Source organism: Vulpes vulpes, chromosome 4 (genome assembly GCF_048418805.1).
Source record: "Vulpes vulpes isolate BD-2025 chromosome 4, VulVul3, whole genome shotgun sequence".
NCBI lineage: Eukaryota > Metazoa > Chordata > Mammalia > Carnivora > Canidae > Vulpes > Vulpes vulpes.
Genome location: NC_132783.1, coordinates 20,746,037 through 20,811,878, shown reverse-complemented (window position 1 = coordinate 20,811,878; position 65,842 = coordinate 20,746,037). Strand labels below are relative to the sequence as shown.

General features: G+C 40.0%; 2 long non-coding RNA genes across 2 annotated transcripts; both read right to left on the bottom strand.

The window, feature by feature from the left end:
- Nucleotides 1-11,636: 11,636 nt before the first annotated feature.
- Nucleotides 11,637-45,002, bottom strand: LOC140598513 (uncharacterized). Its single transcript, XR_012000951.1, has 2 exons — nucleotides 44,907-45,002; nucleotides 11,637-12,324 (listed from the first exon to the last, which is right to left on the bottom strand). It is a non-coding gene; the product is annotated as an uncharacterized lncRNA (long non-coding RNA).
- LOC140598512 (uncharacterized) lies at nucleotides 18,858-19,442 on the bottom strand. Its single transcript, XR_012000950.1, has 2 exons — nucleotides 19,292-19,442; nucleotides 18,858-19,047 (listed from the first exon to the last, which is right to left on the bottom strand). It is a non-coding gene; the product is annotated as an uncharacterized lncRNA (long non-coding RNA).
- Nucleotides 45,003-65,842: the final 20,840 nt, after the last annotated feature.

Below are 65,842 nucleotides of genomic sequence, written 5' to 3'. Positions count from 1 at the left end.
CAGGGATCCCAATGTGGGACTCGATCTTGGGTCTCCACGATCAGGCCCTGGCCAAAGGCAGATGCTAAACTGCTGAGCCACACAGGGTGCCCTATTCATTTGTTTCTAATAGTGATTAAGAAAAAATCATTTTAAGATACATTGAGTACCACGTGCCAATTCAAAGTTACTATTGATGTTTTTTTGTTTTATTTTTTTTACATTTCCAACTGATCTAGATACTGAAAAAGGAATCTGACAATATTCAGTTACCTGGCAAATAAAATACATATACATAAAATTTACATAAAATATATATTACAAATAGAGACAGTCATATATATCAAAGGAAAGGCTAATTATCTAACTTTCTAAAAGTGAATTCCACATCATCAATTTGCCCAATGCAGTAACATCTTGTGGAGGCCTGTAAATGCAGCAAAAAGAAGTTTATTAAGTAATGGTGTCATTTCTGCATCTAGAGAACAATATGCTATCGGTGATCTAATTATGATTAATATTAAATTTAAACTAGAATATTAAAATTAAGCTAGAACTTTCGTGTTATAAGACAGGGAACTACAAACAAACCTTAAAAGAATTTCCAAAACCCTGGTCCAGAATGAGAAAAAAGAACAGGCACCTGAGAGGTTCAAAGAATTTACTGAATCATCATGTGTACCTAAATTCCACTTAAATGACAGGAGAGCAGAAAATAAGTTCCATTAGCAACATATGAAAAATTTTTAGAAATGTCTCGAAGATTAGAAATCAGGGTTGAAATGATAGATAACCACTGCAGAAGAAATCTCAACTCATAACAGACACAAGAAAAATGTTACAAAGAAGAACCTGCTTCCCAAGGAAACCCCAGAGAAACTTCACACTTGGAATGAACTGGCACACAAAACCCCTCTGGGCCTTTGGCCAATCACCAGGGAGGGCAGAACTGGGGCTGCATAGCTTGCTGTCCCCAGGAGAAACACCCAGAACTGCTGTCTTTTACGTAGTTGAGGATTTGTTCTGGGAGTTGACTGCTGAGGATAAAGAGAAGCAAAGCATGGCCTGAATTTTTTAATCTTGGTGGTGCCCCTTGGTAGCAAGGGGAGGAAAGGACCAGGACAGTAAGCTCCACTAAGGAGTGAGATTCAATAAGGGAGAGAACACAGAACAAAGCCTTCTCTCCCTTGGCATTATCACCACACTCCACACTCCTGTGAAGGAGGAGACAGAGGAGGGGGAAGAGGTTACGTGAGTGGGAGAAGGGAGAGGGGAGGAAGAGGAACTTATAGTGTGTGTGTGTGTGTGTGTGTGTGTGTGTGTGTGTACACAAGCAGAATCCTTGTGAAAAGTTGTAAAAATATGAATCAGACTGTTAACAGTTATCATTTGGAGGTGGGGAGAAAAAGTAGCCTATATTCAATACAGTTTTAGGGTTTTTTGTTTTGGTTTTTACAATGAACAGAATCGTTGTAATTTTTAAAACAATATATATTAGAAAATTCCAGGAAGAGACAGACATGATGATCATAGTCATCATTTCTGGGCAAGAAAGGGTTGATGCAAAAGTTCAAAGCACTGAAGCAAATCTAACCATCAGCTACAGTTAATTAAAGGATGTTCCTGTAACAGTTAAAGCATCCTTGGAAGTGTTTTAATTCCAAACCTCCAGAAACTATAAAGTTATTTGTAATTAAGAACATAATTAACTTCTATACAAATGTTACTTTTTTATGCAACAAAAATAAACAAAAAACAACACACTCGGCAAAAGAGAAGACTCTTTCTAAATTAACTCAAAGTGGTAATTTCCAGGGTTTGGAAACCACTTACTAAGAGTTACCCAAAGCAACAAAGGATTCACCTAATGAAAATTTCAGAAGACAATCATAAATCTTAATACTTACCTGATCAATACCCAAGAAATTTAATTGAAATGTCTTTCCAGAATATTAATCATTAGTTTCATGATGGCCTTCATAGCAGCAAGAAAAGATAATAAGTTTTAATTTTAAAACATGGTAACATTAACTTAAACTGCAATCATAAGACAGACACAGCATGCCTATTTAGGGGCTCCATAACAAAAGAAAATTTTAACGTACCCGTTAAAATCTCAACTTAGAGTAATAAGAGCATTATAGCCACCAAGGACCAACCACATGTTTTGTCTGTTTGCCAAGATATGGTAAGAAGAGAAATGTCATTACAGGTATTTCTCCAATCTATTTATTTAATAGAAATCTCTAGGTACCTTTCTAAATATAATTCCTACAACTGCCCCAAATCCCCCCCTTCATTCACTACCACAATAGTTTTCAGAAATATCCCTAAACTTCTCTAATTTAATCACATAACTCTTCATTATATTGTTCTCCTTCAAAATTTCCCATTGTCAGAACCTGCCAGATTCCTAATCCCTGGAGCTCTTTTGAGCCCTTGAGGCAATATTCCTCACCTGTAGACTCACCTCCAGGCCTAATTCTGTGCCCTTTGGCAAGGATTTAAAGGGTGTTGACCCAGGGATCCCTGGGTGGCTCCGTGGTCTGGCACCTGCCTTTGGCCCAGGGCAGGATCCTAGAGTCCCAGGATCGAGTTCCGCTTCAGGCTCCTGGCATGGAGCCTGCTTCTCCCTCTGCCTGTGTCTCTGCCTCTCTCTCTTTCTCTCTCTGTCTTGCTCTCTTTCTCTCTCTGTGTCTAAAATAAATAAATAAATAAATAAATAAATAAATAAATCTTAAAAAAAATAAAGGGTATTGACCCAACATCCTGGGAACTCAGCAACTCCCCATTGCCATTAGCCTGGCTCTGCCCTGGTATTCCAGCTTTGGGGACTACTTTCGTATTCTCATCCTGACCCCCTCCTAAACTCTGCCTGGAGTCTGGGGTCCTGCTTATGGTTCCTGTTATGGGCTCCAGGTGATTTTGTTGAAAATGCTTGAGCTGGGGGCACCCAAGGTGGCTCAGTCAGTTGAACATCAGACTCTTGGTTTGCACTCAGGTTACAATCGCAGGGTCGTGAGATTAGGTTCTCCTGTCAAGCTCTGTGCTCAGCAGAGTCAGCCTGACCCCCTCCCCCGTTCTGCTCCTCCCCCTGCTTAATCTCTCTCTCTCAAATAAATAACACCTTCTTAAAAAAGGCCTTAGCTGGGACGCCTGGGTGGTCAGTGGTTGAGCATTTGCCTTTGGCTCAGGGCGTGATCCCGGAGTTCCAGGATCGAGTTCCACATCCGGCTCCCTGCAAGGAGCCTGCTTCTCCCTCTGCCTGTGTCTCTGCCTCTCTCTCTGTGTCTCTCACGAATAAATATATAAAATCTTTCAGAAAAAAAATAAAAATGCCTTAGCTGAAAGAAGGCTGTTCAACATGATCTTTCAAAAAGCAAATATTCTTTTATTAAAAAGTTATTTATTTTAGAGGGAGAGAGAGACAGGGAGCATGAGTGGGAGTCAGAAGTAGAGGGCAGAAGGAGAGAGCATCTTCAAGCAGCCTCCCCACTGAGCTAGCAGCACCACAGGAGGGGGTGCCAATCTCAAGACCCTGAGATCATGACTTGAGCCAATACCAAGAGTCCCATGCTTTATGGAATGAGCCGCCCAGGCACCCGAAAAGCAAATATTCTTCAACCAGTGGTTTTCATTGTGTTGGTAATCAGAATACAACATAGAACAAATGGTTTTATGTTATCCATCTCTTGCATTATATCATCCATCATTCTGAATTTTTTGTTTTTTAGTCTATTTTAAAAGATTTGATTTATTTATTCACGATAGACATTGAGAGGCAGAGACACAGGCAGAGGGAGAAGCAGGTTCCATGCAGGGAGCCTGACGTGGGACTCGATCCCAGGATTTCAGGATTGCACCCTGGGCCAAAGGCAGGTGCGCTAAACTGCTGAGCCACCCAGGGATCCCCTGTTTTTTAGTCTTAATTCATTTTGCTTTATTTATATATCATTTTCAGCTAATTACTTTTTACTGTAAGCAGTTTGGAATATCAAAAAGCTGCAGTGGGGCAGCCCCAGTGGCGCAGTGGTTTGGCGCCTCCTGCAGCCTGGGGTGTGATCCTGGAGACCCGGGATCCAGTCCCACATCAGGCTTCCTGCATGGAGCCTGCTTCTCCCTCTGCCTGTGTCTCTGCCTTTCTCTCTCTCTCTCTCTCTCTCTCTGAGTAAATAAATAAATCTTAAAAAAAAAACAAAAAGCTGCAGTAGTCTAAATGTCCAACAAGAGAAGTTGCAATAAATTAAATGCCTAAAAAATGGTTTTAAAAAGTATCAAATATAATTTTTTGGGGGGGGGGCATACACTTGCATTATTTTATTTTGCTTTTCCAGTCTGAAGCTACTATCAGGGGCATTTAGTTATACAAATCACACAAAAAATAAAAGACCAAGACACCCAGAGTGAGATGCATGGCAGAGATGAACTGGTAGCGGGGGCTGGCAGGGGCCGGGCTGGGAGCCAGGGGCCTGCGGTTTCCCGATGGGGCTCTAGGTGGAGGGCGACGCCCAGCTTCATCCCACCCCGAGAACCGAGGAGTCCGGTCGGACAGGGAGCACCCATCACACTGGGGGTTCTGGCTGAGGCGGCGAGGGAGCTCAGCACCACCAGATGGGGAGAGAGGCCTAGGCACACAGGAAGGAGGGGGCCAGCGAGAGCCTCCTGGGGAGGTAGGGGCAGGTTCTGGATTCAGGGGAGCATCCTGCCCCCTCCCCCCAACTAGCAGACAAGGAGAGCACCGACTCCTAGAGATGCTGCTTCAAGATTCCCCCACAGGACCCCTTGAAAATCATTCACGGCTACCACGAGGCTTGCCTGGGTGCTTCCAGCAATAATGCTTCATATAAAAAAAAAAAGATACTGATTTGGTCATTTTCTGATTCCAGTCAGGCCAGGATGAAGGGAGAGAGAACAGGGCCCCAGGCCAGAGCGGGATGTGCGGAGGGTGAGCCTGCTTGGTGCACAGGAGCAAGCAGCAGGCGCACACTGGTTGCACCGCCTCCTTCCCGCGGCCTTCCCCAGACACAGGGAAAGTGCATGGGGCGGGGGGCGGGGGGCGATGGCCCAGTTCATGGGAAGTCGGGGGTAGAGGCTCTCACACGGGGACGTACTGGACGCTGACAGCCACGGTGGGCGTGCAACCCACCGCCTCCACCAAGAACACCAGCTGCTATTTTGACATCGAGTGGTGTGATGGGCGGATCACACTGCGCGTGTCCGTGCAAGTGTGTGACAGCCAGGAAGAACGGCAGCTGGCTGCCTTGGTGGAGACAGCAGGGGACTCGGAGCTTTTCTTCATGAAGCTCATCAACCGTCCCATCTTCGTGTTCCGTGGAGAGCATGGCTTGCACCCTGGGCCAAAGGCAGGTGCGCCATCACGGGCACCCCAGATGCCAACCGATCCAGCTACGATGTCTTCCAGCTGGAGTTCAATGATGGTGCCTACAACATCAAAGACTCCACAGGCAAGTGACTCGTCGGTCACCACCGGCAGCGACACCCCCGTGGACTTCTTCTTCAAATTCTGTGACTACAACAACGTAGCCATCAAGGTTAGCGGCGCTACCTGAAGGGGGACCATGCAGGGGTCCTGAAGGCCTGCGCTGAGGCCATCGAGCCAGCCAGCTCTGAGAGTACTAGCCCGCTGCCCAGCGACCCATCCCCTAATAACTCTCTTCTCCAGGCGGGCTGTGGCCTGGTGGTGAGCCCCTTGCCCTTCAAACTGGAAACCCAGCAAAACTGGTGCCCCTACCCATTGGCCCAGGCCTGGCCCTCAGAGGGATCTCAGATCCTTCTGTCCTCTCTTCTCTGCTGTGGGCGAGGCTGGCACCCCTTTCTTCTGACCTCAGACGACTCTGAGCCTTATTTTCCCAAAATGGCCAAGAAGAGTGGGGGGCTGGTGGCCTGGCGGGTGTGTAACTGGAATCTCCTGCCCCCTCCGACAGCCTTAAATGTAATTTTAGAGGAAAAAATATGTATGTATGTCATGTATATCATTGTGCTACATATGTATCATTGTGCTATATACATACATATATATCTCAATAAATATAGACACATATATCAGTGTGCTCCCAAAAGAAAAAGATATCAAACAGGTTAGCAGACCTTGTTTATTTGTTTTTATTGAAGTTCGATTTGCCGACATACAGTATAACACCCAGTGCTCATCCCATCACGTGCCCTCCTCAGTGCCCGTCACCCAGTTACCCCAGCCTCCTCCCCGCCTCCCCTTCCACAACCCTTTGTTCATTTCCCAGAGTTAGGAGTCTCTCATGGTTTGTCTCCCTCTCTAAATTTTCCCAGTCAGGTCCCATCCTTTCCCTTATAATCCCTTTCATCATTTCTGATATTCCTCCTATGAGTGAAACCATATAATGGTTTTCCTCCTCCGATTGACTTACTTCACTCAGCATAATACCCTCCAGTGTTATCCACATCGAAGCAAATGGTGGGTATTTGTCCTTTCTGATGGCGGAGCAATATTCCCTATATATATATACATCTTCTTTATCCATTCATCTGTCGAAGGACACCATGGCTCCTTCCACAGTTTGGCTACTGTGGATATTCCTGCTATCAACATTGGGGCGCAGGTGTCCCAGCATTTCACTGCATCTGTATTTTTGGGATAAATACCCAGTAGTGCAGTTGCTGGGTCATAGGGTAGCTCTATTTTTAACTTTTTGAGGAACCTCCACACTGTTTTCCAGAGTGGCTGTACCAGCTTGCATTCCCACCAACAGTGTAAGAGGATTCCCCTTTCGGGGATGTCTGGGTGGGTCAGTGGTTGAGCGTCTGCTTTTGGCTCAGGGCATGATCCTGACGTCCTGGGATGAGTCCCATATCAGGCTCCCTGCATGGAGCCTATTTCTCCCTCTGCTTACATCTCTGCCTCTTTCTGTGTCTCCCATGAACAAAGAAATAAAATTTTTAAAAAAGAGAGGATTCCCCTTTTTCCACATCCGCTCCAACATTTGTTTTTTCCTGCCTTGTTAATTTTCACCATTCTCACTGGTGTGAGGTGGTATCTCATTGTGCTTTTGATTTGTATTTCCCTGATGGCAAATGATGGGTAGCATTTTCTCATGTGCTTTTTGGCCATGTGTATGTCTTCTTTGGTGAAATTTCTGTTCATGTCTTCTACCCATTTCATGATTGGATTTTTTGTTTCTTGGGTGTTGAGTTTAATAAGTTATTCATAGATCTTAGATACTAGTCCTTTATCTGATATGTCATTTGCAAATAGCAGAGCCTATTTCTAAGTAGAAGGAGTTGTACATATTTTACCATGTTCTTCTGCTAGTCCATATGTTATAATTTTTCTAGAATTAACATGTTATTTTCGCAGTAAAAAAATAATAAGTAATAAACAGACCTTGATAAATAAATAAACTTGATGCCAAGCAGTGGTACCACTTAGTGACTAAACAGCACAGGCGTTGGGCGGGCTAGGGTTCAATGTCTCTTTCTATGATTAATTGGCTGTGTAACTGCAAACAGCTTCATCGCTCAAACCACCAGTTTCTTCATTTGCAAGATGGAGAAAATAACAGTGCTTATCTCATAGACTGATTTTAAGGAATAAGGTGCTTGGCACATGATGAGCATTTGTGAATGGTAGTCGCTATTATTATTATTTTTATTATTATTATTATTATTTTTATTAATTATTATCATGATGTAAAGCTTGAAAGCCTGTGGTTAAAATATTCATTTTATTTTCAAATTTATTTCAACCCAACTGTCAAATAAAGTTGCTCTGACAATGCTGCTTTTTACTAAATTTCATTTGGCCAAGTTGATCTCAGCCAAAATATAATTCAATTCCACTGACTGCCTCCCAGAGCTCTGAATTGCTTTGGATTTCTGCTGCCACGCACTGTTCGCTTGTTAACATACTAATGCATCACTCTGGGATCACTCTGATCCCAACCACTTGTCTGAACTATATCTCAAGTGACCAGCCATCTGCTTTGTCTGCAACTGAAGAGTTTCCCAGATCATGGGGCTTTCAGAGCTAAAACTAAGAAGAGTTCTGAGCAAAACATAGCTTTTGGTCACCCTAATTATACCCATCATGTTCTCCAAAACCACATTCTTTACTTACAATTTCCTACCAATAATATTTATTGGGTCCATCCCCCAATCTCTAGTCTCACCTCAAGACTCTCAATAGACAGAACCAGCCATAACCCAAATATGGCTTCAACAGCATATCCAATAGACTCCCATAATCTGAACTCAGTTTGTCCTCTCATCTTCAAATATCCTTCAAACGAACCTGCCTCCTATTTTTCAGTCCAATTGGTATACTTCCTCTCAAAAACACTGGACTCATTCCTGCCTTAGTACAACTGCAAAGATGCCACCTGGCCTCTCTTACAACGCTTCATCATCATCATCTGAGGCACAGGTCATTTTTATCCTTCTCCATCTCTAATCTACTAAATGCATGTAGGTTCCAGGAGTTTTTCTATATAAAGTGTCTTAATTTTATGGGTCACTTATAATCCATTTCAGTATTTTTTGTCACTTAATTCATATGATCAGTGAAATTCTAATATGTGTTGATATCATCTTCCCAAATATAATTTCCTCAAGGCAACAAACAAGAATTACCATGTGTTGCCCACAGCATTAGCTGTACTCATTACAGTTGCTCAACATTTGACAAATAATGAATAGTAAAAAAAAAAAGCATATTAAGATGCTTGTGTCTATAGAAGAAAAACACTTATTAATAAAAGTTTACTAAAATAGATAAGTAAATAATAAATAAATAAATAAAAGTTTACTGATATTTTCCTTTATTTGACTTTGGTAATAGGCTATTACAATAAGCCAGGTCACAGATAGTGATGACTTGGGAATATTATGACAGGGGAATAGTGGAGATGGGGAGAAGTAATCAGTATGATCTGAAGAGAAAGCAGATGCTATTTCCTGACAGAATGTACATGCAGTATGAGAGTAAAAGGTTTAAGGATGAGTCCAGGGTACTACGGTTTTCCCTCAAGCATTCACAGATGTTACTCTATTTAATGATAATTCTTGGGATGCCTGGGTGGCTCAGCAGTGGTTGAGTGTCTGTCTTTAGCTTAGGGCATGATCCTGGAGTCCTGGGATTGACTCCTGCATTGGGCTCCCTGCATGGAGCCGGTTTCTCCCTCTGCCTATGTCTCTGTGTGTCTCTCATGAATAAGTAAGTAAAATCTTTAAAAAAATTGAAAGGAAAATTTCCTGTTGAAAAATAATAATAATTCTTCTTAATGTTCAAAATAAAACACTAACTACAGATTTTTGCTTTGAATCAATATCTTCTCTGTATATTTCAACATATTTTCACGTGTTCCTTCACTCATGTGCCAAAGAATATTAATCAACTCATTTTTAAAAAAACATTTTATTTATTTATTTGAGATAGAAAGAACAAGATAGAACAAGCATGAGCTGGGGTCAGCAGAGGGAGAAGGAGAAGCAGATTCCCTGTTGAGCAGAGAACTCATGTGTTGTTTGATGCCAGGACCTTGGGATCTTGACCTGAGTCGAAGGCAGAAGCTTAACCAAATGAGCCACCCGGATAACCCAAATTCAGCCATTTTTAAAGTTAACTACTATTCTTCAACAAATCTACACAGAGTCATTTATAATTCCCAACCAAAAAATAAATCATTTTAGTAACAAACTACTTGCAAAGCTCTTCCTTTGGACTGATAATCTATTCAAGTAAGTAAAGTACAGGAGAATGTTGATCTGTTTCTCTGAATGACACACAAAAATCATGGTGGCTTACAGTTTTATTAGATTCATCATTTTGGTAGTAACATCTCATAGAGAATTCAGATTTACAGGCAAATTTGCACATACAAGAGCTTCTCTGAATGTCCTAGTTGTTAGGGTTTTTTAAACAAACTTAGGAAATGAAGATTAAACAAGCCCAGAAAAATGTAGTAAGTAACCTGGCTGGAATGATTCAACAGGAAAACTGGAGATAGTGCCTTATGGTAGAGATGCTACAGAGTATTCTCTTGAGGCGGGTGCTCTGCCAAAATCCTAATGCACCACAATGACCGTTTCTGAATTCATAAAGTATGGAAGGGTCGCCATATAGTGTTATATCCAACTATCATGAAGTTTGAAAGATTACCTGTATGCATATAGTCTTTAAAAAATACTATCATCGATGTCATTACCTCTTTCCATACTAGTAACCTACTCTTACCTCGCTAGAGTGTCTTAGCTGATTGGGAAGTTCCAACACAGTACATAGTGATGGAATCAGCCCCTATGCCAGAATAAAAACTCAGGTCTAGAGAGGAATAAGGAGAAAGACTGGACGATTGGCTTTAGAACTAGACTAGGAACTGACACTACTCTCCTACTTTCTGCCTATGTAGATATCCTTCCTTATCCCATGGGCCTCAATTTCCTCATCCATAAAGCAGAAAATAGAAAACTTATTTATGCCTTGGATCGTACTGCTATTTTCCAATAAGTGGCTAAGAACACATAAAAGAAACAACAATACCTCACATCGATAAAGTACTTGGCAATTGTCTAAAAATATCACGTACTTTATCAGGTTTTCACCTTCTGAGAGATGGATGAAAAAGTCAAGTGCATTTCCAAGTACACTGGGTGGAGAGACTCTGCCTTGGAATCAGATAGACCTGACTTGGGATTCTGGTATACAACTTATTAGCAATGTATCCTCAGGAAAGTTTATCTTAACTTCATTTATTACCTTATCTACAAAATAGGATCAATAGCACCTACCTAAAAGAGTAATTCTGGATTAAAAAATTCAAAAAATATCAGGAAGGGAGACAGAACATAAAGACTCCTAACTCTGGGAAACGAACTAGGGGTGGTGGAAGGGGAGGAGGGCGGGGGTGGGGGGAAATGGGTGACGGGCACTGAGGGGGACACTTGACGGGATGAGCACTGGGTGTTTTTCTGTATGTTGGTAAATTGAACACCAATAAAAATTAATTTATTAAAAAAATTTCAAAAAAATCTGGGTCCATCTCCCAGAAGAACACCTCCAAGCTGTGCACATTTTACCAATGGGAGAGTTGAGACAAAGTGATGATAAACAATTGTAAAGCTCACACTTAGCAAATCCTAGAGCCAGCCTATAACTAGAACCATGAGAAGAACAGGCGTAGTGAACTCAGGAGTGAAATAGAATGAGTTAATCTATATATAGCTTTCAATTTTCCTGGATAAAACATTTCTTAAAGGAGGCTAAAACAACCCAATGCGTTTGACAGCTAAATGGAATTTGTCCTCATATATTTCTTTTATTTCTTATGCTTACTTTTCAATGACTCACAAAACAATTTCCTTTCTTTGGCCAGACACCTATTATTAACTATGCTACCTCAATGTTATGTGCAGGAAGAAAACTTATATTCTGTTATGTACATCTGATATTAATGTACTCATGAAATAGCCACTTATATGTCATATACAAAGTAAGAACACTTAATTAGGAGACAAGATTGTTCTTCTGGCTTTGGCTTTCCCATTTGGGCCCTTTCACCTTGGGCGAGTCTCATCATCTTTGAAACTCTTTCACTTAATCTGTAAAATGGTGTAGGTAGACTTTGTAATCTCATCCCTTTCAGAACTAGATTCAATCACAGGTGAAATAACATCTTTCCCAAGAGCTTTAATGACGTTAAAGAGAAATGCATATACAGGATGATGTGATCATTGCTGCCCCTCTCAGACCTCACCCTTTGAAAAGGACAGTTGGTATGGAATTAAGAAACACACTTAAGTGGGATATGACAGTGAAAAACTGGAATACACAATCTTGGAAGATTGGGGGAGGGGACTTCTCTGAAATTACACAGGATAATGTAAGCCACCATTTGATAAGCTTTTACCAATGGAACTGCTTCTGTATTGTGGCAATAGCTAGGACCAAATAAACTCACAATGCCTTCCAGTCTAATTCTTTCTGATTCCATCACTATCACAAAACATTTACTCCTGGATATGTAGATGTATCTACTTTTCAAGCTTCCTATCTCCTTCCAACATCCAGCATCACTCACAAATCTCCAATTTCTCTGACAACTTGCCCACTGTCCCTTTTCAAGTACCATACCCCACTAAGATTTCATGTTCTCATGCATTTGAGGTTCAGTTCTGCTCTTTCAAAACAGCAAATGTAACTATCTCTTGTTTTGTTAGGAAATATAGTCCCCACTGTGCACAAGTAAATATAACTCTAGAAAAGGCCATGCGTGATTTGGTATTTCAGCTGCACCTGTCTGTGACTTAACTTGGTTTCTCTTTACTTGCTGGGAGACTGTTGTCCACATGTGGATGCTGTTAAAAAAAAAAAAAAACATGACTATGAAATTGGCAAAGGCAATATTTAGTGTATTGAAATGGTAGTAGATAGCGTCAGATTATCCAGCCAAATTGACTAATGACTAATCAATACAATAGGAAATAATCTTCAAAATCCCTAAAGTTACAAACTGAAACTATACCAGTATGGACGAAAAAAGTTTGAACTCCCGCTCAATTATCAATAGAAGTAGGAGACAAGTGATAAAGGTGGAGAAAATAAAATATAATGAAGTAGGAAGTAAGAATTCCATATGTAATATCCTTTCACTTAATTCTTCCTTACAAAGATCCTAATTCAATCTCAACCTGTATATTAACATCAGTTCTACAGAGTTCAAAATATAAAGCTGAAAAATATCAGGAAAAAATTATTTCCACAGTAAAATTCACAAAATATATCCTTAATACTCCTCTAACAAAACAAAAAATCTTTAAAATGAACACTGGGTGTTTTCTGTATGTTGGCAAATTGAACACCAATAAAAAATAAATTTATTATTAAAACCTAAAAAAAGACCTGACTGTAACAGAGCATTGCATTCCTATTTATTTACTCCCATCCCAGGAGGGGGCACTGTACCAAGTTGTGATCTAGCCCAGAGTGGTGTGTGTGTATGAGGTGTGTACTGTATCAGGCTTGACCAAATGACTTGTACTGACACATGAAATGTGACTGGAAGCAAAGTGAATCATGTCCAAGAGAATGCTTTAAGAGTCGTCATGTTTGGGGGACTGTTCTTTCCCTTCTGCCAGAAAAATGCATGTCTCTTGTAAGTGTTGTTCCCGTACACATCAAGTGGAACCAAATGCTGGAAAGAGTCACAGCCTCCTGTACCCCACACTTGCATGGACAAGAGCTAAATCTTTGTTGCTAGAAACCGCTAAGACTTTAAGGTTATTTGTTTGAGCAGTCTTCTTGGCAAAAGTTGACTGATACAATGACTTAAGCAAAATAATACTTTTTAAATTATTCCCTTGGTAAAAATGAAGCATCTTTTAATCAAGGAAATTTATGTGAAGCAGAAAAATGACAGGTGTATTCAAAAGAGTGAACTGTGCAAAATAAGTTAATTTCATATTTACGGCACACTCATCGGGTCCTATTAAAAAGTGAAGTTTCAAACAAATGTAAATGTTTCTTTTCTTTTCTTTTAAAAAAGATTTATTTATTTATTTGTGAGAGAGAAAACAATGGAGGGGAAGAGGGAGAGCAAGAAGGAGAGAAGCAGATTCCCTGCTGAGTGTGGAATCCTACTCAGGGCTGGATCCCACAATCCATGAGATCATGACCCGAGGTGAAATCAGGAGTCAAATGCTTCACCAACTGAGCCATCCAGGTGACACTAAAATGGTCTCTGATGGTTTCTAATCACAGCTAATAATCAGCCACACAGCAAGGAAACAATTTAATAGGATTCCTAGGAATGGGATCCTATATTAGACAAAAAAACTAAGTCCATAAATAAAAAACAACAACCACAAATCACTAACATATATGCTATGTTTCTCTGAGGGGCTCAGGCAAAGACAGTAATCTTTAAAGTATCTTACAAAAAAAAATCTGACATGGAAAAAAAGTCAACAGAAAAGACAAGAAGAATAAAAAGAAAAATCTGTTACACAGAAAACATGTGATCTGATCCTAGGAAACAGGTACTTTTCACAGGAAAAAAAAGGTATACCTCAACTATTTTACTTAGATAAATTACCAATCTCGACAGGCCAAGAAACTTTAGAATAAGATTATGTCACAGAGAACAGAGTGGCTATTTTATAGACAAGCAATTAGAGAGCATATTGTGTTCCCAGAGCATTTTTGCTCTATTTTACATCAGAAGTTTTTTAACTGACCTCCACTTAACTCATTCCCAGATTTACCTGACATGGCATCAAGTCAGCTGAATGACTTCCAAAGCAAAGTCTTCTCAGTTGGCAGCCTGCTCTCTGCTTTACGGGCACACCTCTGTCCTCAGCCCTTGACTAGCATGCTTGTGTCACGAGAGTCCCTTGTGTGTGTTCCCACATATGTTTATGACACTTGTACAAGATATTTTAATCGATAACTTAACCAAATATTACATAAACCAAAGATATACGAGTTAGAAAAAAATTCATTTGTTTCTAAGAAAATCAGCTGTATATTTTTAAAAAACACTCAAAGGTAAATCTGTAAAAAGAATTGTCAAGTTACAGAAGGAAAAAAAAAGAGGAAAAAAACAAAAAAAGTTACAGAACGAAAGCAATTATAAAAGATGGGGGAAAATCATAAGTCTGGAAGGAGTTTATACTCCACTTGCTTTACAAGAAGGAGGCTTTACTCATATTACTTTAAAAATATCAAAACTAAAAAAAATAAAAAATAAAAAAAATAAAAATAGCAAAACTGAATACTATAAGGAGTGGTTATAAAAAATATATATGGTTGCAAACTGTAGTGAGAAAACCTATGCTCAGAATCATGAAGGCTTTGGTCATAAATTTTATTTTTTTTAAAAGATTTTGTTTATTTATTCATGAGATAGAGACAGAGACAGAGACACAGGCAGAGGGAGAAGTAGGCTCCATGCAGGGAGCCCGACGTGGGACTGGATCCCGGGTCTCCACTATCACGCCCTGGGCTGAAGGTGGCACTAAACTGCTGAGCCACCCAGGCTGCCCATAGTTTTAAAAATTAAAGAATCAATGTGTTCTCATTCATTTAGGGAATATAAATAATAGTGAAAGGGAATATAAGGGAAGGGAGAAGTAATGTGTGGGAAATATCAGAAAGGGAGACAGAACATAAAGACTCCTAACTCTGGGAAATGAACTAGGGGTGATGGAAGGGAAGGAGGGTGGGGGGTGGGGGTGAATGGGTGACGGGCACTGAGGGGGGCACTTGACGGCATGAGCACTGGGTGTTATTCTGTATGTTGGTAAATTGAACACCAATAAAAAATAAATTTATTATTTTAAAAAAGAATCAATGTATACTTACAAAACTTAAACTAAAATTAAATGGTTGAAATATCAGTTCTATTTTCCCTGCTAGCACAAACTTTTTCTATTACCTGACCACGTACCGGTCCATATCACATCAGAAAAGAGAATTTCAACCAAATTATTATATAACCAAGTTTGAGCAACAGATTCCCCACACATGCCTCCCTAACCAACTTTGCTATCCCTATCAAAGTATTTCCCACCCTGATCTGTATTTATTTAGATGCATCCGCCAACTGGGCTGCAAACTCCATGGGGGAAGGGATTATATCCTCAAATTACATATAAATTATCATTCCCCAAATATATATTATTCTAAATGGCAGGAGACTTCACTAAACACAGATTTCTCCTTCCCCTTGCCTCCTCCCTTCCCCAAAGATTCCTTGCTCCCAGAGGGCACGCACTACATCATATTCATCTATGTAGAAATCTCAGTACCTGACTCAACACCTTGCTCATGAGGGCCAGACACAAAGAACCCAATGGACTAAAAACTAAGAAAAATAACTGGCATTTTCCTGTAAATTAATAAGATGATAAAGGCAAGAATGTCATTCAGGAAAGTGGAACTTGCTAGAAAAAGGACTGAGGAATCAAGTTCGCATTCCCAACAAATTCTTAAGAAATCAAAAGTTAACCAATAATTGAGAGTATTTTAACCGACTGGAAATAAGAGGACAGAGTAGATAAGCAGATGTGCTTCCTGGAAAGAGAACCAGAATCAGGCCAAGCACACTCCACTCACATACCAAAAGTCAATTCAAAAACCTATGAGAGAAACCGAGTGTTCATTCAATGCATTTATTGTAGCACATCATGTGCACCATCCTGCAGGACCCCCCCACCCCCCACCACTCACAAGAAAGTCAATACCAGTTTCTGCTCTGTAGGACTTGACATGCTTTTGGTGGAAACAGAATAGGAACTGGTTAAATTACCATAAAAAGTAAAAGGGGCCAAGACAATTGCATGGAGAGCAGCAGCTATGGAAGTTTCAGAGGCAGTTTCACAACAGTGTTTGAGATTCACTCTGAACCTTGAAAACTAGGAAAGTTTGGGACAAGACCAGATTGAGAGGGAGTGGGTTTATTAAAATAGGGCAAACAATGTCAGCAAAGTCACAGTATTACCAAGCATAGCTTAGATTATGGTAAGCAACAAACCTAGCTAGAACACTGGGTATTGCAGACAAGTTGTAGAAAAGGAGACTGAAAGAGCAGCTTCGATGTGTGGAGTGACTGAAAAGTCAGGCACAGATTCAACATGCCCTGCCTTTGGCTCAGCTCGTGATCCTGGAGTCCGGGGATCCAGCCCTGCATCAGGTTCTTTGCTCAGTAGTGTGCTTGCTTCTCCCTCGGCCTTTACCTGCCTTCATGTTCTCTCTCTCTTGCTGTTTCTAATAAATAAAAAAAATCTTTTAAAAAAATCTAAATATGCCTTGTCAATTGCAGCATTTGAAGAAAATTATAAGGCAACCTCCTCACCCTAATGAAATAGAAAAAAAAAAGATTAAAAAGTAGAAATCTATAATAAATTTTGTTCATTTGATCAATATGATGGTATATTTTATGTATCAACCTGACTGAATCATAGGGTGTCAGATATCTGGTCAAACATTATTCTGAGTGTATCCATGAGAATATATTCAAATGAGATTAAGATGTGAATTCATTGACTGACTATAGGAACTTGCTAGCCACAACATGGGTGGGCCTCATCCAATCAGCTCAAGGCCCAAACAGAACAAAAGACTAACCCTCCCCTGAGAATTCCTCCTGCCTGACTGCCTCCAAACTGGGACATTAGCTTTCTTCTGCCTTTGGACCTAAGTTGAAACACTGGTTGTGTCTCGAGCTTGAGAGTCTTTGACCTGAGCTATACCCTCAGTTCTCCTGGTTCTTAGGCCTTCAGACTCAAACTAGTACAGCACCAGCTCCCTTTGGTCTCCAGCTTGCCTGCTTACCCTGCGGATCTCAGAACTTGTCAGCCTCCATAACCACCTTAGCCAATTCTTACACTGAGATATATATATATATATATATATATATATATATATATATATATACACACGCACACACACACACACACACACACACACACACACACACATCCTATTGATTCTGCTTTTCCGGAGAGCCCAGACAAATACAATCAAACTTGAAATTTCAGATGTCTGTTATATTGCTACAATAGAATCTATCTGATAAAAAACTAAAGGACTCTTGATACACCTTCTAGTCAATGAAAACATGTTAACCTTGACCAAAATGTAACATTAAATAGCCTTCAGATAAGTTCAGAGCAATAGTCATTCAATATCAACCATTTTTAATTTTACTTCTTTTTATTTTAATGAAGAAAGAAATACTTCTTATATAGATAAACAATTCTTTTGAGAAAAAAAAAATGAGCCCGTATGTGCAAGAGTAATGCTAGGAGTAAGTATATCACAGTGAAATAAATAAAGCAGGCACAGTACCCAACCTCAAAGAGCTTACAGACTAGGTAGGGATAAGCCATTAATCAACCACCAAAGAAATGGAAAATAACCTGATGAATGCAAGGACAATGATGAACATGGTGCTACTGGAGTATATAATGGAGAGAGCTAATCTCATCTGGAGTTCAAGGATGGTTTCTTGGCCCTGTGATGACTGAACAGAGGAATCTAGCAAAGGAAAAAGAGAAAATGCAAATGTAGAGCAAGTGGAAGGCACTCAGACATTTAATAGCTGGGTAAAAAGCGTATAAGCTGCAAAAAAATAGAACAAAAAAATGAGTGGCTAGGAGATGGTTTCAGTGAAGTCAAGGAAGAGAGTGCTTTAAGAGGGAGGTATCTGTCATCTGTCAACAACCCCTAATGCCACTGGGCAGATCAGCAGAAGGAGCTCCAAAAAGCCTGCAGTGCTTTAGTGACACAAAGTGCATGGTGGCCTGAGAGAGTCACTAGAAAGCTCAGGGCAGAAGCCATCTCAGTGTGGGCAGAGGAGCACATTGGAGGTGAGAAAACTGGAGACCTAGAATATCCAAGCAAAGAGGGGATCCCTGACGAAAGGGGATGTAGAATCAAGAGGGAACAATTTTGAAAAGAAAAAGTCTGAATATTTAATATCAATGACAATGATCATCAGTGTCAGAGGGTGAATATCAAATGAAGAGAGGGGATGCTCTACGTCCTAAGTGTTCATCAGAGGGGGTACACAGGCTTGTTCTTCAGAAAGAGGAGGGGACAGACACTTCTCTATGCCGGGAGGACGAAAACAGAACGAGTGCACCGATGAGTGAGTGTGAGTGTGTGCTGTCAGGAGCTGATGTGTCAGTGTTATTTACATTATCTTTCCAGTTGTTTACTGACATTCTAGGGTTAAAATTACCATAGGGTTTCCTATGGGATTCAGATGGTGTCAACAGAATTAAAAATCTTACGTGTGGCAAGGTACAAAGTATTTCAAGGGATTATTAAATGTCACTTTTGTGTACAATATGGCATTGGTCCTACCATGAATTAAAACAAAGCAAAATATATTTATAAAAGTTTAATATAGCATATAAATACCCAATAATGTGCATTTAAATTTAATAGAGAAAAAAATGAAGAAAGATCAGGAAAGCTGTTTACAAGCACACTACATTCCAAAGTCTACAAATGGGCCCATGGAACTAAGTCGCGGAGGGAAAGCTCTCCAAAGCCTGCTTGGTTCCATGCTGTTGCTAGCGGAAGAGTCAGGGAAACTGTCAGCAAGAATGACCATGCTCCTTTTTCTTTGCTTTTCCTTTCTGAAAAACAAAAAGAATGGGAGGGAGGGAGGGAGGGAGGGAGGGAGTGAGGGAGGAAGGAAGGAAGGAAGGAAGGAAGCAAGGAAGGAAGGAAGGAAGGAAAGAAGGAAGGAAGGAAGGAAGGAAGGAGAAAGAAAGAAGGAAAGCAAACCGATAGACAGACAGACATGTAACCCACCCCTAACTGTGCACAGCCATACATCACAGGACTTAGTTCACCAAAGGGAAAGACACAAGGAAATGTCACTGTCATCTCTGCCCACTGAGATGAATTAAATCAATCGCCCATTCAATCCCGCCTGAAGGAGGCGGCCGAGCTGGGGCGGGACCCTGAGGCTGCACGTCCTGCCCTGGAACAAGGGGCCTGGGACCCGGCCTGGGCGCTGCTGCTCCTGCTGGCGCTGCTCCAGGCGCCTGTGGACAGCGCGCGCCTGCACGGATCTCTGCATGCAGAGAATTCGATGCCTCAGGAAACCACCAACAGGGAATGTCACCTCTGTGACCTCCAGCTCTAGGAGCCAGGCCACCAGCAGCTCCGGGAACCCGCCGACCAACCGCCATCTCCATCTCCAAGACGCGTGGCTACAGCCAGAATCCCAGCAGCTGGGGGCTGGGCCAACAGGATCTCCAGCAGCTCAGGGTCCCAGAACACAACCCAGGCGACACTGGCCTCGGAGACCATCCCCACGACAGTTCAGCCGTGGCCCTTTCTTATAAGTCACAATCACATCCCATCAAGTGCCCCCCTCAGTGCCCACCACCCAGTCACACCCCCCGCCCACCTCCCCTTCCACCACCCCTAGTTCATTTCCCAGAGTTAAGAGTCTTCATGTTCTGTCTCCCTTCCTGAGCAGTCTTTTTTGGATCATGTGAGATTTCCAAAGAGGGCTAAGGCACAATGAAGGATGACTAAAATTCTAGGAAACATTTTTCCTAAGGTTCTAAGAAACATTTTTCTTAAGGTTCTGTGAGCTTGTTTCTCAAATTCTCATAATTTAATATACTTAGCTGAATACATCTTTATTGTGCAGGTTACATTCACTGAATTATATAAAGTATAAATATAAATCATAAAAATTTATATTACGAGACAAATTTTAAACCGTCTTTTGAATATTTTATTAATTCAATGATACAATGTAGAACTTCACATTTTATTTTGAATGGCTAAGTAGTGGCTGAATCTTTTATGAGTATCCACTCATGTTACTAGATGGAATACATTTTTCTTGAATAAAAATCTCCCTAGAAACACAACTTTCCTTCATAAAGAACTAAATCTAGCTAATTCAAGTGTTTTATGTTATGTGCATTAAATTAACTTCACTTTGCAGCTTATTGACTATTTTTATACCAATCATTAAGAAATAATCTAATACTCATCATAAAATATATCCCCAATTAAAAAAAAAAAAGGCATTTTCTTCTTTATCTTCCTACACAAAGAAATCCTGTCTGGAAACAAGCAATATGTATGTTTAATTTTAGTTGTCTAGATATTAGATTTAACACTTAAAAGTGTTATATTCTTTTAATTTCCTCTTGTGATAAGTGATGTATTCATGTTATTTGCCTTACTGAATCTAACTCGAATGCCTCTTCTTTTCATCATAGTTTTTAGCAACAAAAGATTGTAAACTTTCTCCTTTTTAGTTTTTACCATATCTCTTCTTAAACCTGTGTATTTAATGCAATGTGGATTAATTTTAGAATACTAATCTTTCATTATTACATTTGTTAAGCATAATTTGAAAGAACCCTGCAGCAAATACCATCTTCGCATGAACCTTAGTCATTTCACTGCTCTATATCCAGGTTTCTGAGTAGTCCAGACAGGACTGCCAGGTTCTTAGTCAATGGGGTATCTTAATCGAAGGCTCTGATTATCTGTGGTAATAACCATAAAAAGATCTATGACCTAACAACAAGATGCTGTTGGCCACACAGTTATGTGGCTCAGAGATAAGCTACTTACACAGTAGACCAAAATGTGTACACACATACCAGTACATACTCAGCAATCCCAGGGTAAAAATGTAACACTTTGCCAGACCAAATACTTCCATGCACATGAACAGCAGACCAGAGTTCAAGTGGAAGAATTTGCTTTCTGTGACTTCCAAGGAAAGAGACATAAGCTTTCTTCCGAATTGAAAAGGCACACTGGACGAGGTGTACTGCATCAGGAGAGAAACGAAAGGGAACAGAGGAGGCCAGATCACCCAGCATTCACTGAGCCCCGACTGCCAGGGTGGGCAGTGAGAAAATAAACAAAGCTGTTCTATGTTCCTCAGTTCAGTTCTTGAGGAACTCAGTTCAGTGACAAAAACACATATATAAGTAAATCATTTCTCTAAGTGGGCCCATGGATATATTACTCTAGATTTCTATTCTAGAGGTATTGGGAAAATCTTAAACAATTCTGCTTCAAATTCACTTAAAATGTTAAATTAGAAATTAAATAGAATTTAATTTTAAATTAGTAATAATAATAACTTTAAATATAAAATCCAAGACTCAGCACTTTTCCTCCCAAAGAAGAATTTCACAGAATTCCTTTTTTAAATTCTATTTCATACTTTCAGTATCACCAATCCTGTTAACAAAGGCCGCAGCGCAGTTAGGAAACAAACACTCTAGCTTCTCCTTGGTTGATGCCTCAGCGGTAGGCTTTACTGTCCTACAAATTATGAAGGTGTAGGCTCACTGAAATGATTTCTAAAGACCCTACCTACTAACATCCAGCATTCCCCATTCGGAAAGTTAGCTGACTGCAGGCACAAGGTTGACTAAGAAACAATCAGCTGGCACAAAACCTGCTTCTCTTAAAAAGCTGAAAGCGGTTTAGCATAATAATAATGATCTTAAACCTATCTCTAAAGCTGCCAAACCACCATATCTAATAAAGGTCTCTGCACAGCACAACAAGATATCTTCCCTACAGGACATTTCTTACATTTATAAAGTCCTAGTAACCTTTCCAAAGAGAAGACAGGCCACCCAGCCATAGCCAGTACGATGGCCCCGGTAAACAATATTCAAGTGGCCTAAGCGAACACATGCTTCCCTGTGCATCCAACTGAGGAGCCCAGGAACAGGGCACTAGGCTGCTGCTGTCTTCATTGGGAGTAGGCCCGTTAGGACTGTCATCCACATAGCACGTTGTTCCTTGAGTGGTGATTATTTACTTAAACGTCTTTGGCATGCTTGGGATTTATACCAGCTACCTTGAGATGTTAGAGAAATAAAACAGACTTTGCTCTGTTTTATATAGAAACAAAACTACAGAGACAAAAACTATACAAATGGCAGAGTGGTGATAAAAATACTTGCTAACTTATATGGCACACAGAGGGGCCAGGTGTTTTGCTTATGTTATCTTATTTAACTTAATCTTCACAAAATCCAATGAGGTAGGTATTATCATCATTAATTCACAACAGAAACAAGAGTTCCAAGATTATTTTTACCACTATGGAAACAGTGACTAGATTATCTTTTGAACTATAACATGTCCAGTGCTCTGTACAGGCCCTGGCCCACAGCAGATGCTCGAGGGCTATCAGTTGAATGAATGCATCAAGTGAAGTGTTCAGCCAACAAGGGTCAGAAATTAGGCATTTATTGCCTTTCTTAACAGAATCCAAACTGGGCTCAGTTTTGTACAGGCCCTGGCCCACAGCAGATGCTCGAGGGCTATCAGTTGAATGAATGCATCAAGTGAAGTGTTCAGCCAACAAGGGTCAGGGCCAGAAATTAGGCCTTTAAATTGCCTTTCTTAACAGAATCCAAACTGGGCTCAGTTCTGCATTCTTTCTACTTCTATATCAAGTGTTTGTTTTGTCCACTGACTCTAACTTTTCCTCATCCTCCAACAAAGCTAATTTCCCTCACCAAAGGGAAAAAGAGGCTAAAACACATATTGCGTACGCATGACTTTTGTATAAAAGAAAGGAAGGTGCAGTGCCTTTGAATGAATTCAGGATGTTTTGAGAACTTAAAAATATCAAGGAACATGAGTTCTAAATAACTCTAAACTATGTATATTCTTAAATGAAACTGTTTGCAAATGTTCAGTAGTTTCAAAACTATCTAAATAGTAAATTCAGAAGCATGGAAGGCTTTTAAAATCTGTGTTTACTCTTTTGCAAATTAACTCTAAGGTATTAGAGCACAGAGGTTTACACGGTGGACAGGGAAGACAAAGTACCTGGCCTCAGTTCCTATCCACTACTCAATGGCCGTGTGGCTCAGGCAAGTTACTTAGATTCTGCATCAGCAACCTCACCTGACAGAGGGGGGGAAAATTCTGGTGCCTTCCTCAATATTCATGGTACATATTAAGGTTCTAATACACATGACCACTTATAGGCACATAGTACCTATTCTGTGCTAGCTGCCGTCACCATCATCATTATTAAGGATTAAATGATGTATTTCAAAGTTATCAATCTATACAGCTTAAGGATATTTCTAAAAATAGTCGTTTGACTTGCTATAAACTCCAATTGAATTAAAATAATATATTTATAAGTAATATAATAATTTAACTTCCTATACATATTACTAATATGTAGCCACAGTAGGGCTAGTACTTAATATTTCATAGGACCTACTGCTTCTAATTGTACTTATTTTAAACTTTTAACTAAGGAAAGACAAATATGTACTTTACTATAAAATAATCCATTAAAAGATCTCCAAGATATTTAACTGATATTATTACGGTATTACTAAAGAAATCATTAGATAGCTGCTCCCTAATATTCTGTAACAGAGTCTAGAAAAATTATAAAAAAACATTTATATAAATCTGATTAAAAAAACAGAAAAGAAACTGAATTAGAGAAAACTCTATAATTTTTGGTATAAATGAAAAATCCAGTTGATTTTTTTTTTTTGGTTGCTAGGTTGCTGCCCCTGCGATCTGAATGCTGCATCAACAACATTTAATAAGCCCATGGATCTCAATGTCTTCATGACAATGGAGAAAGTCTTGTCTGTGCTTTAGAAACAATCAAGTTGCTTCTCTCACAGGAATCCACATTTGATCTCTCGGCTCCGCCATTTTGAAATATCATGTGTCACCAGAAGACTCCAAGATAAACTGCCTAAGACTATCCATCCTTGCACAAGGCAGAGAAAGGAGAGAAAATAATATGTAATAAAATAGCTCTCCTGCTAATGGGAAAACGAAACTGACATCAGAATTGGGACAAAGCTTTGTTGGCATCACAAGTTTGGCTCAATACCTAGTGCTCTCTCAACATATTCAGTCCATCCCCACAACCTGACATCCCTCATGAGGTGTTCCAAAAACCCAGGTTTTCCATATGCTCCTTTTTCTTATAACACCAAGCCACCTTTTCATTTATGTTGATATTTTGCTGCAAAAAAGTCCCAGGAAGGGATGCCTGGAACTATGTCCTTAAGAACATGAGATGTAGCACTATATCTAAAATATTCCAAGAATTCAAAGTCTTGACTTTAAATGATGTAATTCTGTACATAAATAATTTTCTATGAAAAGATCAGAAATTTTTAAAAGCCTGTAAAATCTGAGTAGGTCAAATATTTCTTCCAATATTACATTTTTCCTTTGGTGTAAAGAAATTAATACTTAGTAATAAGAATCACCCATTTTTTATGGAGCCTAAGAATTCTTTTGGTTCATTTTAAGCCACATCTTTCACACTTAGAATTTTCTGGTTCAGTTGGAAATACTTTTCAGAAGTCTGAACATACAGTTCAATGAATTGTTCTGAAATGTGTGCATGTGGGAAGAATTTTTTGCTTATGAGATCCTTCAATAATTCATATATTTAAATCATCATTTCCAAAGCAAATCTTCCAAAATCAAATAAATTGCAAAACTACCAGAGAACTAAGTCTCCAAAAAGGAGTTCCAATTCTCTGCCAAAACAGACTTCAAATTCTTAATCCCTTGTCCAAAAAAATTGGACCAACTATTGATGTTTTCCACCAAGCAAGCCACATAGCCACAAATGTTTCTCATTTACTCCAATCCTGGGACATACAGCTCAAACAAGAAATTTCCTGAATACCCCAAATTTCAGATACAATTTGGAATGTAAGTGATTCATAATGTTAAGCAGGAAACATTATGGTCTTCTCCTACCAGCTCGATGTTTCTGGAATGCAACCCTCAGGAGATTATTCCACCAAATCAGAAGGCTGACATCACTGTCAGCCTTGTGACCCATTATAGCTGGGTCCTCTGCTCCCAGCTCAGATGTGATTCTGAACCCTGAACAGTCTGCTACTCCAGCTAGCATTCAAGGAAAACAGACGTTCCGCCAAGGGAGCGACAAAGATCCATACTGTGCTCTGTGGCAAGGAACACAGAGTGCACTCGATCCCACTCTAAGGAAAAGCCAAGATAATGTTAAAAGGAATTAAAGACACTGTCATCACTTGTGCACCAAAAGGCTCTCACACTGGCCTCTGAACAGATTCTAATTAATTTGAATATGAAACTTCACAGATCTTCTAGTTTATGAATCCTCTTCCAGTCCCACCCCCACTTCACCTCCTCTTAAATCGAACAATAATTTCTGAGAGTATCAAAGTTGCCAACAGTCATCTTCTGTAGATTCCTACTCTATTTCAAGGAAGGAAGCGCACCTGACATAGCAGAAGACAGGTACGACACTGAATGACCGAATGACCGGGAGAACTGTGTGAGTCTTTGCAACACCGACTACTAAACAAGAGAGACATGCAGGTGGTTCCCTTATAAAGAAATACATAAGTAGGGCCTAGAGGAGTGATGTGGGTAAAAGGTAGAGATAAAAACTTACCGACATAGTATTCCATTACCTAAAGGGATCATTGCAAGCAAAATATACAGTTAAAGGGAACTCAAAGCTGAGCAGCCAATCCTTTGGGAGTCTGGGCAAACCTAGAGTGTTATCGATGATACAGACATAACCACCAATAGGAAGAAAGGTCACAAACAAAAGGCAGCTGAGCAAAGGTAAGAGTTACTATTTAAGCATAAGGAAAAAATGTAGTTTAAACAGAATAACATTCTCTAAAACACAGAATAAAGAAAGAACACAAAACAGTGGGTTTGCCTAAAGTAAATTCCATGAGTCTACATGTAGGCTTTTTGATATCAGTAACATTCACAAGGAGACACTTGAACTGAGTTTGTAAATTAAAATTGTGAGGTCATGCTGGAGGTGCTGGAAGAGGACTGCATCAGGAAGCCATAAAAAATACAAAATGCTTGGAAAAAATTAATGTATGCACATTTAAAAATATCAGTTGAAATTTGTGGTTGGATCAACGTATATCATGAATAACCTAAAAAGTGGCTTGAATATCTCCAGCTGCCAAAAAGATTCTATTTTCCAGCACAATCTAGCCTTTTGTAAGAGGCATCTCTCATTTATCCAGACAAAAAAAAGACAGTAATTACATTGGTTATCCAATGCTTATCTGTATGGAGAAAATATGGTTAGCTAATAACATCAGGAAATGGAATATTCTAGATGACTATCCTTTCTGGTTACTTTAAAACCTAATTCTGTGCATTTTCCCTCTTCTGACTGTGGACTTTACACTCAGAATGGAGTGAAATCAGCATAACTCTCAGCAAATTATTAAATTTACAGTCTTTCGGATCAGAGTAAATGACATGATGTACAATGAAGCTTCTAGAACAATAAACATGGTAAATTCTTTGTTTTTAAAGATTATTAATTTATTTATTAGAGAGAGAGAGAGAGAGAGAGAGAGAGAGAGACAGAGTGAGAGAGGCAGACGGAGAAGCAGGCTCCATGCAGGGAGTTTGACATGGGACTTGATCCCGGGTCCCCAGGATCACGCCCTGGGCAGAAAGCAGTGCTAAACCGCTAAGCCACTGGGCCTGCCCGCACACGGTAAATTCTTAAAAAAATATTAGTTTCCTTATTCTTTCCCTTCTCTCTTACTTCTGCCAACCATAGCTTTGCTTTTTTTTTGCAGCTTAGGTACCAGGAGCTGTGCTTTCACATGCAATCAACCAATTTCCCAGTGAATTGCAATGTTTCTTCATTCTGTTAACCATCTGATAAAGGAGTTTTAATTAGAGGACTCCTCTAAAAACTTATTGCTTAACTTTTTCTCATCTTGGCAGAATTTCTGCTGAGGAATCAGCTATGTTCAACTCACAGTTTCTGTCAGAGCCCAATGTAATGTGCAGCACTAGGCAAGGATACAGGGATATGGAATTCAATAAAATACGGTTCCTACTGAGGATGGTTAATTTTATGTATTAACTTGACTGGGCCACAGGATCACCAGATAGTTGTTCAAACATCATTCTGGGTGTTTCTGTGAGGGTGTTCTGGCATGCGATTAACATTTAAATAGATGGACTTGACTAATGCAAATTGTCCTCCAGTGTGGGTGAGCCTCATCCTATCAGTTGAAGACCTGAACAGAACAACAGGGTGATCCTCCTCCACATAAGAGGATTCTCCTGCTTGATGATCTTCAAACTAGAATATCTGCTCTTCCAGCCTAACGGTGTGTAAAGTGGGACACTGGTTCTTCTACGTCAGCCTGTGGCCTCTAGATTCAAAGTGGGACACTTGTTCTGCATATTCTGGACTTGGCCAGCCTCCATAACCACGTGAGCCAATTCCCTGGAATGAATCTTTCGATAGATAGAGATATATATAAATAGATAGACAGAAAGACAGATATCTAGATCCTATCAGTTCTATTTCTCTGGGAAACACTGGCTAATACACTATCCTCGAGAAGCTCAAAATCTAGTCATGAGGATATACCCAAATAAAATTTCTCCATGAAGCCTTTCCCAAGTAATAACACAGAATATTGCACTATGAGCCAAATAAACCATCAAGTAAAGAAACTATCAATAAATGTTCACTGAATGAATCAAAAGTACTTGAAAACAAGATCTGCCAAGGACATTATCAGAGCATGTAATTCATTCCCTCAAGAATTCTCATAAAGAGAATGATCTGGTGTCAATTTACAACTAGATTTAACCCTTTTCTGCATATGCTGAATACATGAGATTTCTCTGCTTTAAGAGATAGTTACTGTTATTTGAAGCAGGTCATTGGGAATAAATTTAAAACAGGGAGTGCAGTTATAAATTGGTTCATTCCTCTCACAGTACATAGTACAAATAAGAAGCAAATAAGCTTCCTTGAATGGCAGCCAAGTTTTTCTGCTCCTGAGATGGTGCCTCATGAACAAAGCAAAGCCAGTTGGAGTGTCGAGGGTTGGTAGCATCCAAAATGTATAGTACTTCTCCCTTACTCCCACGAACCTGAAACATAAAAAGCTGCTGAGTTTGGACATGAAGTTAGTATTAGTCATACTAAACATATCAAGAGTAGGATATGATATTTTCTCATAAGGATACACATTTCTTATTGACAGATGTTGAATAGATGCTGGATTAACATCCATTCTCCCCCTTAAACATACGTACAAATAGAACCTACTATTTTATTTGGCAAATGTCTAGACGACTCACAATTGCAGCAACTCTCAGAGTTGATAGCTCTTTTCTGGTTCAAATTATTTGTTAGTTGGTATATTTTAATAGACGTGTTGCAACTGCAACCACCCAGGGGACAACCATAATTGCAACCTGTCCCCCTTTTCCCACTGAAAAGGGGATACTGCTTGGTTCCCACTTGAGGGGGGCAGAGCTGGAGCAATCCTTTCAATTTCACTCTCCACCTGTTTCCTGAATCTTTTCCATATGAGGAGAACTTGCCAATGAAACCAGTAGAATCTGACATCCACTGAGCCACATTTTCACATTTCTAAATAGTAGATAAATAAAATAGGTTCCATTTTGTCTTTTCATGGCCTGCTCATGGCTTGTTGAGGTCAGTGCGCCCTCTGTCTTTTGTTTCATGCCATAAGGCTTCCTGGTCAGACCCACTCAACATTCAGTTGGAGGGAGAGAGGTAACTGCCAAAGGAGTGGGTAGCTCATTTTACATTCTGGAAACCAAGTTGCTTCAAATCAAGCTTCTCCAAGGCCCCCACGCTGTAGGTTATCAGGCGGTGCTCAGTTTAATAATGGAAAAATCAACCTCCATCCAACTCACTGTGTGTTTAAATTCCATTGGAATCCAGGGGAGGAGGAAAGGAGTGAGTGATCAGCACTTCAGATCTCTAATACCAAGTAACACAAATATAAGAATATAAATTTACCTTTGCAGACTTGGGGTGGGGATAAACAAATTCTACATCTCCAAAACTTCATTTAATAAAATAAAGCACCACGAGCCTAATAATGTCTGAATTTCCCAATGATCCATTTGGACAATCATGCATTCACTGGACATAATTCACTGAGTCCCTACCATGTGCCAGGTACAACTTAAGGCACTATGAATCTTTCAGTGAACAAGACAGCTGGAACTGGACATCGTTGCAGCACTTAAGAACAAACAAGCATAGGATATCACTTCAGGGAAAGGTAAGAGCTGTGAAGACAACTCAAGCAGAGCAGAAGGAGGCAGAGTGAGGGGAGCTGAGCAATCTCAGAAGAGATGATACAGCCTCTCTGACCTGAGAGGAGCTCTAAAGAAGGTAGGGACTGGCCAGTGGCCAGTGGAGGGCTGGAGACAGAGTGCTGCTACCCAGAGAGAACAGCACATAGAAGGCAATTAGAAAGGCCCCGGGAGTGGCACAGAAGCAACCAAGAAAATGAGGGGCAGGGACATCAAACAAACTGCACAGGTCCAGCCACATACTGATGTACAGACTAGGAAGCCATCTGCAGAGGTCAAGTTACCTCCAAAAGACTGTTACATCAAAACATCTGCTACATGAGCTCCAAACACTGATATGTCAAGATTTTAGCATATATTGTCCAGAAAAAATGCAGTTTTCCTGTTCTGTCTTTATACCATTCACTGCCATGTGTCTCAAACAATTCCTGTTTTCTTAAATGCCAAAGGATCCTCAATAATCATTTAAAAATCTTGCTGACAAAATGCGAGACCTCCATGAGAAGCAGAAATTTAATTTTTGATATTGTAACTGCTAAAAGAAGAACTCAGGACTATAAACACCTACTATTTATATCTCATATGTTTAGGTGAGAAGCCATGGGAATTTGTAACTTCTCACTAGGAAAGCTCATACTGAGATCTCCTTTGGGAGGCACTTGAAAACTGTGCTATGTTGCTGCTTACCCCTCACTGCCCATTGGGTAACGTCAGAAGTGTCCAGAAAGACTGCTGGGATACATAGAAAGAACTCTCCATGCCCCTCCTCAAAGAGGACATCAACTCACTGTTCTTTAAGGACAGTGAATAAATCATTAAATAAGTCACGTTAGATAATTGGGTATGAAGTCTCCTTTCCCGGTTCCTCTGTACCTACAGTAACAAAACTGTTTACCTTGACAAAGAGCTAAATGAAGCAGAATGAGCAGCAATGCCATTAGATTCTTGAAACAAAAATTTTCTTAGAATCAGATTTTAAAATCTGCGACTGTTTCGCAGAAGGGAGACTGAAGCAGTGGAAGGAACACCCTAAGGCACGGTCCCCAGTCTTTAAAGGGAAATGATGGGGAGAGGAGCAGAGGCAAGGATGGTGATAAATAAGCTACACATTAAAATCCTGGGAAGAGGCATGCCTGGGTGGCGCAGCGGTTTGGCGCCTGCCTTTGGCCCAGGGCGCGATCCTGGAGACCCGGGATCGAATCCCACATCAGGCTCCCGGTGCATGGAGCCTGCTTCTCCCTCTGCCTATGTCTCTGCCTCTCTCTCTATCTCTGTGACTATCATAAATAAATAAAAATTAAAAAAAAATCCTGGGAAGACAATGGCCTCCTTTGTAGTTTCTAAGACCTTGGGGTGGGCAGATCAAATGCCTCAGGTGTAGAACATGCTCTCTCCCCTTCCACCCCTACCCCAAGGTAACCCCTAGACTCATTATAATGTATTTGCATAATGGCTACAACTCTCTATCCCCCCCCCCCCCCCCACGGAGAAGGCTGCCAAACCTCAGAGGGTCAAACTCTTACTCCCAACTTGTGGGAGGAGTTTCCCAAATGACTGGAGGCAGCCTCCATTAAGAGACCACCTCACTGCAGATCACAGCTCCTCCCAGCCCAGAGAGGCCCAGTAATACCCAATTCCAGAACAACCTAGGGGCCGGTTCCACCTCTCAGAACCTGCCTATTCTCCCACCTTGAAAGTGCACTTTTTTTGCTTTAACGAACCGCTTTGCATTTACTACATTCTTTCTGGCTATCTTTATTGGAGTGCAGATCCCCACATAAATCTTCTGGGGAATCCAAGGACTGAGACCTCCATTTACACAAACAGACACTCTCTTCCAGAACACCATTACTGTTGGAATCCACACAATCCAACTTTTTTTTTTTTTATGTAGGGAAACCCCAATGGCTCTGTCAGGGACATATCTCCATTGGAGAGGACAGCACTACTCACAGAAACTACCTCTGAGTCATACATTGGCTGCCCAGTAGGAAGTACAATATACATCAGATGTGTCTGACATTTGGAATTCTTTCTTCAAAGATGTGAAATGTAACAAAGATTTCTCTGTGACTTATTAGAGTAAGGACACTCGGCCAGGGGCATCGTTGGCTCTTTGTATATTTCAGCTTTTTCCCAGGCCCTTTGCCTCCAACCAGGTCCAGGTATTCAGTATTAGTGACTTATTTCCGGTCCATTAGATGTATTCACTCTGGTTGTCTGTAACCATCTCACACCACATCACAGCTTAGGAGACAAGCACCATTTAATTTTATATTAAACTTCTGATGAAACCTGTCCCTTTCAATACATCCATTTTACATATCGATTCAGGATTACTTATATTCTCATAGCAACAAGATCATAGACAGCAGTGTACTGTAGAGTTGCTTACATATTCATAGCTGAGATACTTCTTTTTGTTCATTAACAGAACCACTATTTATTTTATTCAAAACACCCTGAACCAAATGACTTCTGAGTTCCTCTCTGCAGGCTACCTGTTCCCTCCAACTCTGAAGTGCCTTGTTCCCCTTCCCAGTCTTAACACTTCCCTGAAGCTGTAAGATCATCTGCTCATGTGATTTGTATCTTCCCACCCTACCCACAGCATTCCCCTCTTGAAATATCTAAGAGACATTCAAAGATAATCTAAGCCATCCTTCCTCTCTCCAGACAAACCAAATAAAAACTCTCCAGACAGATGGCTACTATTAAAGTCTCCATTTATCTGTTTTTAATTTGATACCAAACCCTGAGGTAATAAATTGAACATTTTTAAAGTCTAAGGAATAAGGAAGATATTCCTCTTAGTATCATTTTCCTGCATCTAACTAACCTTTGCAGCCAAAATATAATTTTTTCCTGTCAAAACTTGTCTTCCAAATAGCATCATATTTTATTTGAATTTTCATGAAGATGAAGTGTATTGGTTACTGTCCTACTGAAGATCATCTCCCACATGTCTGGGGGCCTGTAATGAGTGAATATTCTCATCTTGCAGTCAAAACCATCTCGATCCCAAACCCTGTTTGATTTGCACAGACCTCCTAAGCCAGTTACATAAAAAAAAAGGTAGCTAAGGTGGGGAAGGAAAAGAAAAGAAAAAGAAGCTAGTTTTAAGCACTAATATTTAAGGTAGGGATATCTTTGGAGAATCAGATGGCACCATATGTTTATATTAAATTACAGGCATTTTTTCCTTTGTTTTTAACTGAAGTTAGGCCAGATGCTCTGCCTTCAGTGTCCAATTAAACAGATCTCAGGATATCCTTAGAAGCACAAAGAAAAAAAAAGTCTGCTCATGTAATCAATTCTGACAGCACACCGTTCTCAGATTTAAACCCAAGAGAGACACATTTTTAGAAATCAACAAAGATCGTCACTAGGACAGTAGAGATTTACAGTTTTTCAGCAAAGGGCACAGGGCTTTTTCTATTGATTTCTCACAGGATTCTTTTTTTTTTTAATAATAAATTTATTTTTTATTGGTGTTGAATTTGCCAACATACAGAATAACACCCAGTGCTCATCCCGTCAAGTGCCCCCCTCAGTGCCCGTCACCCAATCACCCCCACCCCCTCGCTCCTCCCCTTTCACCACCCCTAGTGATTTTTCACAGGATTCTGTTAAAAATTCTTGCTGTTTTGGGCTTATACACACGTATACACATATCACCGAGGCCTACCTGTTTGTATCTTCTCCAGGGGTATTATCCAATAACCCCGACCCATGGAATCCCCTATCTCCAGATTGAAAAGCAGATAGAAAACACATATTTTTACAGATCGCAGTCTCTTTAACTGAACAGCATTCAGAATACAGTACACAGGAAGTTAAATAACTTAAAAGGGTTGATGTGAAAAATTAAGTCAGTTTTTCATTACAAGTAATTAGTGCCCTAAATATGTGTAGCTGAAGAATGTCAGAAAAGTATTCTGGGCAAGATGGTGGAAGAGTAGGGTTCCCAAGTCACCTCTCCCCACCAAATTACCAAGATAACCTTCAAATAATCCTCAAAATCTACCAATTTGGCCTGAGATTTAAAGAGAGAACAGCTGGAACGCTACAGTGAGAAGACTTCATGCATCTATCAAGGTAGGAGGACGGGGAAAAAGAAATAAAGAAACAAAAAGCATCCAAGGGGAAGGGGCCCCATGTGGAGCCGGCTAAGGCTGGGGACGGTGTCCCCAGGACAGAAAAGCCCCGTCCCGGAGAAGCAGGAGCTTCACCAATCTTCCCAGATGGAAAGGGGCTCACAGGAAGTTGGAGCAGGACCCAGGAGGGTGGGGATGCCCTCAGGCTCCCAGAGGCACTAACAGACACCTGCGCCCCGGGGACAGCACGCCACACCCCAGAGCCGAGCTGCCTAAAGGGCTGCAGTGCACTTGGCTAGACCGGGGAGTAGCTCGGAGGGGCTCCGGCTGCGGCTCCGCGTGAAGGGGGTTGCGTGGCAGGAGCAGGATTCCAACAGCACAGGCCTGGGAGCCCAGGGCGCCGGGGACACAGCCCAGTATCTGGCCTCCTTCGCTGACAGGTAGAAGCCGCGAGGGCCAAGGACAACAAGGAGGCTCCTGCCACAAGCTGAGCAGATGAGTGCCCCCGCCCCGGAGTCTCCAGGCCCCTGCAGACTGAGAGCTCCCGAGTTACTGCGGGAGCTGACTGTAGGGCTGGAGAGCTGGCTGCCACTACTCTGGTTGCTCCTCCTGGGGCCTCAAGGGGTAAACAACCCCCACTGAGCTTCAGAGTGGCCTCACCTGATAAACAGTTTAAACATCTTTCACTGAGCCTTGCAGCAGGCAGGGGACTGAGCAGTTCCCCCAAGTGCTAACACCTGAAAATCAGCACAGCAGGCCCTTCCCCCAGGAGACCAGCTAGGGGGACAGGGGAAAAACAAATTATTCATCAAGCAGCACTGGAAAGTTCCAGGGGGGGTCGAGGGATTTACAGTACACAGAATCAGAGGGTACTCCCCCTTGTTTTTTTTGTTTTTTGATTTGTTTCTGACCCCCCACCCGTTTTTTTCTTTTCTTTTTTTCTCTTTCTTTTATTTTATTCTCTTTCTCTTTCTTCTCTTCTCTTCTCTTCTCTTCTCTTCTCTTTTCTTTTCTTTTGCAAGAGAAACACAAGCAAAAATGAACTATTGGGACTTGATCAAGATAAGAAGCTTTTGCACAGCAAAGGATACAGTCAACAAAAGTAAAAGACAACCTACAGAATGGGAGAAGGTATTTGCAAATGACGTCTCAGATAAAGGGCTAGTTTCCAAGATCTATAAAGAACTATTAAACCCAACAGCAAAGAAACAAACAATCCAATCAGGAAATGGGCAAAAGACATGAACAGAAATCTCACAGAAGAAGACATAGACATGGCCAACACGCACATGAGAAAATGCTCTGCATCACTTGCCATCATGGCAATACAAATCAAAACCACAATGAGATACCACCTCACACCAGTGAGAATGGGGAAATTAACGCAGCAGGAAGCCACAAATGTTGGAGAGGATGCGGAGAAAGGGGAACCCACCTGCACTGTTAGTGGGAATATGAACTGCAGTTAGGGGATTCCAGGGTGCAGCCACTCTGGAAAACTGTGTGGAGGTTCCTCAGAGTTTAAAATATATCTGCCCTAGACCCAGCAATTGCACTGCTGGGGATTTACCCCAAAGATACAGATGCAATGAAACGCCGGGACACCTGCACCCTGATGTTTCTAGCAGCAATGTCCACAATAGCCAAACTGTGGATGGAGCCTCAGTGTCCATTGAAAGATGAATGGATAAAGAAGATGTGGTCTATGTATACAATGGAATGTTACTCAGCCATTAGAAACGACAAATACCCACCATTTGCTTCGACGTGGATGGAACTGGAGGGTATTATGCTGAGTGAGATTAGTCAATCAGAGAAGGACAAACATTATATGGTCTCATTCATTTGGGGAATATAAAAAATAGTGAAAGGGAATAAAGGGAAAAGGAGAAAAATAATTGGGAAATATCTGAAAGGGAGACAGAACATGAGAGACTCCTAACTCTGGGAAACGAACTAGGGGTGGTGGAAGGGGTAGTGGGCGGGGGGTAGGGGTGACTGAGTGACAGGCACTGAGGTGGGCTCTTGACGGGGTGAGCAGTGGGTGTTATTCTATATGTTGGCAAATTAAACACCAATAAAAAATAGATACATGAAAATAAAAAAGCCACAAAATGTAAAGTAGAATAAATAAATAAATAAATATTTTTTAAAAATTTAAGGAAATGAGACATATAACGTGACAGCATAGAGTCTCAGACAAACCTTATGCCTAATACAGTCTTTAATACATGATAGATATTACTTTTCAGTTAATCAAACATTATTAAATGGAGTATACCTTCAAAAGTGATTTCTTGTAAAAATAAAAATTATTCAAGAGGCTTGTACAGAACAACTAGATGTTAGCCACTGCTGCTTCTTAGGCTCCTGTTTTAAAAGCACTAATATCTGTACAGAAACACTTAAAGGAATAAAATGGTCTTTTCAATGCTTGTTTTCTCTCAATTTAGTACTGAAAAACCATTAAGACTCCCTAGACTAATAATAACTACACTATATATGATGTAATTTTCTGAATAATTTATAAAAATAAAGAGCTGAATATTTAGTTGAGAAAAATAAATATAAGAACATATCTTGTTTTCCCATTACTATCAAAAACTTAATTTTTTTTGCAGAAATAAGTTATAGATTTGGGGGACCTTTTTTCAAAATATCAAAGATAAAACTCACAACAAATGTGAGAAAATAAATAACTATAATGAAAACAATTGCAATATTTCACAATAATCATAATTCTAAATCGCAGAATGGTTTTTAATACTAGATAACATAATACTTTAACACTCTGATACAGATTTGGAAACTAAAGTTGGTCTGTTATAGCTCCTACCGAAGGGGCTCAATTGAGGAAATTCTCTAAGTATGCTGAAGCTTGGGCCTCCAGGAGGGCTATGCACCAGGTTTTTGAGCAGTAATATTTGGGGAGATTTGCAGGATGCTTCAGACAAGTAGATTAAAAAGTTGCAGGACCTGAGTAATCCACAAAACACAACATATTCCCAAGTTTTGAAGATTACTATTAAAGTGTCATCCCTTTTTCTTTCTGTCCAGTGCTTTTTTCCATAAGTCATGTGAATTAATCACTTTAAAACCAGAATTACAAAAAGTATACTAATTATTTGTCTGGAAAGGGATGGTTAAACACCTATACGGAAATCTGCTAAAATGATCTGTAGGAAAACCACAAAAATAACTCACAAAAATAAATATAACATTAGATATTTTTCCTGCCCTTCAATCCTAATTTTACAGTTTGAGTTACACTGTTTGAATGATTTGACCTGCATCCACTACTCATATATTTGGAAAGTAGTTAAAGAAGAAAACTATTGAATCTGAGAATCTGACACTCTGCTCTCCTTGTGAGAATCAAGAATGCTTAGTGCTGGGGCACCTGGTGGCTTAGTCGGGTAAGCATCTGCCTCTGGCTCAAGTCATGATCTCAGGGTCCTGGGATAGAGCAAGGAACCATGGGCATCAGGCTCCCTGCTCAGGGGAGAGTCAGCTTCTCCCTCCTCCTTCTGCAGCTCCCCCTGCTTGTATTCTTTTGTTTGTGTGCATGCTCTCTCTCTTGCTCTCTCAAATAAGCCTAAAAAAAGAATGCTTAGAGCAGAGATTTTTTTATTCATAATTTTTTTTTTATTGGTGTTCAATTTGCCAACATATAGAATAACACCCAGGGCTCATCCTTTCAAGTGTCCTCCTGAGTGTCTGTCACCCAGTCACCTTCACCCCCCGCCCACCTTCCCTTCCACCACCCCTAGTTCTTTTCCCTGAGTTAGGAGACCTGAAAGAGATTTTTAAGCTCACTAATGAATGTCTCTGCTTTGATTCCCTACCCTCTCTCACTTTAAAGCTGAGGGTTATTAATTTGGGCCAATTCCAATGCTGGGGACAGCACTGGGAGGTCTGAGCTCCCCTTCCACTTCCTTTTCCAGTACCTCACAGAATTCACAAATGGTTCTGTTCAAATCATTAATTAACATTCATGTAAAAAATAAGGACTCTTAAAATCTATAAAATCACCATTCATTTGTTCTAATTCCCACTTGCCAGAATAAAGCAATGACTGTCTGTGATTATATTTAAGGTGCTGATGATTCTCAAGATAAAGATAAAAGAGTAAACTACTGAAATTCATTCTAGGAGAGAGAAGAAAATATACATTATTTCCTTTAAATTTCTTAAGAACCCTACAAAGTAAATGCTATCCCCATTTTACAGAGGAGGCAAATGAAGCACCTAAGGTCATACTCTTTGAAAGAGATAGCTCCAGGGTTTGAAGCTAAGATTTGTCCTATCTGGGGCCCTTACACAGTATTCATCAGTAGAAATCAATATGAAAGAGTTTGGAACAATGGCTTCTAACCAAGTAGTATGTACGTAATAGTATGTCCTTGGGGGCATTTGGAAATGTGGGTCAGTATGATGGGGGCACTCTGGCAATTAGTGTCTGGGGCCTTGGGATGTTAAATATCCTGCAATGTGTTGTACAGTGTCTCAAAACAACATAAAAAAGCCACCATCGAACTCCAATAGCATCCCTCACCTTTTCTTTTTGAGAGGGGGAGAGAGAGAAGCTGGGGAGGGAAAAAAGTGAGAGGGAGAGAGAGAGAATCTTAAGCAGGGTCCATGCCCAGGATGGAGTCCAAGGTGGGGCTTGATCTCACAACCCTCAGGTCATGACCAGAGCCAAAATCAAGAGCTGGACACTTAACCAACTAGACCACCTAGGTACCCCCACAGCATCCCCTTTGAGGAGTACTGCTTTAGATAAAGAAAAGATGACTACACTATAATAGGCTATTAAATGAAGCTGGGGAGATTCGGAGCACCTCCAAGTGATATCCTCAAATAACCTCTACTCCGATATTACAGTGATTAGTTCTCTTGGATCTGGCATGGAAAGGACATGAACGCTCTGCCTGAAGTTATCTAGTATTTCCAAGTTTTCTCCAGCTATGAAAACATCTGAGAAGCTAACTGGGACCCAATACAAATTAATGCATAACTGCTTCATGTGGTTTTACATTCACACTTGACTGAGAGTTGAAAGAGATGTGTTCTGTAAATTTCCGTGCACTCACAAACACATGTGTGAAAAATATTCCTTAAAGGAAATCCTATTTATCTCTGAAAGAAAACATAGTCACTGACGTCTATGCTGTAAATATGTAAACTGATTTGTTTTGCAGCTGAGATATGGGAAAGACTGTGCTGGTTTGGCACTTGGGGGCACCTCCAATTGGAGGGACCCCAAACAAGTGTGTTGTGGAGATCTGTAATTTTTCTATGAAAGTGTCTTAAATTTTGTGTTTCCACACTGATGATAATAATAATAATAATAATAATAAGAAGAAGAAGAAGAAGAAGAAGAAGAAGAAGAAGGAGGAGGAGGAGGAGGAGGAGGAGGAGGAGGAGGAGAGAAAGAAGGTGAAAGAAGTATACTTTAAAATACTGGGATGACCACCTTGGAATCAAGCACTGTCCTGCAATTTTGGCAGTCAGGTATATATTTGTGTTCACAATCACACTGCAGTTTAGTGGTCGCAGAACAAAGGGAAATCTTGAAAAGAGACCACCTTGATATGCAAATATGCTTTCAGACCAAGGAAAACCCAAAGTTGGTATGCTGTGCTATTGGAATAAAAGCTTCCTGACTGAGCAGACCCAGGGGAAGAAGTCAATCATCATTAAGGCAACTGTAGCAAAGGTGAGCTGACCTCAGCAGACCCTTTACTGGGCAGGCAGGGCCAGATTCACTCTAAAAGGGTGATTTAATAAATGCTGTCAACTTGTATCTGGCTGGGGTTGTACCATTTTAGTTCGTAATTAACTCACAAATTTATTTCGGTATTACAATTGGAAAAATGCTGTAATTATGGCAGCATTATACCAGCTCTTAAGAATTCCACGTTTAACTAACATTAAATAAAAGGAAGCCCGGCACTAGATGGTAGGTATCTGGAACTTCTTGCTGTGTCTACATCGCTTTCTTTTAGGAAATTCCCTCTCCCCCAAAGGCATTTCAGATTGTGGCTTATCCACCCCTTGGATAAACCTATTCTTCTGGACACAGTGATTGGTCCAGAGCTGGCACATGACCCAAGCAGGGCCAGAGTAATTTTGAGAGGACTGACACAAATAACAAGGTATTTCTCTAGTTTCAGAATATTAAGAGCCACCGAAAGTTGCACCAAAAAGGCTTCCAGCCTATAAAGAAAACGTACAGAATAAAGCCAACACAGCATAAGACCAAAAACTGGAAGGGTAGATGGACAGAAGGAAAGAAAGAAGGAAGAAGAGGTGAATGGATGGACTGAAGGAAGGACAAACAGATTAAACAGACATACAGACAAACAGAATCTTGACGGGTATTTGATCAGCTCAATTTCATAACCAAACCAATCTCCAGGCACTTAATCATGTAAGTCAATTTTATATGCATCCAAGTAGGGTTTATGTTACTTATGACCAAATGCTTTCTAATATGCTAGAGATGAATAAGACTGTCTTTAGCAGGGGAACACTACTTAAGTCTGAGAAACACCGGATTTCATGATCCTCTCTAACTCTAAAGTGCAAAAATTCTGTGTGTGTGTGTGTGTGTGTGTGTGTGTGTGTGTGTGTTTTAATTATTTCATCAGCTTAAGAGATCCGGATCTTTTCTTATACCTCGGTATATGTACAGAGAGCAGAAATAAGGATGGCTATTTTTTATAGTTATCACTAGAGATATGATACTAGAAGAGGATCTTTTCAGTCCCAAGTTTAGTTTTAATAAAATTATTCAGAAAAGGTAATTTCCAAAAGGTTGACTTTACAATTCAGAATCAGAGGAAAAGTCTCGAGGAAAACAGAAGCTACCAATGGCACATAACACTTTAAATAGCATGTTCAGTACAAACTACAAACCAGAGAAATAAATAGATATCCTTAAGAGCTTCTTAAAAGGTTTTTAGAATACTTAGCAAAATGACTCTTAAGAACTCAAGTTCTTAACTAATTCAGCACAGTTTTGCAGTGTCAAAACTTAAGCCAAGTGAGTACTTGGCTTTACCTGCCTTAAACATTTGCTTGGCAGTAAGCGTAAATTTCTACCAGTTAGAGAAAATGAATGAAGCACTTACATCGTAAAAAAATATATATAGTTCAAGTTAAGTGGGAATACCAAGTCGGTAAATAAGATTACAGAGCTAAATATCAAATGAATGACTCCTATATTGGAAAGCCTTCCTTCATTTTTTATTCCTAGGTATGTAGCTCACAGGCGCTTTTTACTCAGAGCCTGATATAACAGATATCACCACGACCACATCAATCAGGTGTAAACACTGGTCAACTGAATCCGCATCTATCCAGCTAAACTAATTTCATAGGAAGTCCTGCAAAGTCAGTAACTAGACTGCATCCTAAATTCAGAAATTAGTCGTTTTGAACCCTCCACGATCAATCAACTCAGTGATTTGTTTAATTGCCCAGTGGTCCTTATGGAAGACTTTCCTCCTAGGAAGAGGCTGTCATCCTACAATCAGCTCTGAGAACAAAGAACACATCTAATTCGACATAACAGTTACAGGTTTAATAAAATATTAGGTTGAAAAATGTTTGGGGGATAAAGTAATAAACACCAAACAGTTCTGTGTAGCCTTTTCAACTACAGAAGAAATCTTTCTTGAGCATTCTTAAAATGCAGTAGGAAGTTCAAGCAAAGTCCTAAGTTATTTTGTGTTTCAAACCTTAGGAAACCTTCTCTGTATTCAGATAAGGATGAAGGTACAAATTCTACCTTTGAAACTTAAAAGCCAGTTTCGGATATTTTAAATATTTAGGTGGAATTACTAAAAAGAAAATTTTGTTGCACAACATATTCAAAATACTAAAAACTGCACATCTTGAGGTGAGTACTAAAGAGCAGCTTAAAGCTGGCTATATGAACGCTGTTTATAAACCATACAAAAAGAAAAGGTCATCACCGCATCAGAATTACCACCATAAAATTATTATAAATAAGACCGAAGTCAGACTGAGTCAATAACCATAGAGTTTTATTATCTTCAACACTAGTGACAACTTAATAACATATGCCTCACAAATCATTTATCTGATAATTGGAATTATATTCCTATATATTCACAGAAACAGTATCTTTTGAAAAAGTGGATGGCAATATTTATTTGATATCTATCATCTGATTTTATTTCATTTGAATTTTTTATAATACATTTATCTTTTATTGGTGTTAAATTTATTTCATCTGATTTTAATAGAACTATTTTGCAAATAAGAATATTACAGCTTTTAGAGATGAGAAAAATTATGACAGAAACAAAGAAAGAGAGAAGAAAAGAAAAGAAGTGAAAAAAATCCTAGACACAGGACCAGGAATGTGAACTAATTCAGCACAGTTTTGCAGTGTCAAATAAAAAGTCTATCGCTGAAAGCTACACGGAAGTGTAAGACTTCTGTTTCTGGACTTTGATCCAAGCGGTCATAAAAACTTGTCCTCACTTAGTAATTCCTATTTCCATTAAATGCCAAATATTCTGAATATTCTCTTTGCCTAGTACAAAACAAAGCAATAAAAAGTCAACCATGCTACTCCTACAATACTAAATGATGTAAAACATCACCCTCCTTGGCAGAGAAGTTTAGTAAATAATGAAAGGTAACATTATTTTAGTATGATGGCAAGAAGAAGAGCTGTTAAAGTGGCACTGGCACCAGAAGCCTTCATTTGCAAATGCATGAAGATTAGAGCCCTTAGTTCACAGGGTATGTACACAGGCAGGTAGAACAGTGAGGGTGGGATTTTCCATACGTTGTAGTTTGCAAGTCTCAAAATAATTTTTCTGCCTATAGACTATGTTATGAATTCTTCAATTGACACTCAAATTCACATAAAGAGGCTGCGATTCCTTTTTTTTTCTTTGAGGCTGCGATTCCTAAAAAGCATCTATGCCCCAAGCTTGTAGCTTTAAAGTAGGTGCTTAGCTCTGTGTTTGAAGATTAGTTATAACAAACAATGTAATATAGCAGCAGAACTCCTTTCAAGGTCAACCAATTTTCACAGGTTTTTTTTTTTTTAATTTTTTTTTTTTTTATGATAGTCATACAGAGAGAGAGAGAGAGAGGCAGAGACACAGGCAGAGGGAGAAGCAGGCTCCATGCACCGGGAGCCCGACGTGGGATTCGATCCCGGGTCTCCAGGATCGCGCCCTGGGCCAAAGGCAGGCGCCAAACCGCTGCGCCACCCAGGGATCCCTTCACAGGTATTTTTTAAATTTTATTTATTTACTCATGACCGGGGGGGGGGGGTGTGTGTGCAGAGACACAGGCAGAGGGAGAAGCAGGCTCCATGCAGGGAGCCTGACGTGGGACTCCATTCTAGGTCTCCAGGATCATGCCCTGGGCAGAAGGCAGGCACTGAACTCTGAGCCACCCAGGGATCCCCTTCACAGGTATATAAATAAGAATTTAGGAATGCCAGAAACCTTCATCCTGTTCAGGGACTACTTGTGAGGACAGATCATTCAGTCTGGGGATAGGATAAAAAAGCACGCATGAATGTCAAATGACAACAATTAAATCAAATAAGGTAGAAATATTCCATCAACATGCCTGTTTACAGGCACGGATGCCCAATCTAAGTGAATCCAAATTTATTTTAAATTTAAAAAATGTTAAATGTTTCTACAGAACGATCTGTTTCATGGGGTTCTGAATCACAGACTCATTTTACACTTACAGCGTGTAACAAAAGGGAAAAAAGCAAAGTAATGTGAGCTTCTAGTTAAAAAAACAATCCTAGCTCTAAAGTGAAAATGTCTGCAATAAGTTTTTACCACAACCATATGAATCACGCTGGGTTTAGAAATTTGGAATTTTTATAATCAACAACTGAGTAATCTCTTAAATACCCAGTTAATGCCACCAAATATCAGCCCAAACCAGAACCCCTGACTACACACAAGCTCTTAGATTATATTCTTTAAACTGACAGCTTTTGGTGCTTTTTAACTCTTACAATTAATGGTCTGTGCTACTCTTTAAATATTTTACACTTTCCTTTTCTGACTTTTACTCAACATGAACTCTTACAGATAGTATATAAGAATATATACACACATACGTTTTAATAACCATAGCTTTAAAAAAAGTCTTTTTTTAAAGACTTTACAAGGACGGGGAGTAACGAAACCCTGGAGATCAGAGTTGCCCGAAGAGGTCGGCTCTGTCCCCAAACCCCAACAGGGATGACAGGGACACCAAAGCTTTAGGAGAAACAGCCTTTTGTGAAAAAACAAACAAACAGAAAAACAAGAGCCGCTTCTGAGGTCCCTAAGTAGGACTACACGAAGAGAATGAAGGCAGAGAACCCTATCAGTCCGCTTCCAGGGGAGCACCCCCGCCCCCGGCTGACCCCGACGCCCCCACCCCGCACCCAGCCCCGCGCCCCCAAGGGAAGTGGGAGGGGGGATGCTCGGGAAGTACCTTGTTTGGTCCCCAAAGGGCACCTGCCCTCCGCCGCCGCCGCCCTCCCCAGCGCCGCCCTGGGCGCAGCCAGAGAGTGGAAGGAAGCGCGGAGCCCGGGAGGGACTGCGGGGGCAGAGGCGACCCCACTCACTCCGGGAGGACTCAGGCATGGTGCTGCCTTAGGGCTCCCCGCGCTCTCCCCCGCCGGCTTCCCCGCCCCCCCTGAGGGCCGGCGAGGGGCCTGGGGTGGAGCGGAGCCGCTGCGACCAGGCTGGAAATGGTGCTCCCGGAGGAGCTGCAGGGAAGGGCTCCAACATGGTTTGAGGGGCGCTAAGATTTAGGGGGCCCCGGAGGCTAGAGGGGGGGGAGGCCTCTGAGCGGGGTGTCTGAACAATCTTGCCCTGGGGATGCCAGGGCAGGGGGTGGGGGGCGGGTCGAGGGAGGGGGTCCAGCCTGTGCACTGTTGCATCTAACTTTGTGAGAAAGTTGCATCGAACCCCACGCCTGGCGTCTGGGCTGTACCTGCCGCGGAGTAGAGATCTCTATGGCCCAGCGGGACCAAAGCCCTCCTTGGAAAGCAAAGGGCCTGGGAACAGAGCTCCTTTAAGGGTGAAGGAAGGGGGGAGGTTCAGGAAGGGGGCGAGCTGAGCCCCAGGCCACTCAGCGCCAGGCGCGTCCTCCGGGGGTCCCCTCCTTACCTGGTGGCTTTCCTAACAAAGTAAGAGAAGGTGAAGTCCCGGTGATCACCAGCCACGCTTCCACGGAGGCCTGTTCCCGCTGCAGCTGCCCCCCCCACCCCCGCTCCAGGACCCCGCGGCCTCCGGGCAGCTGCCTGGTGCTGCTGTGCCCCCCGCTGGGGGCCCTCCCCCGTCGAGGAGAGCTCTGCCCCCGCCGCTCCCCCTCCGCTGGGCTCCAGGCCCGGGCTGTGGGCGGCGCTGCTCCTGCCCCAGGCCAGCTGCTGGCCGCGCCCCGCCTCTCCGGGCCTCCCCGCTCCCAGGGGTGGCGGGTGGGGCAGGCACAGCGGCTGCGTCCTCCCTGTGTCCCACGGACACCAGGGCTCGCAGTCCCCTGGGGCCCCAGATTCCCAGGCGGCGACGGAGGCAACTGGGAGCTTGCAGGAAGCTCAGTGGCCGCCATTGGGGTGCGCTGGGCGCTGCAAGGGCTGCAGGGGGCGCGCAGAGGTGATTGGGGGTGGGGGGGGCGCGGAGTGCCTCACTTAAGAGAGGGACTGTCGCGATGAGTGCGCACACCCCCAGGTCCTGAAAGCCAGAGCGAGGGGCAGTTTCCACCAAAAATAAGAAGTGCTGCTACCCTGGGCACTTTGCCCCCACCCTGGGTGAACCACGACCGCCCAGCGCCCTGGGCTTGGGTCTGGAAGGAGCCAAATCAACCTGTCTGGAGCCCAGCCAGCCTGGGTGTGGGCCACAGGTTTGTGGGTCCTGGTGGGTGACCTCCAGCAGAGGCATTCCCCTACGTAGTATGTCCATGATAAGGACAATGTTAACTATGAACTAGGCTTCTTTGCAGCAAACACTCCCTTTGCATGACTCCAAACAGGATGTTCTGGGAAAAGGAGAAGGTAAACTGAAATAATCCTGATGGTTTGGGGATGAAGTCAGGGAACAAGGGCACCTCTGCGCAATCAGGTTAACTTGAGAGCAAAGGCATCACCTGGATGCAGTGCAGAGCAGGCCGGTTAGCCCACGTTTAAATTAATTCGTCATCTATATTTAGGTGGGATTAACACACTTTTAAAATTAGTATGTCATCTGACCGTATCTCAATCATTTATCAAGATGAGATATTGTTTCATTTGTTTCTTCTGACCTAAGATGTGGTGAGTAAACATCAAATTTCCGACCTAATTTCCGACCTAATTTCCGATGGAACCTGTCTCAGGGAACAAATATTTTGGGAAGAAAACGATGAAGTCTAGATGTGGGTAAACCAGCTATCTCCTCTGGAGATGGAAGACAGTCACATTTGGCAGGGAATGCTCAGTCAACTGATAGATCAGCCAATTTTTTTTTTTTTATTCATGATAGTCACAGAGAGAGAGAGAGAGAGAGAGAGAGAGAGGCAGAGACACAGGCAGAGGGAGAAGCAGGCTCCATGCACCTGGAGCCCGACGTGGGATTCGATCCCGGGTCTCCAGGATCCCTGGGCCAAAGGCAGGCGCTAAACCGCTGGGCACCCAGGGATCCCAGATCAGGCAATTGACAAAGCAGGGAAAGTGCATCTGGTGCGTTATTAAGTATCAAGATGATGAACATAGGTCATAATTAAGCTTGTACTTAACAGCTCATTGACTTGAGTAATAATAACAATGACTTTATAAAAGCACCCTCCTAACTTTTTTCTCATTGTCCTCGCAAAGAAATTTAACAATGTCTGTGTTGTCATTATCAGGAAAATATGTCAGCCTTCTCCTTCATTAAAGCCTTCCCTGTAGTCTTCACATTAAAATTTTTATGTTTTCCATTTAAAAAAATTATTTCACTTCCTCTTTGGAGACAAATCACTGTATAAATCCCCACATACAAACAAATAAGTCAACCTATTACATGTTGTAAGACAGTCACTTCATTTATCTATCTCTGTACATAAGAGGCAAAAGAATTATTAGAGAAGTTTCAGATGAACGCTATATTTTGATGGATGGAAACACTAAAATGAATTATGTAATAGAAATAACATACACAGTATTCTGTAAAACTGTATTACATCGTCATATATCTTTGCATGAAGATTGAGTGATTGTGTGTCTCACCTGTCAGATGAAAGAAGAGAGTGGAATGTACTAACCGATAATTAGAAATAATATTTTACAAGATTGGTATGTCCTAATTTATTAAAAGAGAGGGTAAGATTTGAGTTAAGGTTAAATAGTAAGGAATTAGAATTCCATATTCAATGGAAATAAAATGTGTAAGTCTGATTAAATAAGAAACCAATCAATATACATTAGAAAAAAAAATAGCTGACAGAGGGTGATTTTAATATGGCAATTAGTCCCTGACCAAATGGACAATAAAAAAATTGTGTTCTGTGAATTTCCCTGTATGTAAATTTCACATGATTTTTCGAGGAAAAGTTTTTTTTAAGATTTATTTATTTATTCATGAGAGACAGAGAGAGAGAGAGAGAGAGAGAGAGAGAGAGAGAGAAGCAGAGACACAGGCAGAGGGAGAAGCAGGCTCCATGCAGGGAGCCCGACATGGGACTCCATCCCAGGTCTCCAGGATCATGCCCTGGGCAGAAGGCAGGCGCTAAGTGCCTAAGTTTACAGTGTTTGAATGAAACACTCACATCATCTACAAAGGAAGTAAGAAAGGCTGCTCTGGAAAAAACAGAAGAAATAAATGAGCAGATTAGAAAAGAGAAAGAGGAAGGTGAGGCTCGAATGCGACAAGCATCCAAGAATGCAGAGAAATGAACTGGTGGAAGTGGAAATGGCAGTAAAAACTGGTCAGAAGATGATTTGCAATTACTAATTAAAGCTGTGAACCTCTTCCTTGCTGGAACAAATTCAAGATGGGAAGTTATCGCTAATGATAAGACTATACACTCTTCTTCTGGAGTCAAGAGAACTGCCAAAGATGTTATTGGCAAAGCAAAGAGTCTTCAAAAACTTGACCCTCTTCAAAAAGATGACATAAACAAAAGGGCTTTTGATAAATTTAAAAAAGAGCATGGAGTGGTGCCTCAAGCCAACAATGCGACACCTTCAGAACGATTTGAAGGCCCGTGCACAGATTTCACCCCTTGGACAACAGAAGAACAGAAGCTTTTGGAACAGGATTTAAAAACGTACCCAGTAAATACACCTGAAAGGTGGGAAAAAATAGCAGAAGCAGTGCCTGGCAGGACAAAGAAGGACTGCATGAAGCGATATAAGGAACTTGTCGAGATGGGAAAAGCAAAGAAAGCTGCTCAAGAGCAAGTGCTGAATGCAAGTAGAGCCAAGAAATGACTTATGACAATCTTTGTTGTGTGGGCATTTTTATAATAAAACTGAAAATTTTGTACAAAAAAAACCACCCAGGGATCCCCCAGGAAAATGTTTTTAAAAGATTTTATTTACTTATTTGACACAGAGACAGCGCACAAATTGGTGGAGTGGTAAGCAGGGAGACTGAGAAATAGGTTCCCCACTGAGCAGAGAGCCTGATGGGCTCCATCCCACGGTCTTGGGATCATGACCTGAGCCAAAGGCAGATGCTTAACCAACTGAGCCACCCAAGGAAAAGTTTTTGATCTATACCACAAATCAAGCATTGGACAGCAGACACATCAGTTGTGGACCTCACATTTCTGAACAATTTAGAAAGCCCACAAATCCATAGTTATTAATATTGTTATTTTTTGCCATTATCGTTGTTATTGCTTAGTTGAAATTCCATTATAACTGCACCTTCTGTAGTCAAGTAATTTATTTGTCTGGAACAATGCCAGTCTAGTGAAGCATATGATGCACATTAAGATCTACTTCTCTGATTATCCCTAGTCCTCATACAGTGAGAGCAGGTGTTGGGAAGAGTAGCAGTTTTACTCGCTCTAGAGTCTCTATCTTCACCAAGATTCAAGAGAGCTGTTAAGAGAAATGCATTTGTCTAGACAGAGAGGGAAAACTATTCTCTATCATTTCCATTTCTAACTTCTTTTGAATAAAAAAAACAAAAACAAAAAAAAAACCTCCACCATTGTAGGAAAATTTTACTGATAGGTAAAAGAAGCCCCAGAAGATCCTCACAAATCTGAAATGGGGCCTTTTCATTTAAGTATAATGGACTTGGATGAAGATATGAATGCGAAGGGTGAAGCTTGAATATTCTTCTGTCTCACAACATTTATATCTGCTATCCACAGCATCTTCTTGTCTAGGTATATGATACAGGTTAAGAGCAAGGACTTTGGGAAAAGGTCTGCATTTGAATCAAAACCCAGGGCCAGATGGCTTCACAGGCAAATTCTATCAAACATTTAAAGAGTTAATACCTGTTCTTCTCAAACTGTTCCAAAAAAGAGAGGAAGAAAAGCTTCCAAGTTCATTTTATGAGGCCAGTATTACCCTACTACCAAAACCAGATGAAGACACTACCAAAAAGAAAAAAAGAAAGAAAGAAAGAAAGAAAGAAAGAAAGAAGAAAGAAAGAAAGAAAGAAAGAAAGAAAGAAAGAAAGAAAGAAAAGAAAGAGAAAGAAAAAGAAAGAGAACTACAGGCAATTCATTGTTTCTGATGAATATAGATGCAAAAATCCTTAACAAAATATTAGCAAACAGAATCCAACAGTACATTAAAAAATCATTCACCATAATCAAGTAAGATATTATTCCAGGGAGGCTGGTGGTTTAATATTCACATATCAATCAATATCATACATCACATCAATAAAAGAAAGGATGAAACCCATGTAAAAATTTCAGTAGAGGGCAGCCTGGGTGGCTCAGCAGTTTAGCGCTGCCTTCAGCCCAGGGCATGATCCTGGAGACCTGGGGTCGAGTCCCATGTCAGGCTCCTTGCATAGAGCCCGCTTCTTCCTCTGCCTGTGCCTCTGCCTCTATCTGTGTGCGTGTGTCTCTCATGAATAAATAAATAAATAATCTTTAAAAAATAATAATAGGGCAGCCCAGGTGCTCAGCGGTTCAGCGCCGCCTTCAGTCTAGGGTGTGGTCCTGAAGACCCGGGATCAAGTCCCATGTTGGGCTCCCTACATGGAGCCCGCTTCTCCTGCTGCCTATCTCTCTGCCTCTCTCTTTCTCTCTGTGTCTCTCATGAATAAATAAATAAAAATCTTTAAAAAATAATAATAACACTAATTTCAGTAGATGTAATGTGTTCGACAGAGTACAACATACACTCATGATAAAAACCTTCAACAAAGTAGGGACATTAGAGAACATACCTCTTATCTCTCACAGTTTGCTGATTTCTTTAGTGGATTACTTGGATTCATTTCTCTTTCTTTTTTGCATATGTGTTGCCAGTTTTTGATTTGTGGTTACCATCAGGTTTACGTATAACATCTTATGCATAAAGCAGCCTATTTTAAGTTGATGGTCCCCTTAAGTTTGAATCCATTCTAAAAGCACTTAATTTTTACTCTCTCCAAAACATTTTATGTGTATGGTGACATACTTTACATCTTTTTAATTCATGAATCCCTTGACTAGTTTTTGTAGACTCACTGCTTTTTGCTTCTTATTCTTCTTACTCCTGCTTATGGTCTTTCTTTTTCACTCAAAGCCTCCCCTCTAACATTCCTTGTAAAGTTAGTTTAGGTGTGATGAATTCCCTTAACTTTGGTTTGGGAAACTAATTCTCTCCTTTTATTCTGAATGATAGCCTTGTTGGTTAGAATATTCGTGGTTGCAGATGTTTTTTTCAGCACTTTATATATATCATGTCACTCCCTTCTGGCCCACAAAATTTTTGCTAAAATCAGCTTATAATGAAACGCCAGGACACCTTCACACTGATGTTTATAGCAGCAATGTCCACAATAGCCAAACTGTGGAAGGAGCCTAGGTGTCCATCGAAAGATGAATGGATAAAGATGTGGTTTATGTATACAATGGCATATTAGTCAGCCATTAGAAATGACAAATACCCACCATTTGCTTCAACGTGGATGGAACTGGAGGGTATTATGCTGAGTGCAGTAAGTCAATTGGAGAAGGACAAACATTATATGGTCTCATTCATTTGGGGAATATAAATAATAGTGAAAGGGAATATAAGGGAAGGGAGAAGAAATGTGGGGGATATATCAGAAAGGGAGACAGAGCATAAAGACTCCTAACTCTGGGAAACGAAGTAGGGGTGGTGGAAGGGGAGGAGGGCGGGGGGTGGGGGTGAATGGGTGACGGGCACTGAGGGGGGCACTTGACGGGATGAGCACTGGGTGTTTTTCTGTATGTTGGCAAATTGAACACCAATAAAAAATAAATTTATTATAAAAAAAGAATTTTAACTATAGGAGAATTTCATTTTGGATAGGCCTTTTACTACATTTTTGTTTGAATACATGGTTTATCTTTATTGCAATAAAGAATAAGAACATATTACAAAAAATAAATAAAATCAGCTTATAGTGTTATGGGGTTTCCCTTGTTTGTGACTATTTTCTTTTCTCTTGCTGCTTTTAAAATTCTTTTTCCCACTACTTTTTGCTGTTTTTAATTGCTGTGTGTCTGGTGTGGACCTCCATGGGTTGATTTTGTTGGGGGCTCTCTGTACCTCTTAAATCTGGATTTCTGTTTCCTTCTTCAGATTTGGGAAGCGTTCAGCTACTATATCTTCAAATACATTTTCAACCCCCTCTTCTCTTTCTTCTGGGATTCCTAGTATGCAAATGTTACTATGCTTGATGTTGTTGCTGAGTTCCCTAAATCTATTTTCATTTATTATTATTATTTTTTTCTCCTACTTATTCAGCTCGATTGCTTTCTATAGCTCTGCCTTCCAGGTCACTGACCTCATTCTTCTGCCTCCTTGAGTTCTGCTTCCTCTCTTCTATCCAGTGTGTTTTTAATTTCAGTTACTGAGTTCTTCATCTCTGACTGGTTCTTTTTTATGTTCTCTATCTCCTTGTTGAGTGTCCCATTGAGGTTTTCCACTCTTTACTCAAATTTAGTGAGTATCTCTATGACTATTTCTTTAAATTCTCTATCAGGCATATTATCTGCATTTCATTTAGCTCTCTTGTTTTGATACTGTACTGTTCTTTTATTTGGGACATATTCCTCTATCTCCTTATTTTGTCTAATTCTCTGTGTCTGATTCTGTGTGCTTGGAATGTCAGCTACATATCCTGCCCTTAACGATAGTGACCTTTTGAAAAAGAGGTCCTGTTGTGCCTTGCAATGCAATGTCCCCTGTTCCCCAGAACTTGATGCTTCTCAAGTGTCTCCTATGTGGGTTGTCTGTGCCCTACTATTGAGGCTCACTCGTGTTTGTCTTTAGTCCAGTAGTCTGCAATGGTTCTCTTTGCCTGTTGTGGCTAGGGCTTGGTCTCTGTGTTGTTAAGAGGTCAGTCTGGGGCCCACCTTGGGCTTGAGTTTACTCAGACCAGCAGTTTTCCAGAGCTTCAGTCTCACTGAACTACAGGGCAGGCTCCCTACATTGTGCCCTGTGAAGCTTTGGTTGGTTGGTGGAGCCTATAGTCAGAACAGATGTCTGGCCCTAGCCCACTGCTGCGGCTGCAGTCAAACTGGTATGTGTGGTTGCTTTCCCTCTCCCCAGGGCAGGAGTCATTATGAAGTGGTGCTGGTCCCTGTTAGGGCTGCCTGCACACTGCCACTCTTGTGACACAGCTTTGGATTGACTCCTGCTGAGGGTTTGTTGAAGTGGACAGGTCCACAGGAGAATACTGGGGTAAGGCATGGAGTGTTAGCAAGCTAAATGGAGAGTACTCATGCTGAATCCTGCAGTTGTCCAGATATACAGGCTGAGGGGTAGGGGAGTGCCGTTGCATCCATCATTTCTTTTGTTCTTGGAGAAGGCTCCTGAAGATCCCTACACCCCCAGCACAAGTTGCGATATCAGGAAATCAATCTCCTCCGTGTGTTTCATTTTTTTCTTTTTTTTTATAATAATAAATATATTTTTTATTGGTGTTCAATTTGCCAACATACATAATAACACCCAGTGCTCATCCCGTCAATGCCCCCCTCAGTGCCTGCCACCCATTTACCCCCACCCTCCACCCTCCTGCCGTTCCACCACCGCTAGTTCGTTTCCCAGAGTTAGGAGTCTTCCATTTTCTGTCTCCCTTTTTGATATTTCCTACTCATTTCTTCTCCCTTCCCTTCTATTCCCTTTCACTATTATTTATATTCCTCAAATGAATGAGAACATATAATGTTTGTCCTCGGTGTGTTTCAAACTGCTGCTCCATGGGATGCCTGGGTGGTTCAGTGGTTGAGCATCTGCATTTGACTCAGGGAGTGATCCCAGAGTCCTGGACCGGGCCCCACATGGGGTTCCCCACAGGGAGCCTGCTTCTTCTTCTGCCTATGTCTCTGCCTCTCTATGTGTGTCTCTCATGAATAAATAAATTAAATCTTAAAAAATAAAAGCTGCTGCTTTTGTGCTATATTTTGAGTCCATTTCTTGAGGCATTATTAGAGTTCCTGGTACAGTCCTTTTCATGGGGCTGTGAAACTGCCCTACCTTATTATAAAAAACAGTGTTTGGCCTCTGCCTCATGTCCGAGCTTTTGGGCAATCAGGAAAGGAAATCAGTATTACCTGTTGAGGATGAACTACTATGGTTAATTATATCAGTAACCGACAACATCAGAATGGAAGAAAGTAAAACCCTAATTTGGATATGATATACAAATGTTATATAAGGATTATATCAGTTTTCCTTTAGGGTAGTAACATGTTGTGTGTGATATATGAGTACTTTTCTATAAAGTATATGGTCTCAGAAATATATTTAGATTAATAACATTTTTTACCAGAATGTAACAACCAATAACGTTGAAACTTGTCTGATTTCTTAATTCTTCTCTCGTAGCTTTTGTGATAGTACTGAGCTAATAATGAAATAGAATACACACATGAAAAAGATTATTTCTAGTAGTATTTCCTACTGTTACTGTTTGTAAGATAAGAAAAAAAGAAAACAAAATAGTTTAAAAAGCAATGTGTGTGTGTGTATATAAATATATAAATATAATCTGAAAACCCTCAGTGTTGGTAAGATATGGAACAACTGGAACTCTCATACACTGTTGCTTGGAATAGAAATTGATAAAACTACTTTGAAACACTTTTAAAACTTTAATAGAATCATAAATGGAAAAAAAAATACATCTAAACCACAAAAAGCCTTAATATTGTACTTAAGAACCTTTTAATAATTCTCAAAACCATTACTCTAGGATCACCTGAAATTTTCATCACATTTTTCTGAGCTGAAATTTCTTTGTTTACAACAACAAACGTGTACTAAACAATCAGAAATTGTCTAGTGTGCTAGAAAGACACAATTATGAAGAAGACCTGTTTTTTGCCATAAAGGGACTTCTAGATAACTTTGGATGACAGACCTGAAATTACTAATAGAGCAGATCATAAAAATACTAGATGGTTTTACAGAGTGATATGATGAAAGATAAACGGAAAGTAAAAAATTGCTTCTACTCCAAGAGGTAGAGATAGAAAGTAAATAGGGAATGCTTGTCAGAGGTGGTGGTATTTAAATCAGGTTCTGCAAGATAAATAGAAGTTTTCCTTGCAAACTTACTTGAGGGGAGAGATAGCATCAAAAAAACATGAAGCCATAGGAAAGTGTGTGGTATGTTGGAAGGATAATTGTAATAGAGAAGAATTTCAGGAAGTATAGAGGTACTAAATTTCTCAAGATATACATTACAAAAAGAAGTAAAACAGCTATTGTGACCTCCCAGTACAAATTCCTGAAAATCTGGCTAATATGTTACTGCCGAAAATCCTAGAGTTAACATTATATATATATATATATATATATATATATATATATATATATATATATATATATTAATATATATTTTATGTTATCTATTACTAATAGTAATATATTACTAATATATATTACTAATTATTATATATATTATATATATATATATTACTAATATCAGAAGAATATTGAATATTTTAAGAAACTCCTGTTCTTTTAATTCAAAAGATTTAGGTCATTTTAATGAGAACATAATTTTGGTGAAGGTAAAATGAAATCTGAAATGCTATGTATGTGCATGTTTTATATGCCCCATTACATTGATAAATTCACTGAATAAGAGTGTTTTTCTTTACTGATACTTTTTAGAGGCAGTTAACCCTACCTGTTAGCTCTTGAAATGAGTAGATGAGTTTTTTATAGTGAAAAAAAAATGTACTAAGACATACAGATGCCTAATATATTAGTGACCAGTTTAATGTCCTTAAAAGTTTTAAAATTTCAGTTTTAAAGTTGGATTCTTTCGTATATATGTAACAGACACCCACTTATGATTGCTTAAGCCCCAAGAGGGAATTTACAATAAGGGGACTCTGGAATGTTGAGAATCTAAGGAGATTTGAACAATCCAGCCTCAGGCTTTTACCACTAAAAACCAAGTTAAAGGGGAACCCTGGGTGGCGCAGCGGTTTGGCGCCTGTCTTTGGCTCAGGGCGCGATTCTGGAGACCCGGGATCGAATCCCACGTCGGGCTCCAGGTGCATGGAGCCTGCTTCTCCCTCTGCCTGTCTCTGCCTCTCTCTCTCTCTCTCTCTCTCTCTCTCTCTGTGACGATCGTAAATAAATAATAATAAAAAAATTAAAAAAAAAAAACAAGTTAAAGAAAAGAGTTCTGCGGTTTCTCAGGTCCAGTTGATTCTCCAAAAGCCAGATGGCTACAGCCACTAGGGGCCTGCTTCACACTCAGCACACAACTGAAACTATAACATTTCAGGAATGATTCTTCCTCCAGATAGATATTCTGAAGGATTAAACATTTTGTTCTGTACACAGGCCAATAAGTCTGGGGGTCTTACATGCTCTATCTCCCTAAACTTACACGTTGTCTTTATTGTAGCACTTGTCTATAAAGTAAAAGTATGCAAAAATAGCACAGGCTGAGTTCAAACACTTTCTTTATGTTTTGTTTGGGCAAATGTCTAACATGTGGTTTATCAGAAACAAAATGTGGAAGCTTCCAGGGAGCCGCAGTTAGTGGCTATAAAAAGATTAGGGCAAGCATTGTATTAAATGTTAACTCCTAGCCAGCTAAAGAAGAGAGTGGCAAATGAGAAGAACATTCCAGACCGATTCAACAGAGGGTATGTGAAAGTTGCCTCTCTGGAGAAATTACAAAATCCCTGTTTGAATTTTAAAGATTTATTTATTTATTTATTTATGAGAGAGAGAGAGGCAGAGACACAGGCAGAGGGAGAAGCAGGCTCCATGCAGGGAGCCCAATGTGGGACTTGATCCTGTGTCTTCAGGACCACAACCTGGGCCAAAGCCGGCGCTAAACCGCTGAGCCACCAGGGCTGCCCACCTGTACTCTTATCTAATTAATACTTTCCTTAAGTAAATTTAAGGCTTTTATCTAAAATTTTATTGATGATGGAACTCTGTTACTAGTGCAAATCAGAAACCAGAACTAATTGCCTTAAGTAAGTTGTAGAAGATTTGTACACTGCAAACAAAATCTGGGTTTATATTCTTCCCTGCCCTTAAGTGAAATAAGGAGACAGAGAGAGAGAAGAAGAGAGTAGCAATTACTGCGGGAGCAATACATACAAACTGGCACCAGTTTGAGACTTTGTCCTTGATGTAATAAAGTTAATTACAAAGAAGTTTTAAAGGGAATAATTTTTTTATGGTCTGATGCTGTTGTTACTTAAGGCCACTTTGTTTAGTCCCCATATCATCTTGTTTATAGCCATGGCCTACTTTGGGAACATTTCTTGTAACATGGTCCCCAAACAGAACACACAGCACACCTAAATTCGTAATTGTTTGATTTTTCACAAGTTACTTAATTCCTTTAAGCCTTGGTTCCTCATTGTGAAAAAGGGCTAATATATTTACATTTCAAGATCACTCTGAGAATTAAATGAGGTAATGTCCACAATGTGTCTAGTCCTGTGCCTGGAGTTTATTAAAATACATGAATACCTTGGGGCAGCCAGGTGGGCTAAGTGTCAATTGGTTAAGTGTCCTACTCTTGATTTTGGCTCAGGTCATAATCTCAGGGTCATGAGATGGAGCCCCATATTGGCTCCATGCTGAGCGTGGATTTTCTTTCTCCCTCTCTCTGCCCCCCCCCCCGCCCCACCCCCATGCATAAGCTTTCTCTCTCTCTCTAAAACAACAAAAACAAAACAAAACTATGTGCCAAGCACACCTCTTTGGGGCTCAGGCTCTAGAAGAACACGTGACAGAAAATGGCTCTGCTTTCATGGAACTTACAGTCTGTTGAGATACAAATCAACCATAAACTCAACAAAAGAGCAAGTCACTCCAGGCAATATCGATAAAATCTCTATAGTAAATAAAGTGAAGCACCATGAAAGAAAGTGACTGGTGTTTACAGAATGCTAATTTTCCTCCTGATTTTCAACTGTATGTGATTAGTGTTCCATATATGGAGAAAGAGATACCGGCTATTGAGAATATGCTTGTCCAATGAGATAAGCAAATGGCAAAAGATAGAGAATGAGTAAGAACTGCAGTTTAAAACATAAATACGTGGCCCAAATTTTAAATGTCTGTACTGCTCTAAGATGTGCCTTCTTAAATGATGTTCTTTTTTTATTAAATTACTTTCTATAGAACATATGATCCTCTCAGAAACAGAGAACATTTCATTGTTCATTGTCATTGGAAAGAAAATACAGTTGGGGCTTTATCACTTTTGTTGTGGTTGTGCTTAAAGAAAAAAAAAACAATATAACCAACTTCAGAACTTACTGTAATATGTGTGATGAGTTTGATTTTAGTAAAACTAAGAACATTTTGTCACATTATTCGGGCCCCTAACTACACTGAAGTCCACAAATTCTGAGTTGGGCTGGGCTTGGAAGTCAGCATGCTGATGAGGACAGAATGGGAAAAATTAGGATTTGTTTCTAAAACAAAGGATGGATTTATATAGAGAGAACCAGTTCTGAGATTTCTGAGACCTATTATCTGGCCCATGAATGATAAATGAACTCATTTGAGGCACTGCAGATTAACTTTAGAGGGCCAGGAAAAAAGTTTCCTGTTTTCCAATCCATTTATCTCTTTGCCACTCTAGTCATTTGCAGTGACTTTGAATCCTGTTGCTCTTACTGGACTCTGTTTAACATCCTTCCAATGTCTAAATGGCTTAATTACTGGAATTAAGATTTTGAAGAATCCATTAAGAGTATCTTCTGGAGATAGGATACCCAATTAGGAAGCACTGAGAAGGCAGCTACTCTGCTCCCAGCATCCTTCATCTCAGTCCTAATGGAATTCTGCTTTTCCCTCTCAAATAAGAGTAAGTCTTTTGATCTCTGTGAAAGAAGCAAAGATCAAGCTGATCCTCTGAATGAATATCCTCCTTCCTCTACTTCTTCAAAGATGTAGTTAAGTGTGAGTTGTACTTATTTTTTAAAAATGTTTTCCAATGCAATTACCAGACACAAAAGAAAATTACTTCATTATCATAACACAAAACACCATTTCTTTTTTCTTCTAGTTTTTTTATGTTACATTTTAAATCAATGAGAGTCTTGTAAATTTAATTTTTTTCTCTGAAAGTTCACAGTAAGAGACTTTCATGGTAATGCCACAAATAGTTGCTTTTTTTTTTTTTCTTCTGTAAGAACTGTTACCTCTAACACAAGTCGTTCGGGGCTGTTGGTTCATAATTTACTTTGGAAACATAATGATTTTTATTTCCCAGAACAGCAATTGAGAATGTTTAACAGACGAGATGATATAGTGGATAAAGCTGTGATCTACTTCTGACCCAGTATTTGCTATTTGTTTTCCGCAAGTGAAATCTGAATTCTGAGCCCCCAGTTTCATATCTGTCGAACAATATTTGTCCATGGTGCTATTTGGAGGAAGAATCAAATGTGGAAATACATATGTGCTGTTTTTAAACTGCCAAGGCTGCTACGATTAAGTTTTATTATTACCACGGTGCTAGAAGAAAAACGTGAAAGGGCTCATGAAGCATAGCAATAGTTAATCTCACGTTTTAGTGCTTACTTTATGCAGCTACTTGCATTCATTTGAATGCTTTCAAATGTCATTTCGAGAGTTTGAAATGCCCCTGATGCTGTATCAGTTCTGCTCTAAAAAAAATCCAGGAGATGACTGCTGAGATTCCAAATACAGAATGAAAGAGCAGCTCAGATCCACCCTTACCTAGCGACTCTCCATCAGTCTTGACATATGTATCAGGGTACAGGTTTAAAGACTTCAAGAAAATTTACTTCGAGCAATAATGACACAAATGATACACCATCCATGATGTGAATTCAGTGGCAAATGTGTATTAACATTTTGAGATCAGCCTGCCTCATAGACATTTGCTTTTTTCACTCATTGTCTCTTCCACCAAACCTACCATGCAGGAAAACCTCTGATACACAAAGCTGTTGGGAATTTGGTCTTTGTGGCTGTGTCATCTAGAGAGCTCTTTGAACTCCTGATTAGTTCAGAGGTTTTAGGTCTGTAGCAGATTGGAGACCCTTACAAAGCTGAAATCATATTGCATTTTATTTGGTGGAGTAAGGTGAAATGAAGTAGAGCTGAGTGAGGAAAAGAGGTAGAAAACAGAGCCTAATAGATAATGACACACCGTGATGGTTAATTTTATGTGTTATTGTGGTTATGCTATGGTGCCCAATAGTTTGGTCAAGAACTAGTGTAGACATTACTGTGAATATATTAGATGTGAATAAGATTTAAATTAGTAGGCTTTGAGTAAAGCAGATTACATTCCGTAGTGTGTGTGTGTGTGGGGGGGGGGCATCATCCAAACAGTTGAAGGCCTTAAGAGCAAAGACCAGTTTCCAATAGAAGAAGGAATTCAGCCTCAAGACTGTGCCATAGAAACCTTGCCTGAATGTCTCATTTGCCTGTGCAATTTGGGCTCAAGACTATAACATCAATTCTTACCTGAATTTCTAGCCTGCAAGCTTGCCCTATAGATTTGAGACTTGCCAGACTCCACAATTGTGTGAGCCCATTTCCTCTTTTGAAATAAAGATTTTATTGAATGATTGATTGATTGATTGATTGAGAGCATGCAGGAGAAGGGGCAGAGGGAGAAGATAAAAAGTTTCTAGATAAAAATTGTGGTTGTTTTTCCCTCCAAATTCTAATCTTCTCTTAAGGATAATACTTTCTTCTTAAATTATAGCCATTTACAGATTTTCTTAACACCCATTAATGTGCTTTGGAAAGAAATCTAAAATTTGCTGTCTGCAAAGAACCATTAATGCTATAAAATTTGTGTTCATTCTGGGAGGCCTGAGGCACCATTTTTTAAAGAAAATGTTAGAAGGGAACTAACATTTAGGAGATTGGCACAGAGATGTTTGAAAGATTAAGAGGAGTGATGACTATGGATGTAGTCTGCATGTTTGCACACAAACCAATCAAGAATAAGCTGACCCAATTATCTAGACATAACTGTGCCAGTCTCTTTGGGAGCAGAAGCCTGTGTTCTCCTAAGAGAGACAAAGCTAAAACATACTACACATTTATACCAATATTTTTGGGTTCACAAAACTTTTTGCTCAGATCCAAAAATGAAGTAATAAAGCAAAAAGTATAAAAAAAGAGTTGAGCTGCTTGTTCAAGGCTGTGGAGTGACCAGAGCAAGGCTCCACTGGTTTGCTTAAATTTCCCACTGCTCTAGCCCTGCTCTTGTACGTGCCATGTAGAACCACCTGAGAACCATTCAGCAGTCACATTTTCTATTTCCTCATATTCTAGAACCCGTGGATTACATATGTGTTATCCATAAAAAGCATTTGATGGGTAAACAGAGAATTGCTGAAAAAGATATAGATATACACACAGACAAGAGAGTAAAATTGAAATTTCAATTTCAGAAAATGTAAAATTACAAAATGAAACGTGCCTTAAAGACTACATGTCACAAAAATCACAGGAAAATGATTATAAGGTTACAGAAATTCACAAGAGAAAATGCCAACATGACTGAACAAATCAAGACAGACTTTGTTGGGAAGCTGACTCTATAGGTCGGACATGGATGGGAAGAGGACAAGAAGGGAACTGTCTAGGGATAGCAAGAGCATGAGCACAAGTGCTAGAGCAGAAATGACAAACTGAGAAATTAGGAAACTTGAGAATTTTCCACATCTTTGAGTCCTGACTTCTTTTTGCTTAATACCTTCTTCAACTCATTTCTCTCTTCTTGCATTTTAGTATAAGCAGTCAGGAAGAAACAAGCTCCTTTAAAACTTTCCTGAGCAATCTACTCAGATAAATATCTGATTTTATTGCTTCCAAGTTCAAACTTCCACAAAATACTAGAACACTCGTTAAGCCAAGTTTCTGCCATTTCATGACAAGGTTCTCCTTGTTTATGGTTTCCAATAACACGTTCCTTATTTCCATCTGAGATCTCACAGAAAGATCTTCAACATCCATGTTTTGAACAATCTGTTTCTGATTAGTTATGTATTCTCTAAAAGATACAATCTATCTCTGAAGCTCTTGATTTTATTTCTGAACTCTTACCAGAATCGCCTTCAACATCTATTATTTCTACCAATAGTTCCTTCACAGCAATGGGGCTTTTCCCAGTGTGGCCCTCCAAACTTCTACAGCCTTCCCCCTTACCCAGTTCTAAAGCTGCTTTGGCATTTTTAGGTATTTGTCACAGTAAGACCTACTTCTTGGTACCAAAATCAGAGGGGAAAATGAATGAAATGAACTTTTTAAAGATTTTCATTTAATTAAGAGAGAGCACATGAGCAAGAGAGAGCAGGGAAGGAGAGAAGAAGAGAAGGTATCTCAAGCAGACTCCCCGCCCAGTGAGGAGCCCCATGTGGGGGCTCCATCTCATGACCTGAGCCAAAATCAAGAATTGTATACTCAACCGACTGAGCTACTCACATGCCCCTGAAATGATCTTTACTGAAAAAATATAAAATTGTATGAATAGGAAAAAGATCTGATTAGTAATCCCAGAAAACATATAGGTGTGGAGAAAAGAAAAAATAGGAAAGTAAAAGAATAAACTCTAGAATGACCAAGGTTAAGGAATTAATAAACTGGAAAAAAGAACTGAGAATTTTACCCAGGATGCAGTACAAAGAGAAAAAGTGAAAAGGTTGTTCGTATCGAGTGTTCTTTGAGAATCATTGTTTCAGAAAATTTTAATGGATTCTTGTAAAAGATAATAGAGGAATATTGGAACAAAGTGGTCAAAGACATAATAGCTGAGAAATTCTAATATAAATAAAAATTGACACAGAGGATACAAAAATATGATTTATGAATCTAACAAAACTTAGGAAAGAAGAAAAAAAGAACCAGGAGGAATCTTCAATGAAAAAGAAACACAAAATACGGTTTGTCAGTATAACTCGAAATACACTATAATGACAATAAATGTAATAGATTAAATCGCTTTAATAAACATCAGAAATTATCAGTGTGGGGATCCCTGGGTGGCGAAGTGGCTTGGCGCCTGCCTTTGGCCCAGGGCGCGGTCCTGGAGACCTGGGATCGAATCCCACATCGGGTTCCCGGTGCATGGAGCCTGCTTCTCTCTCTGCCTGTGTCTCTGCCTCTCTCTCTCTCTGTGACTATCATAAATAAAAAAAAAATAAATTATCAGTGTGGATATAAAAAAATCAGTTATATGCTGCTTACAGGGGACACTGCTACACACACAACCTAAAACAGAAAATATAAAAAGGGAAAAAAAGAAATAGACTAAGCATATATGAACCAAAAAAAAAAAAAAACGCTAGTGCAACAATATCTGTCAAAGTCGAATATGAAGTTGAAGCATTAATGTGAATAAACCAAATAAGCTATAATATATAATTCATGAAAAGGCTATAGAAATTATAAATTTGTATGTGCCTAATAATATAGACTTAAACCATAAAACACCAAAAGCCAGCAACTACGAAAACTCAGAATTACAAAATAAAAGTGAAAAGCTCAGAGAAGCATAGTGGCAAAATTTAACACCTCTCTCAGAAACTGCACATTCGGAGAATATATAGAGAATTTGAGTAACACGTATGACATAATTGTGAGTTTACATATCCCTGCACTCAAAAGAGGATACAACAGAGAATAGACATTCTCCTAAAGCATGCATGCAACATTGTAAATATTTATAAAATCAACTGTACACTCTCAGTCACAAAGAGTCATAGTTATTCAAACCATATTATCTGATTACAGTGCAGTTTAATTAGAAATGAACTATTACAACTAGTAATTAAAATCCTACAGGTTAGAAAATCTGAAAAAAAAAAAAAACCCAAATGCTTAAATAATGACTAGGTTAAAAAAGACTTCACAAGGAAAATCATAAACTGTAATGGCTTTATCAACAAACTAAAATATGAAAAATAAATTTGTGAGGTATAGCTAAAGCAATACTTAGAAGTTCTGAATAGTCTTAAATATATTTACTACAATCAGCTAGCATTTAATCCAAGAAGCTAGATGAAGAAATCAAAAGAGTAAGAAAGTTGAAGCAACAGAATTATAAAAACAAAACACAAAGAGCCTAGGAAAAACATTTATGGAGATGATTTAAAAAATCAATTTCTTTGAAAGCTAATAAACTAGGTAAGCCTCTAGAAAGTTTGACTAGATGTGCCCACACATAAATGTATCATCATATAATGGAATACTACTGTTCAGCCACTTGGACTGAGTGAACCAGATCATCAATACAGAGGAATCACAGACAAAATTGCTGAATGATCAGAAATTCTGTTTTTTAGGGACCTCTGGGTGACTCAGCGATTGAGCATCTGCCTGCCTTTGGCTCAGGGTGTGATCCTGGTCTGGGGATCGAGTCCCGCATCTGGCTGCCTGTGAGGAGCCTGCTTCTCCCTCTGTCTGTGTCTCTGCCTCTCTATCGGTCTCTTATGAATAAATACAAAATCTTAAAATTTCTGTCGTTTATTTACTTATTCATTAAACAGTATTTTGTATGTTTACATATACAATTCAATGTGTGCGTTTGTGTGTGCATGGGTATGTGGTAGATATTTATATGATCAAGTTACCTACAACATGTTCTTCATTAGTATGAAGCACATGGTGAAGTGTAAGCATTTTGAAATCTTCCAAGAATTTAAATTGATGTATGTGTGCTTGGAGTTTCTTTCTTTCCCCTTTCTCCTAATCCTGGTCTTTCCTTGCCCAGAGATAATTATTATCCTGAGGATGATGTTGCTTTGTTATGTTTTTTTTTCCCCCAACTAGTTTTACACTTTTACATTTTGGAAAACCTCCCATTCTTATAAAGCAGTTTCTCTTTATCCACTTTAAGAAATTACAATTTTCCTTTGGCAATTTGGTTTTTCTACTTGTTTCTTTTATTTGACAAAGGAATGACTTCATTCTTTAAAAGAGCAAGCCAACTAAATTAATACTGACATTGAGGCCCAAGACTACGAAGAAACCAATTTGTTCGTAGCACCAGTTATGCTATGGGTAAGTAAAACAAAACAAAACTGGAAAAGACTCACCATCCACTATAAATCTTCAGAGTATTTATTGGCCCATTTGACTAGCATAGAAAGAATTACAGAAAAATATAAAATGCATTGTTCAGTGCTCTCTGAAAAAAAAGCTGGTTTCTTGTACTGATATATATTCCATTCACCAAATTCTTACATGTTCCTCGTATGAATAAAAACTGAGTCTTATTAGAGAGAGAGAGAGAGAGAGAGAGAGAGAGAGAGAGAGAGATTCATCATGGTAATTGATCCACCAATTATGAGAATTAGCTTTCTTATACTGGTAGCCTGTGAGTAACTTTCTTTCTGGAATAAAGTCAGATAGTCATTCTAAGTACCTTTGTTTTACTTTTAGACATGTTAAACCTTAACTGTATCACTAAGTGCATATTAACTAATGATTACACACACCTTACTCCCAGGTATGGTAAAGGCCAATGGGGAACACCTAATTGCCTGTCATTCATTCTAGATTATGCAATTATCCTTTTACAGTTTATCAGTATTCTCAGGATCTTCTCTTCAAAATTAAGAAATGAATTGCTCAGTCCAAGTTAACTCTGTCCCCAGAATTTAGTTTCTGCTTTAGGATTCTGCATGATTTTATATTGGCTGATTTTTTGAAGATGCCTCTGTGACTGTCATTTAACAAATTCTGTTAGGATTCATGGATTCATATTTGGCACAGGATGTGTCTTTAGTCTTAGGTAAGATGTTTTCAGTTGTTAGATTAGGTAGACTCAGTTGAAAGAGACTGGAGACTACTGTGAGTTCAGAAGGCAATGGGAAAATGTGAAGATGATTCATGCACAGAGTCCATTTTGACTGATCTGAACAGGCCTACGTGGGTCTCTGGAAAAAAGTGGAATGGACAAAAAGTTGTCCTGCTGTATTGGCCTCATGACTCTGCAATAGATAAATCAAATGACACTACCAAAGCTTCTCAGCCACAGCCAGGGGCTGTCTATAGATTTCCCCATTTGGGGTAAGTTTGCATGAGAACACTTGGCCTCTCCGAGGTCCCCCTCCTCAGGAAGGCAATAAAAGACCAAACTGAGACCTACCAGAATTGGGAAGGGCAAGTTGTCATTACTACAGATATCCATGAGCGGGAACTCCAAAGCGCTGTCTGGGATCTGCGGAAGGCTCAGGTGTGCACTTGTTGTTGCAGCAAGTAGCACCGCAGCACCAAGAGGCTAAACTTCTGAAAAGACTTCTTTTAATGGTCTTCTGGCCTGAATCTAAGGAAGAAGGGAGGTTAGTGTATTTTCATTCACTTAGCCTTATTTTCACCATTGCCATTCTAGAGCGTGTTCATTGTAGTGGCTAGAGGAGGGAAACGGAGTCATTTGTTGGGTACAACTCTCCACGTTGTGCTGTTGGCTAATACCATCGTTATGGTGTTGAAGAGTTCTTCCTC